The sequence below is a fragment of the Rhinolophus hipposideros genome (genome assembly GCF_964194185.1).
Source record: "Rhinolophus hipposideros genome assembly, chromosome: 13".
NCBI lineage: Eukaryota > Metazoa > Chordata > Mammalia > Chiroptera > Rhinolophidae > Rhinolophus > Rhinolophus hipposideros.
In genome coordinates this window covers 24131317-24203405 of record NC_138059.1, presented here as the reverse complement: position 1 = coordinate 24203405, position 72089 = coordinate 24131317, and the positions used below count along the sequence as shown (strand labels likewise).

The 72089-nt window shown below is 36.7% G+C and overlaps 1 protein-coding gene across 2 annotated transcripts; it reads right to left on the bottom strand.

Annotated features, from left to right (window-relative positions):
- Nucleotides 1-47313: 47313 nt before the first annotated feature.
- On the bottom strand, nt 47314-56450 carry TMEM74 (transmembrane protein 74). 2 transcript variants are annotated; one of them, XM_081071103.1, is made up of 3 exons: nt 56356-56450; nt 52709-53791; nt 47314-48840 (listed from the first exon to the last, which is right to left on the bottom strand). In XM_081071103.1, exons 2-3 carry the CDS (start codon nt 53395-53397, stop codon nt 48726-48728), a joined length of 804 nt encoding a protein of 267 aa, XP_080927229.1. In that variant the 5' UTR covers nt 53398-53791; nt 56356-56450; the 3' UTR covers nt 47314-48725. The 2 variants fall into 2 exon arrangements, with proteins under 2 accessions (XP_080927229.1, XP_080927228.1); XM_081071102.1 differs by having other exon boundaries at nt 47314-53791.
- Between the last annotated feature and the right edge of the window lie 15639 nt (nt 56451-72089).

Below are 72089 nucleotides of genomic sequence, written 5' to 3'. Positions count from 1 at the left end.
TGCTGTGGCCCATATGCTGCTATAAAAGGCTTCCACAACTTGTGAGGGGGGGCCAGTCACCCTGGAGCTGACAGTGCCCCCAGGGAACAGCACTTGCTGTCCAGGCAAGGACCCAAGGCATCACCAACGTTATGCACACGCACAGATTTCACCAGAGCAATGCTATTGTTAGATTTGGCCCGTTGGGGAGGATTAAACATAGAAAAGAAGGTGCCCTTTCATAGGCTCCACAGAAGGCAGGCTCCACACAGGGACAATGGCGCCTGTCTCTGCATCTCTTCCCCCAAAGCAACATGACTCAGTCTTTCCCCTTCTGTCTCCATCACCTCTCGAGTTGCAGCCCCTCTACTGGAGCCCAGGTAACTGTTTCACGCAAGTGAGTCTGTGTGTTAGCCCTTTAAAAGGATGTCTGGTCTTCTAGCTGCCTTCCAGGATGGACAGGCAGAGTCCTCACTGATTTTCACTGCCCGATATTATGGGGAACCCTCTTCCTGGCACAGAATCCATGAGCTGGGGATCCCAGTGTGGCACTGGGACCCCTCTCTTCAAGGGGGACCTCTGCTACCAAGGTGTACCTCCCAATGTTCAACCACTACCTGCGGGTTTGGGGTCAGCCTGTTTGGAATCTCCACCCTTCTTACCAGTCTCAATGTGCGCTCTTCTCCATATCCTACGTTATAGGATATCCTATGTTCACCCAGTCTTCAGATGATTCTTGAAGTGAATTGTTCTATAATTTAGTTGTAATTTTGATGTGTCCTGGGAGGCAGCAGGCATAGTGTTGACCTAATTTGCCATCTTGGGCCTTCCTCATCCTTTCCTCTCTTTTCAGAAAAAAAAGAAATGGTGCTCATTATTATGTTCATTTCAAGAAAATCTTATTTTTTTTTCAAAAATGAGTTTTTAATGTAGACAAAAGCAAAACAAGTTAAAATTACTTACACCTAGACTCAAGCCTCTCATTAGGTGTACTCAGGGAAGTCTTAGGTACAGAGAAAATACACATTCAAAGTGTATGTTGAGGTGTGCTGGGCAGACTCTAGTTGCTAAAACTTCCTTATCACCTTCCTTTGCTATCCAGTGTCCATATGGAAGCTAGAAAAACTTCTTTTTAAAAAAGAAGAAATATGACCATATCATTTACCTGCTTAAAACTCTCTGATGGCTTCCCAATACATTTAGAATAAAACTCAAACTTTTTTCTCTGCCATCAGCCTTTGAAGAAACTTTTTCTTTCCTGGAATGCTCTTCCTTCACCTCTTTTAAGAGATTTGCTGTCTTGCCATTTGGATCCACATTAAAAACACTTCCTTAGCCTTCCCTGATTGCCTAAATAGCTCCTCAAATCTCTTAAATATGTCATCTTGTTTTTTCTTTATTTTAGCATTTAGCATATATAGTCTGACTACCTTTTTGCTATTTATTTTTCTGTCCCTCTTTACTAGATGGTACAATCCTTAAAAATAGACACTTTGTTCTTCTCTGTGTTCCAGACCCCCCCCCAAAAGCAAGTAGGGGTTCAAAAACAGTTCTTAAACACATAAATAGATAAATGTACTACAGAGAATAAAATTTCTAGCAATAATAACTTTTCTTTCCTTTTCATATTTTCCCCTGGCATTCTTTAAAAATATTTCCAGAGAGAGCTGGGGTTAAGAACACATTTAGGTAAGGTGTCTTAAATGTCTAGAAAATTGCTAGATTAATCAAAAGGATTGGTTCTTGATGAGTAAATGTACTCTTGGTTCTGAGATATCCAAAGACAGGTGTGTAGATCCTGCTAGAGAAGCAGGCATAGAGAGAACAGCAAGTCTTCCCTGGAGTTTTGCTGAAAATTACACCAATGAAAAGGTAAGAAGGAAGTAGGGGCAGGAGAAGGTTTTAATTTTTCTTTGTAAAATGAAAGAAATAATTACATGTCTTTAAAAAAAATGACAGTGGCAAAGATCATATTAATTAATCAAGATATGCATTACTGTAGAAATTTGAGATTTATTTTTTCATATGTAATCTGCCATAAATTACTCAGAGAAAAATCATTTCTGCAGTGGTAATTGCTAATATGTAATTAGTGTCATAATTAGAGTGAGGTTGTTAGATATTTATGGAGTGAGGGATCAGAAAAAAATTTTGGTATATCATATGATAACTTAACAAGTGAAAAGTGTACCTGGGTAAATTTGGCATATAATACATAGTATACTACTATATTTATCCCAAACACATTGGGCCCTATTTATTGGTCCTCCTTCATGGGGCCTCAGTAGTGAGAGTGTGGGAAGAAAATCCCTTTGCTGCCTAGGTTTCTTCATTTTTAATATGACAAGAATATATGTCATCTTTTCTAAGGTCTCTAACAGGTATGAAAACTTTATAACTGATTGGAATGTTGCAGGTTTCAGAGGTAAAATGCACTGAAAACAGGAGGGAAGTGTACAAATGAGATCAGTGAAGGTAAAATTCATCTCCTTCAAATCTCCAGATGGCCTTCTGTGCCCCTCGGAAAGTGCATTACCTCTTTCAAAGGAGAGTAAATCAATTAACAAATTGCAAAACATTTCCTGGTAAAATTATATATTTTGTAAATAGAAAGAATCAAAAAATGATTTTACGTACCTTTAAAAAATACTCTAATGCAAGTATTATGGGATGTTAATAGGTATTATGTAATAAATGAGTTCTGTGGTCAATTAAGTATGGAAAACAGCACACTATTTGATCAGGAAATTCTCAAATCTTATCAGTACATTAAAGGTCCTGAGAAATTCATCAGTAAATCAACCCAATTAACTTTGAACATTCATTTCATTCATTCAACAAATATTTATTATGTGCCTACTACGTGCCAGGCTCTGTCAGAGGTACTTGGGATAGGTCAGTGTCAAAACAGACAAAGAATCTTGTCCTCCTGGTGCTTACACGTTGAAGAGTTGAGATGAGGAATAAGAAATAAATGTAAGAATAAGTAATTTATGAAATATGATATTAAATAATAAACGCCATGAAAAACACTAGATGGATTTAAGAGGAATTAAGAGGACCGATACAAGGATAGGACTAGAATCCATTCATCCTATGAATAAGGTGGTCAAGAGAGGCCTCATTGAGAAGATGGCATTTGAACAAAGATTTGATAGAAGCAAGGGAATTATACAGATACTTGGAAACTTGGGGGAACAGCATTTCAGTCAGAGGGAACAACCAATGCTAAGACAAGAGCAGGTCTGATGTTCAAACAAAAGTGAGGGGCCATTGTGAATAAAGCAAAATGAACAGAAAGGACAATCATAGGAAAAGAGATGACAGAGGATAGCCCATGAAGGTTTTTGTGGGTCATTTAAGGCTTTGCGCTTTTTCTCTATGTGAAATGGGGGAGCCACTGCAACATTTTGACCAGAGAAATAGCTTGGATTTATATAAGCTGTAAAAAAGATCCTTTTGGATGCTGTGTTGAGAAAAAAATTTGTATTTGCAAGGACAGAAGCAAGAAAACCCGTTAGGGATCTATTGCAGTAATCCACATGAGAAATAATTGTGATCTCAACTAGCAGGAGAGCAGTGGAAATGATGAAAGCAGTAAGATTTTTGCATGTAGAGCTAAGAGAATTTTCAGACTATATGTGGAGTATAAAAGAGAGACAGAGGTATCAAAGATATCTTTCAGGCTTTCAGACTGGGGAAAGCAAAGGATGGAGTTCCCATTAACTGAAATGAGAAGGCTTGTGTGTAGTTTTGGGGGAAAGATCAGGAATTCAGTTTTGGGTTTGTGATTTTGTCATAGGCCTCGAAATGAAGATGTTAGCATGGCAGTGAAACATATGAGTCAGAAGTTCAGGAGGGAGATCTGAGCTGGAGATACAAATTTGGAAGCAATCAACATGTCAGTTATATTTAAAGACATGAAATTTGTGGAGGTCACCAAGATTATATCAGTAGAAAATATAAATGGACAGAAGAATAAGCCTTGGAGCCTCCAACATCAAGAGTCTGGGGAGAAGGGGGAGAACCAGCAAAGGAGACTGAGAAGGAGCCAACGAGATAAGAAGTAAATCAGGAGAAGGTGGTGTCCTGGCAGACAAATGATGATAGTAGATCAAGGAGGTGGCAGTCACAACTGTGTCAAAAGCTCCTAATAGGTCAGGTAACGAGAGGAATGAGAATTGAACATTAGATTTAGCAACATGGTGTCATTGGTGACTTTGACAAGTGCAATTTTGGAAGAATGGTGGAGTCAAAACTTTTACGCAGTAGCTTTAAGATAAAATGAGAAGAGGGATTATTGGAGAGCTGAAGTATAGACACTCCCACAAGAAGTCTTGCTGCAAATGGGATCAAACAGAAGGTAGGAGAGTAGTGCTAAGGGTAGTTTGTTTCCTCCCCTTTTTCAGTGGAAGAACTAGTCAAATGCTTGTGTGCTTATGACAATGATCCAGAAGAGAGTAAAAAATTGATGATGTAGGAGAGTGAAGACTTGCTAGATCACTTTCTCATAGTTACAAGTAAGATCCTGGTGTTAGAGATCTTCACAATGTTCGTTCATGGTAAAAGGTAGGAAGGTAGAGTTTGTGGGGGCAGATATTGGTAAGTATATGGGAGGCATGCTGGGAGTCCACAAAAATCCTTTCATGGTCATGGAACCCATTTATCTCTCTCCTCAGCTCTAATATAATACTTACTAATATACCCAGGTGCACCAATGTGCATAGAACACCAGGAAACACTGATTTATTGCCACCCCTTCACTTCAGCAAGGTATAAACTATATCCAGGGAGATATGAATACAATGGCTATCCAAAGCTTACACTTACTGTTAATGTTAGTCATACTTCCTTTTTTCATAGATGAACTAATTGAGTACTAAATCATTTAATCACTTCCAATATTCCACCTAAAGTCATTGCTATAAGCTGTATTGATGTCATAATTCAGAGACCACTCCTCAGTACTTGATACATACAGACTCTCAGTAAATATTTGTTGGAAGAATGCATTAATAAATCTTGTGTTTTTTTAAACAAAACAAGAGGCCAAAATATGGCAATTCACTTGTACTAACTAATTATATTACGTTAACAGCAATTACAATTTTCAGTCCCAAATTATTTAGAAATGTGAGAATTATACAGTCATTGTATGAATTTACTATTGCTGCTGTAAAAAATTGCTAAAATTTTAGCAGCTTAAAACATGACCTGTTTCTCATCTCATAGTTTTTTGTGTCATATGTCTGATACATATCTCACTGGGCTAAACACAAGTTGTCAGAAGGGCTACGTTCTCTACTGAAGGCTCTGTGTAAGAAACTACTTCCAAGCTCGCTTAGGTCATTGGCTTAATTCAATTCCTTGTGTTTGTAGGACTGAAGTTCTTGTTTTTTTTTTTTTGTGGCTGTCAGACAGGGGCTGCTTTTTGCCCTAGGGGCTGCCAAGATATCTGCTCTATGCTTTTCATGTGGCCCCCTCCAGAAATGGTGGGCCAAGTCCCTGTAATACTTTGACTCTCTCTGACTTCAGCTAAATAAAGTTATTTGTGTTTAGGGCTCATGTGACTAGATTCAGCCGTTGTAGATAATATAGTATAATCGCCCTGTAACCTTCATCACATCTGCAAAGCCCCTTTGGCATGTAATTTTTTTCACGGTCAACAGATTAGGGCATGGACATCTTTGGAGGGGTGGGGGACATTCTGTCTACCAAATCTTTCATCTAAAAGATTTAAGTCACATTCCAAAAAGTATTCCTATAAAATTATGCATTGCCTTTGAAATAAAAGATTACAGATATTACCCCATTTAGAGAATCAAGAAGAGAAGTAAAAATTCAATTTTAATTTCCTAAATTTAATTATTTTCCTAAATATCATTCTTTCCTTCTCTTCCCTTTCATTTTCATTCCATTCCATTCCTGAAACTTTAGTTAAACAACTTCTATGTGCCAGATACCAATGCTAATTAGAGGAAATATAACGAAATTTTCAGCTTAGTTGGGGAAACCTCACAAATACATAATTTGCAGCAACAGGGTGTTGTAAATGAACATTAGGGGACAAAGGAATTGAGTTAGAACAGCTTGGAGTTACCTTATACACTCTAGAGCTCCAAATGTTATATTGGAACACAGGGATACTTCCAAAGTGCCTAGATTTCCAAGGAGTTCGAGCAGTCTCTAGAAACCCTTTTTCTCTTTCACCTGTACCTTCAACTGCCTGAAGAAAAATCTTTTGGGGCATTGCCTTGTGACTAAAAAGGAAAATATTTCAGAGTTGGCATGAGCCTGACAGTCTTTGTATAACTTGACTTTACAAGGTCAAATAGAGGGCTATATAGATCAAAGTTCCCTGTCATGATCGATAGAGTGGGGGTGGGGAGTCCAGCAAGCAGGCTCCTCTGAGGCCTGCAGGTATGTCTACGTCCCTTAGGGATACTCTGTGTAGCCCTTTGGCAATCATGCTTGCTGTGCACCGTAGAAGACTGCTGAAGCACTCGCTGGCTCGCAGACCTCTGAAGATTTAAACAGTTGCAATTTGTTATGTAGACCCTGGCACTCTCCTTCACAGACGAAAAAAAAAAAGATTCAGTCTTTTATCAACACAACCAAAACACTGGCTCCACTGTTGTCTTTCTTTTTGTTGCATTGTTGGATACCGATGTTGCAGAGAAAATGTGGTTTCCCTCACACAAAGTTCTTTTATCGCTCACAAAATAATTCATTCATGGGTTCATTTATTCTTTCCTTTCATTTGCACCTCCAGAATGTAAACCTGTATAAGCTTTACCTTTAAAAGCAGGCAGACTTCATCAGTTTTTTGAGGGAATGAAAAACTTAGTTTGGCTTAGCAGGTACAGTTATGTTAACCAACAGTCTGTAGGTTAAGAGGAAGGCAGGGGTACCATTCATACTTTTGAGCATCCAGTAAGACACCAACCAGTCCAAACAGCCATCAGCAAGAGGGTCTTGGGCAGCATACTGGAAACCCCTTGCTATACCTATTTCTGTGTGTGTGTGTGTGTGTGTGTGTGTGTGTGTGTGTGTGTGTGTGTTTTGAAAGTGGGTAGATTCAGAGGGTCCTAGGTGTCAGGGCAGAGAATGTATGACCAATCAGCAGGAAAATATTTAGCTGTTTAAACAATTGGTATAGCCATACTGGTCATGAGCTAAATATCAGTTCTGAAGGAGAGAGTATGTTTATGAATTAGTTGAGTTTGCTATGGGCAAAATCTTTGTGTTATTTGTTTATTTTGATCCATTCACTCCTCTAAAACTGCATCTAAAAGCAGTTTTTCCCAAATCTCCCTCTTTAGAGTCACCTGGTGAACTTTATTTTTAATTTTACTGAATTTTAAAAATTGTTTTAAAATATAACATGGGTACATGGTGAAAAAAACAAAAAGTCAAACTGTATGGAGGGGGAAGTAAAATGTTAAATCTCTTGCCCTACACTTCTACCTGTAGAATCATGACCCAGAAGAATTCACTTTTGACTATTTCGGTATTTAATCCTTCAGTAGTTGCCTCCCTAACTAAACACAACAGTTTTGTATCCATGGTTTTTAACAACTTTAAATACCATTCATTTAATTGGAGGACCTATTAAAAACATTACCAGGACTCTCCTTGCTATAGTATAATTCAGTAAATCTATGTTGGGCTTAGAAATCTGAATTTTTTAAAAGTTCTGATGTGATCCTTTTGTTTAGCTAGAGTCATAACTAATTTAGCAGAGAAAGAGGGGTATGGATAATAATCTAACCATGTAATATTATAAAGATCTTTGCTCAACCAGCATGACCATGCTTGGTGGAATTTTACAACCTGCAAAATTCTCTTCACTCAGAAAACATCTTACCTTGCTTCCCTTATCCTTTTTTATTTTCACATCTTTTTCATTCCTTCTCTACTTGCCTTAGTATAATAAGCCTCTTTTCTGTGTGTCCCAGAGCTTATCTGTTAACTGTGTATTCCCTTCGTTCTATCCAGATTTAGGGAGTTAAATAAATTGCTGTCTTATGTCATTGTCCAAAGAAAATGGTCATGGTGAAAAAAAGGTCATTCAAATTGTAGAGAGCAGAGCTCTCAAAAAAGATGATCTGAATTTTCTGGGAAAATGTATAATCTCCTGATCAATTAATAGGATACATGTTCTCAATAGTTGGAAACTCAGCATATGATTTAACATAGCTATTTATATTTAGCAAAAATTACTCATCACACTTAGGAGCATAAAGTCTCGAAGCTTATTTCTGCCTGCCAACGCATTTGATGCAGCTCCAGTTATTTGAAATAAGGATGATGCTGGGTTTTTAAATAAAAATTTCTTCTGTAGGATGCACTAAATTACTGGGAGTATTAGGTGACAGGGAGCACAAATACACATTCAGAACAAAACATGACATCTGCCAGGCTCTGCTTCCTAGTAATTTTCTGTCCTTCTGCTAAGCCTCTGAGCATGACTGATAACCCAGGTAGTCAGCCTTACGTTTTGGGTGAATGGAACACCCAGATGGGTTTGATCTGTTCCCTACAAAAACTGTTCTTAGTCAAATCATATCTGAATATTTTCTCAATTTGGGAGTGCTGTTTTGTAGAAGATTTTAAGATTAATCATATTTCCTACAGGAGAAATTGTTTTCTCCTAATTTTTAAAAAGGGATCTACCGCTAGTCCCGAGAATCTACACCACACAAAAACAGATGAAGGGAAGTATTAAAAATAAACAAAAAACCCACACTTTTTTTATTCCTCCTCAGCTAACTTCTTTGTTCAACAATTTAATAGTAGATTTGCCTGATCCCCAGGATGTACATAGAGGCTTGGACTTCGTATTTGATCCTCTGTTCCCAGTTGCCTCCCATTCGTAGCTCCTGAACTGGGCAGTTCTGAGACTCATAGATTCTTCCTTTCACACATCTTAAACAATGAAAATTTAGAAATAAAAAAAAATTTAAATACCATTTACAATAGTGTTGAAACCATAAAATACCAAAAGATTAATTGAACAAAAGTTACACAATATGGCTTCACTGAAAACTACAAAACTGTGCTGAAAGAAATGTTAAAAGACCAAAGTAAATAGAAATAAATACTATATTTGTTGATTGGAAGACTCAATTTTGTTAAGATGTGTATCCCCCCCCCAATTTTGGTTATGTATTCAATGTAATTACAAGTTATCTAAATTCCCTGTGGGCTTTTAAAGAATTTAGAGAAACTGATTTTAAAATGTATTTGAAAATACAAAGGACATACTAGAATAGCCCCCAAAATATATTTTAACAAAATTAGAGATACCTGACTACAGGATGTGTTCTAAAGCTACAGTAGTAAAAACATTGTGGTATTAGTAAAATAATAGACAAATAGATTAAAATATAGAATCTAGAAATAGACACACATATACATGATCAAATAATTTTCAACAAAAGCATCAAAGCCATTCAATGAAGAGAAAAATCTTTTCACAAATGGTGTTAAAAAATCTGGATATCAAAACAAACAAACAAAAACAAACCCTTCAATTTCTTTTTTTTTAATTAAATTTATTGGGGTGACAATTGTTAGTAAATTTACATAGATTTCAGATGTACAATTCTGTATTACATCATCTTTAAATCCCATTGTGTGTTCACCACCCAGAGTCATTTCTCTTTTCATCACCATATATTTGATCAAACCCTTCAATTTCTACCTCACTCCATACCCAAAAAGTAGTTGAAATGGATCACAGACCTTTAAATCAGAGCAAAAATTATAAAGCTTTTAGAATAAAACATAGGTCAATATTTTCATGAACTTGGAGTATTATAGGATTTCTTAGAGAGGACAAAAAAAACATAAATTGGACATTATTTCTATTCATACAAAGATACTGTTAAGAAAATAAATAAACAATTGGCTGAGAGAAAATATTCATAGCAAACACATTTGAGGAAAGGCTTATATTTATAATGTATAAAAAATTCCTGCAACTCAATAATAGTGTGGCATGTAATTGTATAAAAAGTGGACAAAGAAATTGATCAAACACTTCACAAAAATGACATATGATTAACAAGCACATTAAAAAGTGCTCAACATCATTAATTGTCAGGGAATGCAAGTTAAAACACAAATTAAAAAAGATTGACGATACCAAATGTTTTAGAGGATATGGAGCATCTGGAACTCTCATACATAGCTTGTGGGAATATAAAGTGGTACAACCATTTTGGAAAATAGTTTAGCAGTTTCTTCAAAAGTTAAACATACATATACATATATGTACATACACATCTTATGACTCAGCAGGTACACACCTAGTTATTTATCTAATTTATCTAAGAGAACTGGAGATATATATCCCCAAAGGTATGTTCTAGAATGTTTAGAATTACTTTATTTGCAGTAGCCCCAACTGGGAAAAAAACTCAGGTGTTCATCAACAGGAACACAATGATTAAACAAACCATGATGCAGTCATACAATGGAACAACAGTCAAGAAATGAACTACTGACCCATACAAGAACATGGATAAATCTCAAGAACATTTTGTTGAGTAAAAGAAGCCAGAAACAAAGTAGTATATAATTTATGATTCCATTTATAAGAAGTTTAGAATGAGCAAAAGTAATCTATGGTAATAGAAATCAGATAAGTGCTTGCTTCTGGGGAACGAGGAAGAGGACTTCCTGGAAAGAGGTAAGGAAGAACTTTCTAAAGTGATAGGAATATTCTGACTTGATAAGAACATAAGTTACATAAGTACTCTTTTGTCAAACCGAACAAGCATTCCATAGTTTGTTCATTCCAGACCTTCAAGCTATTGCAAAAGCAGTGAATCTCTTCATACCTGTCCTTCATGTCATCCTTTGGCACCACTTAAAATACAAGTTGCTTCAATTATTTGTCTTCTTTATCATCACCTCTGTTAAGTTTGGTGTTTTCTCCGCTCCTTCTCCCACTCCAATTCATCTTACCGTTGTTTGCCTTTGTGCTTAATTTTTTATAGCTTTTGGAGCTTTTTTATGTTCAAAAAAGAAGGACAGAGAGAAAAAAGTGAAGGAAAGAAAAGAAAATCCTTCCAAAGAGAATGGGCCAGCAGAGCTCAACATTGGCCTTTGCTGTTGGTGGGTCCAGTACTTACCTATGTCGAGAGGAGGCCCTTGAGCTCACCAAGAGCCATCACTCTTGCTGTCATAGCCTCTATGCACATGGACCACTGAGTAAGCACTGAGATGAAGGATGCAGAGGCCAGGATACCACACAGACCCATTCATAAAACAGGTCCACAATTTTTGCTTCTTTGTTATTTTACCAGAGGGAACTCCCCATGAAGACAAGGTATTGTAGGAAACAATACCATGGGAATCTGAGCCACTCACTCCTAAAATTGACTTGTGACTTCCACATACTGTTGAGCGTATTTAATTTTATGTTTTAACAGATTAGATAACAGTTCTTGGTGACAGGGTAGGTCGTATGGTCAGTTGATGTTCCACTATCAGGTGTTCAGTCTTCTAGGGCCCAGTAGAAAAATCTCACTGTTACTTTTCAAATGGAAAATGGTGGTTAGAAGCAGGCTTTACCTTTACCTGTGCTCTGATTATTCTGCTGGGTATTGCTAGAAGTTCTACTCAGGATCTCTTCTACCATAGACATTTCTGATACTATTGAGTCTACTGCTCATACAATCCAGTGGCAGAGCAGTTTATAGCACAGCTAGAACTTGCTGGGAAGACCTTTTTGTCCAAGTCTCACCCAAAATGTCAGTCTAATGGGGCACTTCCTGAGTGGGTTTGCAAACATACCCAAATGGGTCAAATGTGGCTTCCTGAAGCCACAGTCCAAGCAATGTTCCGCTTTCTTGGTGGTGAGGTATGTGAGAAAGATCAACTTCTCTCTCACATTAGAGGGCATATCTGGATGTGCCCACAGACCATGAGACTAGAGGCTTCACTGATGGGCAGGCCCCTTCAACTCTTGTACTTATTTCCCATATTCTGATGGACATACACTTTATCAGGCATGTAAGGATGCTTACTATTTTCTGCTCAACATATCCAAGTATCATAATATTATCAACATACTGACATTCTGGGGGCCATTCAGATGATGAAGGGACATGTGGATGATATAAAACATAGAGAAAGAGTAGTGACATAATCCTGAGATAAGAAAATGATAGTCTACTCCAGGACTTGCTGTATGAAGAAATATTGTCATTGTCAGAGATCTCTGTGTTCAAAACACTCTGCTACTCTACCCCTGAGGCTTATTATGAAAATTCACTCACCTTATATGATTAAGTAATCACTGTTTTAACTCTACCAGTTCAAGATCCCAATATTTCCACTGAAATCTAGGAGCCCAATTTATCTGAGGTATCCCCTAATGCTATCTCTGGCTTATAATTAAAATAGAGTTTTTCAAAGTGACTAGTATCCGTACTTATAATTTATTAATGTGCTGATGAGGAAAACATCCTCTGAGCCCATATCCTAGGATGGCTACACTGTTAGCACAAAATGGGTTGACTTCCAATCTTCTGAGCCTTTTAGACTCCCTTTGTCTAAAATATGCTAGGAAAATTCCACATTGCCAGCATTTTCCCATCAATTGCTGCAGGTCACCACTTCTAAGCTTTAATTAATCAATCTAGTTAAAGAAGGTACATGGCACTTCCAGATGCATGAGCTAACACCTTAAATTCTGAATCGTGGGAATGTCAATAAATAAGTCTGATGTCATCATATGACTTGAACACCTTAGTCTAAACTACTTAGCCTCTAGTTCCAGACACGTTCTCCTGAATTCTGCTTAAATGGGGAGATTCTGCCACTCCTTCAGGCCTTGAAGTTTTCCAACTGTGCAATTCTGGACCTGGAATCAATGAGTGGTAATACGTGTGTATCCTGAAAAGAATCAGCATGTCCTTGTAAGCCACTCCAGGACTTGACCAAAGTCCCCCATGTGTGATTCTCCATGCACTTTTCCCTTTCACCATCTGGATCTTGGCACCTAAGGTAGCCTTGGAGCTACGCATTGAGTAGTAGAGCTTCCATCAGTACGGGTCTTCCAAAGATTGCGGAAAGACCCCACAACATCCTTCTCTACCCTCCACTAGCAAGTTGATATCACCAGTGAACTGTTAACATAATAAAGTAACTTCTATTGTGTTTGAACCATTTTACATCTGAGATGTACTTGTTATAGCAGTTTGCTTACTTTCAGCTATTCAGGGCTTTTGTTGTTGTTGTTGTTTTCCCTCCCTTTTTCTTTTTACTTGAAATGTGGTTTGTAAATTATTTTGAAAATGGGTAATACATGATTCTTGGAATTAATGTCACAGATAGCCTGTTCTCCCTGATGGTAACTCCTACATAAATTTGGAGATATGACAACTCTAGTGATAATTAGATATTATTAGTCTGCATGCCACTCTTAGAATGTTATTTCTTCTTTCCCATTAGTATCATAGAAGCTACAATTTTCAACTCCTGAGAAATACAAAACATACACATGAAACCTTTAATCTAAGAAAAATAACAAGTTGATGAGCAAAATGATCTGAGTAGCATCAAAAGAGGCCTTGATGTGGAACATGTTTTCATCAGGTGCTGCTTCTGTTTTTGTTTTGCAGAAAAAAAGATGTCCCTTTAATAAAATATTATGCACCTATATTGCACACAGACTATAGTGCTTCATAATTACTTTTTTTCTCTCTCTTTATTCAGAACCAGACTACAAGGTAAGAAAAAACAGAATCAGCTACAGTGTTCCCAATGATCCACGTAAGGTCTTTTTCCAGGCAGATTAAATAACCTTGAAACATCTGTCCTTGCAAAACTTTAACCAGACCTCTATTTACCATATATATATATTATATATATTATATATATATATATATTATATATTATATATTTATAGTTTGTATATATATATATATATATATATATATATATATATATATATATATATATATATAGTTTGTTATGCAGGTAGGTCACAATGCGAGTAGAACATGTAGTTACTTTTCTAGAAGAAATGATAAATCTACCTTGATGTCACACTCATTATAAACCAGGACACACATTTCTGGATGGCCTCATTGTAGCATAGGCCAATTTCCTTCCCAGAGAATTTAATATTATACTTCATGACAAATGCCCTTTGGTCCGATTATTTCAAAGCTTTCCTCTAAAAACCAATGTTTACTTTTACAAAAGTAGAATAGGAACCAGTAATTTGTTAAAAGGCCCTTTGACCTTCTGCTTATTTTCTCCGAAGTGATCACTCTAGAGGTGAACTCTCTGCTATAGCAGAGAGTACGCTGACATGAAAGTCAGAAAGTTGTGGATTTACATCCTGGCTCTGCTAATTACTATAGACGGACCCCTGAGTAAGCTACTGACCACCCTAAGCCTTATTTTTTCTCAGTCTCAAAATGAAAACCTCTTATTCTACTGAGAAGCAGCTAATATGTATAAAGTACCTGGTCCATAGTTCTTTTATTTCCTTTGGCTCTAATCTGATTCTTCTTGATTGAATTAATGTGATTTCTCAATGACTTGCATAGCAAATCAACTTGGCAGAATTATCTTGTGCTCCAGATACAATATCTCTGAGAACATTTGTCCTTTGGATCTGGTTCATGCTTTATTTAAAAAGAAAGCATAATTTCTTGATGAAATTAAATGTGTGGAATATAAATATTAAAATATATTCAAATTCATTATTTTATATCAAAGTCAGTCTGATTTTGAAATTGTCTTCTAGCATTGACAGAGAGACATTAAGCCACACCCACTTATTTGGGACCAGTAGGTATGGGTGTCACCGCTCTGAGCTAAGGGTGTCCTTGGATCTCCATAGCTACAAATCAATAAAACTTCAATACAATCCAGTACAATGCAAATTCAACAGAGGAGAAATTTTCTGCATCGTTTCTTCAGAGTAATACATTTATCTTCCATTACCCTTTCTTTTCCTCCAAATACTTACAAGTTTTGTTCTTTAAATTTATAAGATACTGACACATATAGAAATCAAGGCTGGGTAGAAAAGAGTGGTGTGGTGTAGTCTACCATAGACCTCCACTTTCTTATTTTTCCTTCAGTCCTCAAATCCCTGTAAACTGATCTTGATACTATTTTGTTGAAGCTATCCTTGAAAAGTAGCTCATAGTCTCCAATTAATAAATAGTAGGAGGACTTTTCAGTCTTAGTTGTATTGTACCCATCAGCTGCATTTCCAACTATATGAGTATGTAACACTTTAAATTTTCCATTACAATTTCATAAACTTATTTCTCTGGTTTTTACTACATCTTTGACTGATTTCTCATGATGCGCTTTAGAATCACTCTCCCCTATACTCAACTTCTTTTCATTAGTTTTTCCCCAGGGTTTCATCTTCAGCCCACTATTCTTTTAAATGTACGTCCTGTTTCTTGAGATGATTCTAGTTTGAACTATTCACTTTGGAAAGAAAGTTTAAATTTCCTAAGACAGTTGCTAATTTATGCCTGTGTCCTAAAATCTAAATTGGATACTGAATTTGGATACTAAAAGATTATTATTTTTTTTAAATTGTTTTTGCATTCTAAACAAATTCCATGGCTGTGGCAGCCTTAGCAAACGCAAAGGCTGACCCAAGCAACTTTTCTTCAGAGTCCTCTATCAAGTAAAGCTTTTCAGTTTGAAGGAAAAGATGGAATTAATACTGTTGTCATCCAGAGACTGCTTGAAATTGCTTCTAGATAGCTCCAGTAAATTAAGGTCTAACAGGATGTGCAGAGAAGCGGTCAGTTGGTTAAAGAAAGGACTCTTCAGGCTCAAACACTTAGTAGGAAAGATCTTTAGCTCTTTCACATACATACAATTGACAGACCAGAGCCTACTAAGGTTTGAGGAAACCATTTTGTTAAAGAAACTCAAGACCTCATAGGCATCAATGTGTGATTGTTCAACCCCCAAGGCTATCCCGTGCAAAAACTTTGCAGCCCCAAGAATAAGCATTTTTCCCGAGCTGTGGATCAGTGGTTGCAATAGTTTCCTATTCTACTCTTTTCTAAATAGAAGAGTTTTTAAATTTTTATTTTGTTTTAATCATGATCATTTTACCCATTCTCTACCTGGGGCAATCTTTTGGGTTATTTATTCTGCATCCAATTTCAATGTATGTGGGGGAGGTTTCCCCACACCAACAAGCAATTCTCAGGACACCAGCTGAAAGTCCTATAATACAACTCAAATCTGACACTACCTACCGGGGGATATATGTTAGGTTCCACATGTTGTGGGTTCAGTCTACAAAACTATCCCCATCTGCACTCCCCAAACATACATACTTCGGACCCTAGATGAAAGCCCAGATTATTATATGTGTGCTTCAGACCTACTGGCTATTGGTTGGAGGTTCCCACACTCCCCTCCTCAGACTTTTAGATGTCATCCACAAGTCCAGATTGTTGCCTATACTTCTGACCAACTGGCTGTAAATCAGAGGTTCCCACAACCCTCTCCTTTGGCTCAGTTAATTTGCTAGAGTGACTCTCAGAACTCAGGGCAACACTTTAATTACTAGATTACCAGTGTATTATAAAAGGATATAACTCAGGAACAGTCAGATGGCAGAGATAGATAGGGCAAGGCATGGGGAAAGGGTGAAAAGCTTCCATGCTCTTTCCAGGCACACCACTCTCCTCAAATCACCATGTGTTCACCAACCCCTAAGCTCTCTGAACCTTGTCCTTTTGGGTTTTTATGGTGGCTTCATTACATAGGCATGATTGATTAACTCTTTGGCCATTCTCCTGCCCCTCTCCCTTCCCTGGAGGTCAAGGGGGTGGGACTGAAAGTTCTAATCGTTTAATCACAAGGTTGTTTTCACTGGCAACCAGCCCCCATTCTTAAGTGCTTCCCAAAAGTCACCTCATTAGCATAGGGCCACCTTTAAACTCTCATCACTTAGGAAATTCCAAGGGTTTGGGGAGATGTGAGCCAGGAAATATGGAAGACCAAATATGTATGAGAAGTAAATATTGAATCATCTGAATGACCCAATATATATTTCTTACATATCACAGTATCACATTCAGAGAGCTGGTCTTTATGTTATAGGTAGCTGGACAAAGAAGCATATCTGGAACATGATCAAAAGACACACATTACCCAGAGGGTCTTGAATTTGAGCGGGATGCAATAATTTGCTGAGATTTTGAGGTCACTCCCCTTAGGGAAAGGTTGAATGTAATCTATGCATGAGAAAAAAGGTGTCTGGGGTACAGAGTGGACCTCATGGTAACCATTGCTTCTTGCCTACTCCATAATTATTCTCTCTTTTCTTCCTTACTGGCAGTACTCTAATATTGTCATGTGGAGCTAGTCTCACTACTGGTTGGGGTGTAAATTGATATTAAAATCTTTGGTAATTAATTTGTCATTTTTTTGTTGAGCTGAACATATGCATATCCTAAGAAGGAAGAACTTTATTCCTGTGCTTTGGAGAAACTCTTGCACAAGTACACCTGGAAAGATGTGTAAGAAAATTCACAACATCATTGTTTGTAAAGGCATAAAAACTGGAAACAACCCAAACAGCTTTAATAGAAGAATTAATAAATACATTATAGATATTTATACAATAGAAAATTACCCATCACTGAAAATTGATGAACTACTGCTATGTGAAACAATACAGATAAAGCGATGAAAATATGATGACAATGTTGAGTAAACAAAGAAAAAAGAAAAAACAAGTTGCTGAAGACTTCACACTTTAAGATACTTTAAGATACAAACAAGTAAAATTATGCAGTAGGTTGTTCAGGTATATGTGCCTATGTGATAACAGTATTTTAAAAAGGCAATGGAAGGGAGGGCTGGCTCTGGGTGGTGAACACATAGTGCAGTGTATGGATGGTATGTTGTAGAGTTGTGTGCTTGGAACCTGTGTAGTTTTGTTGACCATCATTACCCTGGTAAATTTTAATAATAATAAAAAACACAAGAACTGGTAATAAAAATTAAAAAAATAAAAAGGCAATGGCATTATTAGCATAAAATTCAGGTCGCTGTTAATCTCCGTCAAAATGATCATGAAAGGTAAACGTTTTGAATCGATTCAAGACATGGAGGCAGCCGTGACAGCACAACTATAGATACTCAGGAAAGAGGACTTCCAGAACTGCCTCAGAAAGTGGTAAGAAAGATGGGATAAGTGTGTTCGAAGGGAGGGGGAGTTAATGGAAATGTGTCTTTTACTGTGATAATTTCTTTTTAAATTTAAACATTCACTGTATTTTTTGATCACACCTCATAGCATAACATCCATAGTTGGATGATGGGCATACAAGTGGAGATAGGGCTGGGCACCAGACTACACCATCCAAATACGAGTTACTGTTACTATAGCAGACAGTGCTCTGGAGTTGAAGCCCAGAGCTCTTTTTCTTGCCCTACTACTTACTGTCTATGCAAACCTCAGCTATCCATTTTGCCTCTCTGACAGACCCTGGGTTTTTCACTGTGGAATGGATACAGTGTACCTTCTCATTTTACAGACTGACTCTAGGATGGAATGAAGGCATGCAAGTGGAGATAGGCTGGGCACCAGACTGCACCATCCAAATACGAGTTACTGTTACTATTAGTGACCTGGTGTAACACTTCAGTCAGGAAAATCATAAATCAATAAAGATGTAACCGAAAACAGTTTGAAAAAACCATTTTTGCTTTCAGCACAAGAGGCATTTCCTCATTGCTTGTTGCTTTATATAGTCGATAGTTTTATGCATAGCAACAGCCTTGAAATGGATCAGCAAGAACATAATGAACATACTTTAAGCAGGAAATGTTTAAGGATCTATATCTGTTGATAGGCTAAGCCTCGATTAATTCAGGAGGTTATTTTTCTCCGTTAAAAAGAAAGCAAATGACCTCAGTGTTTTACTGTACATGAATAAATTTGACATTTGATGATAGAATGCTAAGATAACAAATTTATGAATTTTTCTTTTTAAGAAAGCCTTGAAAATAAACAGTATATAGCTTCACTCTCTTTTCTTTTTCATAATTTGGGTGCAGCCTCTATTCCTCCTCCTTTCCTTCCTCTCCCTCCTCTCTACTCCTCCTCCTTTTTTCTTTTCCTTCTCCTCTTCCTCTTCCTCTTCTTCCTCCCTCTTCTCCTTTTTCAACATTGTGTTCTTTTTTTCAGAAACAAAACAACTACAGTAGTCCCTCCTTATTCGTGGGGGATATGTTCCAAGACCCCCAGTGGATGCCTAAAACCACAAATACTACCAAACCCTATATATACTATGTTTTTTCATACACACACACACACACACACACACACACACACGCACACACACATATATGGCTTTTCTTTGGCTTATTCAAATTTCCAGCATCACTACTCTGGTGCTTTGGGCAATTATGAAGAAAAATAAAGGTTACTTGAACACATGCTCCGCAGTGTTGTGACAGTCTATCTGATAACTCTGAGATGGCTGCTAAGTGACTAATGGAAGGTTAACTATGCAGCATGGATATGTTGGATGATGGGATGATTCACATCCTGGGCAGGACTGAGCAGGATGGTGTGAGATTTCATTACATTGCTCAGAATGGTGAGCAATTTTAAAACTTATGAGTTGCTTATTTCTGGAATTTTCCATTTAACATTTTTGGACTATGGTTGACTGTAGACAACTGAAACCGTGGAAAGTGAAATATGCCTAAGGGAGAACGAACTACTACACATAAAATGCTACAAAATAACAACAACAAAAGTCTTACCAGAAATAAAACAGAAAAAAATGGAGGAATTTTATTTTATTAATAAATAGCAGCTATGAAAATATATGTAGAGTGTTCTAGAGGAATTATCAAACTAAAAATTCTTCAAAATGCCATATGTATTACATATATTAATTACATATATATGTATATATGTTATATATATGTATGTTAATGGAATCATTAGAGAAATGAGGAGAAAGGCAAAATATGTAGCTTTGTTGTTTTTATAGCTTTGTAAAATTACCTGGCAGACTTGCCTATGGTTTGGTTTGGTTTAGTTTTCTTGGCTTTTATAATAACTGAAACCCAGAAAAATCTTCTAGACATCTTTATCTCATTATTAAAAAAAAAAAAAAAAGAAAGAAAGGAAGAAAGAAACCACACAATTCATAATACTAATGGCCTGGGGGCCAGATCAGGTAAGTAGGGAAGGTGTTGCAATACAGTTATTTGTTTATTGGCTAAAAACTCCCTTACAGACAGTGCCCTGTGAGCTGGTACATTGTCGTGATTCAAGATCCATGAATTGTTGGTGAAAAGTTCAGGTCGTCTAACTTTTTCACAGAGCCTTGACAGCCCTTGCAAAGAGTAACCTTGGTTAACTGTTTGTCCAGTTGCTGCAAGTTCATTATGAATAATCTCTCTGATATCAATAAAGGTTAGCAACATCATTTTGACTCTTGATTTGGACGGACAGAATTTTTTGGTCATGGAGAATTGACTGACTTCTATTGTGCACTTTGACGCTTTGTTTCAGGGTCGTATTGGTACACCCATGTCTCATCACCAGTGATAACATGGTCCAAAACATCGTCTTGCTTCTCCAAAAGGTCTTGGCAAACTTTGACTCGTCTTTGCCATTATTCATTGGTGAGCTCCTTTGGAACCATTTTTGCACACACCTTTCTCATGCGAAGATTTTCAGTTAAGATTTTCCTAACTGTTTCTCTATCGATGTTTACTTGGTCTGTTATGCTTCTCACAGTTAGCTAACGATTTTGACACAAAATTTATGAATTTTTGCAATATTTTTGTCAGTTCTTCTCATTACTGGCTGCCCTGACCTCTCTTCCTCAGTGACACGTTCTCTCCCCTTAGATAAATGTTTAATCCGTTTGTACACTGCCGTTTTCTTCATGGCATTATCCCCATTAACTTAAACTAACATGTCCCTGATTTCACTTCTACTCTTGCCAAGTTTAACAAGGAATTTAATGTTTGTTCGTTGCTCTAATTCAAGCTCAGACATTCTTGTGATGGCACACAAAAAAATACAATGGCAATAATGAACGCCACTCAGCAAGACACCACCACACGTCCACATGAACACAGTTGTGAGACACTGACATACCACGGTTATGAAACCTTGCTGAGCTGTTTATACAGTGCTGCCAATGTAAGCGCATGGTGACTTAATTGTATTATAAAGTGAGGTAAGAGTATCATAGAGAAATAGGTTCCATTGATCCTGGTACAGTTGTCAGATGTGTCTGCTGCTGCAATTTCCAGCAGCAGAAGCAAACTTCTGATAGTCTTGATCTTCAGACAGACTTGGAGTACGAGGACTGGTCTCCAGATGTTATTAACGGGAGAAGGGGGTCACAGCATTTGGGAAATGAGCCAGAGTAGTAACCACATATCTATACATATCTGTATTCTCTGCCCTTACCAGATTATGTTATGGGTTCAAAAGTAAGAAATAGGCAAAGTATGAAAAGTAGGCCAAGTTCATTTTCAGAGCCTTCCTGCTTCTTTCATCACCCTTCTTTAGTGCATGTTGCTACCCTATGCCACACCCCACAGGCCTTTGGTCTTAGCTATCTTTTAGCTAATAATTACTATTGGTAACTGTTAACTCAGGATCTTTTCAATGGCACTGTTAAAGTCATAAAATGCTCTAAGGAAAATGAAAAGGCTCCATGGCAAAATAAGTTTGAAAACTGAAAATCTAGCTCCTGCTCTGTGCAGGGCAATTGATATTTGCAGATTTATAAATCCTCTGTGAATTCCACAGTACATCGACCTGTGTAAACATCATTTCACATAACATTTGCTCAAGTGGACTTTGTTATGGAGTTTTCCCCCCAAAATAATCCCTATTACCTTGAAAGACATTTGGTCTTGTTCAAAACATTTATGAGCATGGTTGGTCCACACTGAATGGTCCCTGATATTTGATTCTGTCAAAGACATCGTGCATAGAAAACATCCCGGGGTTTCTAATTTCAAAGATTTTTTTGAATGAACCAAATGTCTCCATGGATGTTTTGGAAAGGACCGTCTTCCTGTTAACATCTTATGAAATCATTATACATATATATATATATATATATATATATATATATATATATATATATATATATCAATTCACTTCACTTGAACAAATACATTTAGAGAACCAACCTGGTGCACTAAAAGCTTCAGAAGTAAGAGCAGTAATTCTTCCTTTGATGGAACTTATAGTTTGGCAGGAATGATCCACTTTGGGGACAGATGCTTTGGGGTTGAAATGTTTTAGGCCCCATGACAAGCAGCAAGGAAGAGAAGATATTTTAGGAAAGGAACCCAAGCCTAGTGTCTCTTAGACTGTGTCATATACTCAAAACTGCAATTTGCAGCGTGGTACAAATGGCATTGAATCTGGGATCAGGAGATGTAAATTTGAATCCTGGCTCTGTCATATACTTTTTTTTTTTTTTTGGTCCTAGAGCAAAACAGTGGCATGATTATATATTTAGAAAACACAAGACAGTATACTCAAAGCTACTAAAACTCACAAAAGAATCTAGCATGGTGATTGGTTACAAAATTTATATGTAAAAATCAATAGCTCTACTATTGAAAATAACTGGTTAGTTAGAGGGCGGAAATAATAATGGGGGAAACACGGTCCTTTTGTAACAGCAACAAAAAATATAAAATAGGGCTAAATATAACACAGAATGCTCAGAGCCAAAATAAATTTAAAAAATGAAAAAACAAAACAAACCTAAAGTCTTTCTATTGAGGGATGTTAAAACAACAGCAACAACAACAAACAACCTGTAAGAAGTGGAATGAAACACTTTGCTCTTAGAAAACAAACACTATAAAGATGTTTATTTTCTCTAAACTCATCCCCCTAGATGATATACTGCCAATCAAAACCTTAACAGATTTTGGAGAACATACAAAATGATTCTAAAATTAATTGCAATAAATAAACATGTGAAAACAGCTAGGACAATTTTGAAAAAGAAGAGGAAAGAAGGGAAACTTGCCTGACCAGATGCTATGAGTAAACTTCATTTATTAGGAGAGAAAGGAGACCCTCCATGGGTCCAATCTCTTGTCTGTTTTGTACTTCATCTCAACACACACAACAGTGCCTGGGCAATCAACATTGTTGGGAATGAATGAATGAAGGAATTGATGAATGAATGAAGGACAAAATTTCCTTGGATGCAAAGGTACAGTAACCCCTCATTTTTAAGTGGTATAAAGGATGGGACAATATGAAACCAAGTAGCAGTTGTAAGCAGTCCTGACTGCACCTGAACTCTCTTGGTTTGAATCCTGGCTCCATTACTTGCCAGCTGAGTGGTCTTATATGAATTCCTTAACCTCTTGGTGCCTCAGTTTCCTCATCTCTAAAATAGGGGTGTCTATAATACTTATCTCATATGGTTGTTGAGAATAAATGCTTAGATGTAAATCCATCTAACACCTGTGGAGAGTGCCTAGCATAGAATAAACTTTCAGGAAATATTGAATAAGAAAATGAAGGATAGAAATCTATAAATGTAGCCTTTGGTCAAAAGTCAATAATGTGGCATCTCACATCTGAACATCCGCTTTTACGTGAATAACCTGCCTAACAAACCAGTTTCAAAGTTCTTTTACTGCCTTGCTTCCCAACTATACACCCATAAACCACTGTATCAACCTGCTTGCTATGTCTCAACTAAAACCTTATTGTCACTTCAAACTAGTTCTTCTTTGGAATTTTATATAACAATTTCTGTCCACTCAAATACATTGATCTCTGCCCATAGCTCCTATTCTTTCACCTTTTCACTCTTACCCCACTCCAACTGTTCCTGTACTTTCCCAAGCACCTAAACCTCTTCCTTTCTCCAAGTCTGTTACCTTCTCATGCATTTACTTCCTGTCTTATCTGGTTTAGACACAATGTCTTTCTCATCAGAACAGCTGGGTTTTTGCCTCTCTTTATTTCTCTTGCATTTGTCATGGAAATCTTATAATTGGACAACTAAAGAGAGAAAATAATTCATCACTACAAATTCATTAGTCTCCAACCTTAGCTTGCCTTTTGGTAACACACAGCCATACTTTTAATACATACTTCCCATAGGTTTCAGTTTGTGTTACTTTTTCTAAGCTTCTTCATCTCTGAAATTTTCTTAAACATTGTGATTTATCTCTTAATTTGTTGGAGTTTGTGGTCAGGTAGTTTTTCTTTTTTTTAAATTAAAGTTTATTGGGGTGACAATTGTTAGTAAAGTTACATAGGTTGCAAGTGTACAGTTCTGTAATACATTCATCTATATATCATATTGTGTATTCACCACCCAAATATATGGTGATGGAAGGAGAACTTACTGTGGGTGGTGGTCAGGTCGTTTTTCAAGAAGGGCTTATAGGTATTGTATACCCTGATTTTTTTTTTTTTTTTTTTGTATTTGAGAATGTTTGCTCCTACTTGAAAAATATCTTGGCTAGATATAATATTATTAGGTTATGAGTTCTTGTCTTAAGAACTTAATGAATTTAGTTTCATTATCTCTGGCATTGAATGTTTGTGTACAGAAATTTGATGCCTGCCTAATTTTTCTCTTTTGTAGGCATTTTTATTATTATGTGTGGATGCCTGAAATAACTAAATAACTTCATGATATGCCTTGGTGTTGAACACTTGTCTTTAAATTTCCCTGCTATCCTTAGTGTTGAATGTTTAGAACCAAATTTTCCTGGACCCTATTGTCTTTTGGCTGGCAATAACAGGTATTTCTTCTTTTGCAAGAATTTTCTTGTATTTTATTTTCGAATATTTTCTTTTTCATTTTTTGAGTTTCATACTTTAGCGACACCAGTTACAGTTACTGGGAACCCAATTTGCCTGTCATAACTATCGGCTTCACTTTGATTGCTTTAATTTCTTTGTCCTCTTCATTTGCATTTACTGGGTTACTCCAAAACTTCACCTTTAAGCTATATCTAGTCTGTTTTGTATTGTTTTTAATTAATGTATGAGTTTTTCCATCATGGAATGTGTTCACCTGCTCTTTGTTCCTCTGTCACTGTATTCACTTGGGTGAATCAAGCATGTTTTAGTATTCTACTTTATGTGTTCTACTGATGTTTCAAGCTATATCTCGTTGTGCTACATTTTAGTGGTTCTTGAACTTCAGAATGCATAAAAATTGTCTGGAATGTTTGTTAAGACACATATTGCTAGACCAACCTCAGAGTTTCTGATGCACAGAGTAGGAGGTAGGACCTGAGAATTTCTACTCATACTTCTAACAAGTTCTGGAGATCCCACTTTGAGAGAGAACCACCCCTCTAGAGAATACAGTATGAATCTTCAACCTACCACAGTCTACTCTCAAATAATCTTATTCCACCTCATGAGTTATATAAGAAACAAAAACAGTAAAATTCATTTGATCCCTTACTCTCCTTGTATTCCTGTTGACATGCATTTTACTTCTACATGTGCTGAACTTCCACAATATAGGTATTATTGTTTTAAACTGTTACTAGAATATATTAAAGATAATAAAAAATGCTTTTATAATTACCTATGTGATGGACGGGCCCTATTGTGCCCACCATCGTGATTCCCGCTTCATCCTTCCCACTTGAGAGTGGTCAGAACTCTAACCTGCTTCTAGCCAATAGGATATGGCCAACCTGATCGGATGTCACTCACATGATCATGTTACATTACATACAACTCTTGCTCGTTAGCACATTCCTCTTTTTGATATGAAGTTAGTGACCATATACAAGGAACAGCAGGCTGCCTCTACTCATTGCTGGTAGCCTCTAAGAACTGTGGCCAATGGCCAGCAAAAAACTGGTGCCTTCAGTCTTAGAAACTCAGGGAAATTAATTTTGCTAACAATATGTGGGATCTTGGAAGCATATTCCTCCCCAGTCAAATCTCCAGAGGAAAAGGTGCCCTGGCTGACACCTTGATTGCAGCCTTATGAGACCCTAAGCAGAGGACACAATTAAACTGTGCCTGGATGCCTGAACCACAGACACTGAAATAATAAATGTGGGCTGTTTTGAGCTGTAAAGTTTGTGATACTTAGTTACATAAAATAGGAAACTAATACAACCTACATACTTACTCTTTCTAACGTTCTTTCCTTTCTAAAGATCCAAGCTTCCCTCTGATATCGTTTTTCTTTTGCCTGAAGAACTTCCTTTTATGTTTCTTGTAGTGTAGGATGGCTGGAGATAAAAAGAATCTCTCAGTTTTGTCTGTTTGAAATGTTTTTATTGAGCTTTCATTTTTGATGGATATTTTCATTGGTTTCACTATATTTTTCCTTCAGCACTTTAAGGGTATTCATTGTCTTCCGGCCTCCACTGTTTCTGATGGGAAATCAGGTATCATTTTTTATCACTGTATTCCTGTATGTAATGTAGCTTTTTCCGCCCAGCTGATTTTAAGATGTACTCTTTATCTTTGTTTAAATAAGTTTAAAAGGACACTGAGGTGTGGTTCTCTTTCTATTTATCCTCCTTGGGGTTTGTTGATTCTTGGATCTGTGGTTGAGGTTTTTCACTGATCTTGGAAAATTCTCAGCTATATCTTCAAATATTCCTTCTGCTGAATTCTTTCTCTGACCTCACTTTGGGATTCCAATTATAAGTATTTCAGATCAATTGCTATTACTATTATCTCACGAATCTGGGACCCAGTGTTCTGTTTTAATTTTTATTCTTTTTTTTAAATTTGTGTTCAGTTTAGATAAATTCTGTTGACTTGCCCTCAAGTTCAATGGCTCACCCCCATTTTTTAAATCTGTTAAGAACATAGAATGAAATCTTCATTCTAGACATTGCATTTTTCATCTCTGACATTTCCATTTGGTTCTTTTTTAAGTGTGATCTCTGCTGAAATTTCTCATATTTTCATGCATGTTTTTCATTTTTCCCACTAGATCCATTAACATGTTTTTCAAGTTCTTTTAAAGACCTTCTCTGATAATTCTAACATTGGCGTCACCTCTGGATCCACTTCAGTTGGTTGTTCCCTCTCCTGACCATGGGATACATTTTTTGTTGTTGTTGTTGCTGTTTCTTTGCAAGTCCTGTAACTTTTTATTACATGCTGAATATTGATGCACAAGAATGATAGAGACTAAAATATGTAATATGTAAGCCCCTCAAGAGTGTGTGTCCCATCTTAGTATCTCAGGCCACTCTTTAGTAGAGTATGGTGATAAGACAATCTAACCTTTATCTAAGTTCAATCTGCACTTTTATGCAGCTTTATTTACATGCAGTTCACCACAAATATCAAAGCCTTTAAGGAGAGAACCAGAACTTTTTCTTTAACAGGGCTTAAGATCTGAACAGGTGCGTGACTCCAAAGACATCTTTGTGCTTTACAGACCAGCTGCCACATTCTTAATTAGGGGAGACCCCCACCTCTCTCCTTTAGATCTCAGGTCAGCTGTTTTGGGTCTCCAAGAAGTTCCATTTGCTGTTCCTTCACAGTTTGGGCTTTCTACCTTAAAAAAAAAAAAAAAATCTTTCTGTTCTGAGTGTTGGAATGCATTTAGTAAAGCTCAGGGAGTCCTCAAGGGATTCTATCAGCTCTATTGCCCTGTCCTCAGCCCCCAGCAGGAAACTGTGTTCCTGAAAAGGGAGCTCCCTGCCCTGCTGCTAGCCTTTTACATATTACTTTCATGCACTCTGTAAAGACCTGGGAGAGAGTATCATTGGATGGGTACAGAGGTACTTTGTGGCTGAGGCTGCTTGGAATTCTAATCGATCCAGTGAGACCACGTGCAGCCACTAATAGTTGGTTAAAAGTTTAGCTGGTTTCTCCTTGTACCTGTCTGTGGCTGAAGGTATCTATAAATGGTCAAAATGTTGGACAGTGTTGGACAAATTGTCTGTATCTTTACAGTTTTTTCTCCCTCCCACCCCCCACGTTTTCTACCAATTGCTAAGAGAGGGATGATAAAATCTCTAGCCACATTGTGGGTTTGTCCATTATTTTTGTTTTAGAACTGTTAGTTTTTAGTTTATATATTTGGAAGCTCATTATTAAGTACACATCCAATTGTGATTATTATGTCTTCCTAAGAAATAGACCCTTTTATCATTATGAAATGTTTCTCTTTATCTTATGAAGAATATTTTTACTAGATATAAATGTCTCCATTTATTTCTCAGATTCACAACAACTGTTCTGTTATTCTTCACAGAGTTTTAGTCTACATGTACTTAACCCAGCTTTGTGCCAAAGTGTCAAGGGAAGCCCCTATGTAAAATTTTGGAGACCCTTACTGCACACTTCCCTCCTCTCTGCTAACCTGCCCCTCAAATTTAAGCCATATTACCAGCCCTGAACTCCAATATCTGCCATTTCAGGTCAGTGAGACCTCTCTGCATGCATTCCATCTTCCTGTACTGAAGTCAGGAAAGTGTTCCCAGGCCAACATGTTTGCCTTCTGTCAAAGGTCATGTTTCTGCTGTCTATTATATAATGCCTAAAAAGCAGTTGCCTCAAATTTTGTTCTGTTTTATAACTGTTTACAGAGAGAGAAGTAAACAGTTACAAAACAAAACAAAATTTATATCAGTAACTCCATCATGGCTGGATGTAGAAATCAGCACTTTTTAATAGTTTTAAGTCTGCTTTACAACACTGCGTGCTAGCTTTGGTTGTGTAACATACAGATTGCTTGCAATTATTTTAAAGATACTCTGAAACTTTCATAACACTAGCTTTTTTAGATAAAGAGTAGGTATTACTATAAAATAATTTTTTTAAATATAGCATAAAATAGACGATCTGATTAAAAGATGGGCAGAGGACCTGAATAGACATTTCTCCAAAGAAAACATACAGATGGCCAACAAATATATGAAAAGATACTAAACATCACTAATCATCAGAGAAATGCACATCAAAACTGCAATGAGATATCACCTCACACCTACCCGAATGGATATTACCAAAAAGACAGCAAATAACAAGTGTTGGCAAGGATGTGGAAAAAAGGGAACCCTTGTGTACTGTTGGTGGGATTGTAAGTTGGTGCAGACACCAATATGGAGGTTCCTTAAAAATTTAAAAATAGAACTACCATACCACCCAGAAATTCCACTTCTGGGTATTTATGTGAAGAAAATAAAAACACTAATTCAAAAAGATATATGCACCCCTATGTCCATTGCAGCATTATATGCAATAGTCAAAATATGGAAGCAACTTAAGTGCCCATCAATTGGATAAAGAAGAGGTAGTACATATATACAACAGAATATTACTCAGTCATAAAAAAGAATGAAATCTTGCCATTTGCAACGTGAATGGACCTAAAGAGTATTATGTTAAATTATATAAGTCAGAGAAAGCAAATATATGCTTTTAGATTCCACTTATGTATGGAATCTAAAAAACAAAACAAATAAACAAAATAAAACACAAATACACTCACAAGTACAGAGAACAAACTGATGATTACCAGAGGGGAGGAAGGTAGGGGCTTGGGCAGAAAAAGTGAAGAGGATTAAGAAGCACAAATTTCCAGTAATAAAATAAGTCATGAAGATACAATGTATGGCATAGGAAATAGAGTCAATAGTATCATAATAATTATGTATTTTGATAGATGGTTACTAGAGTTATTATGGTGATCACTTTGCAAGGTATATAAATGTTGAATCTCTATATTGTACACCTGAAACTAATATAATACCATATGTCAAATATATTTAAAAATACATTTAAAAAGAAAAAATCAAATAAATAAGCCAAAGGATGTAGTGTGAAGCACAGGGAATGTAGTCAATAATATTGATTCACATGGTAACAGATGGTTACTAGACTTATTAGGGTGATCACATCATAAGGCATATAAGTGTTGAATCATTATGTTGTATACCTGAAACTAGCATAATATTATATGTCAACTATACTTTAACAAAAAATTGAAAAAAATAAAAAGTAAAAAATATATATAGTATAAGAAAATAAGTCCTACTTAAAGCTATGTAATGTCTTTCAAATTTCAAGTTTGAAGAGGACATTTTACACTGTAATAAAATGGTTATTTGGCAGATTGATTTTATTTCTCAAGGTTCCAAGTATAACTAAGATTTCTGTATTAAACTAAACAATCCAAAAACTTTTGCATTCTATACCTTCATAGATTGCTTTTTTGATGGAAGATTAAGAAATAATTATGAATTGTGCTAATGATTGGCTTAATTAGAAAATAAATGCCAAGTAAATAAATTTATTTAATATAAGAGACTCACATCAGAAAAATAAGTACTATATTTTTATAAAAGTCATATCAGAACTAAGGTCAGAATGTAAGTTCAATATTAATAGCAACATAAATTTATTACCAAATTAAACTGAACTTGAGGTTCAGATGAGAGAGTATGGACAAACAAAAAGAGGAAAAAAGGAGAAGAAATATATCAGGAATTGGGGGCTATAGAAATGAGAAGGTTTTTTATTTTTATTTTTTTCCTTTTCTGGTGTTTGTCATTTATCCAATGCTTAAAAGGAGTTCTGGGATGAAGGGGTTATGTTCTAATCACTTGAAAGCAACAGCAAATATTGTGTGATAAGAAAGCTAAGTATAATTGAAAATTAGAGTTTGTTTGGAATGAATTTGTTTCTGACCTTGTAAAGTTATTTGTTTTATGCTATTGTTAAAGTTTCAAACTACTTGGTTTTTATCTACCTCCAACTAAATGGAAGACAGCATTCCAGAATTTGGGAATATAATCTACCTGATGATACAGAAATTGGGTTTTGCTATATTCATAAATTGGAGAACTCTTTTAACATATGATACAAATTGTTTGACTCTATAGAATTCTTAAATCCCCCTCACCTGTCTGTTTCAATAAATAGCACATGGGGAACCAGTTCATCTCTTTGTTTCCTTTCTAACTTAGAAATAGATGGAAGGGACCAAAATTCTGAATCTGTTACAGTATATTCTTAATATGTTTAACTTCAGTGTCTTTGTTATCCTTCTGAATCTTACCTTAGGCCAAATCTTAGCTCATTACTTATGACAGAAGATACATATCTGAAAATCTAGAGGAAGAGAGGGAGATCACTTTGTGAAGTAAAATCAAATTTATCTCATGAGGGTTGATCTGTCATCTCCTTGTAGCAATATTCAAAATGACTGGGTACATACATATTGCAGGAACCCCAAAAATGATGTTAAATTGTGGAAAGGCTCCTTTCACATGGTAATAGCATAAGTTCTGATCTCCTAGTGCCAACACTGCTAATTATTCCTAGCAGATCTCTGCTTTGACCATAGACCTCAGTAATTCCTTTAATCATTTTTGTTTCCTTCAGAGCTAGGAGGCTATCCCCAAAGGAGCAATACTAGAAAAGAATAAGATTACATGCTGTTCTTTCATTTCCTGATTTTGGGTCTACATCTCAGCATTTAAAAGGCTGGGTATTTCTTACTGTTGGTAATAAGAGAGAGTGATGCCTGATTAGGATTATGCAGGCTAAATGACTAGGATTATCCTCATCCTCAATATACATAATTTAAAAATGACAAATATCTAAACTTAATTTAGTGAAATCCTTTTCAAAGAAGTACATAACATTGTCTTTGTATTACTATATCCCATCAGATTGTATACATCAATATTTATCTCAACACAGACTATTTGAAATAAGAAAACAAATAAAACAATCAATTTCAAATATTACAAATATCATGAAGATTTATTCTTTGGCTGTTCTTTTTAGGATATTCAGATGCTTAAATATGGGGTGAGTTCATTAATTACTTTTATTAGAGAAAGGACCTTAATAAACTTGATTTAAGTCCTTGCTGTTATAAATTGCCTATCTCCTATTTTTTAAACCAATAAATTGCTTTTAATGCCTCCTAGAAGCAGTTATGTATGTATTTTTACATGTTTTTGTTATAGAGAAAATGAACCTAATGAAGCTAGGATTAATAGTAGTACATTTATGTATTAAATTTCCATATGACTTCCTTGGTCAAGTCTTTTATTTTTCTGTTATCACATCAAGCACAATGTCCACTTAGTACATACTTTGCAATCTACTCTCAAATCTATACCATTACTTGTTTAGCACTGAATGCTTTATGTACTGAACTCTGCATATTTCACTTTTTGGCTGAATTGGCCTTTTTTTTTTCTTGTGCTATCAAGAGAGGATTTAAAATCTTTTTTTTTCTCTCTGAGCATTTAAATATGACATTTTAAAAAGCAGAACATCTTTCTGACAGTTATTTAGCTGCTTTCTTAGAGATATCAGTATCTAGGCAATATCATTTAATGAATTCTATGAGAACTTTATAATAACAAAAGTAAATTTAACAGAAAATTTCCAGTTCCGGGAATAGTGTAGACAAATTATCCTAAAAATCCCTTTACATACAAACACACACACACACACACACACACACACAAAAAAAAAAAAAAAAAAAAAAAAACACAGAACAAATATACTTTTAAATGTAGAGGAGAAACAAAGAGAATGGTACAAACCAGTAAGTGAGCACTGGAACACAGTTTCCTGCATAGATCCAGATGCTTGAGGATTACAGCTTCCCTAAAGGCAGGTATTACAGAAACTCCACCCACCAGCCCCAAGTCTCTTGACATGAGTGGGGGGAAAGACTGACATTTATAAAGACAGTTCACAAAACAGGAAATGTAATTGGCCAATAAACTTATGAAAAATGTACAATCACATTAGTGATGGAGGAAAAGCAAATTAAGACAATAAGAAATACAATTTCACTTCTATCAGATTAGCACACCTTTTAAAGTTGCATAATATTAGGAACTGCACAGGATATCCTCCTTTCTCAGCTGAATAATATTCCACTGTGTATATGTAACACACTCTTTTTTATCCATTCCATTTGCTACAACATGGATGAAACTTGAGCATATTATGCTAAGTGAGTAAGTTAGACAGAGAAACAGAAGTACTGTATATCACTTATATGTGGAATCTAAATCTGTAAAAAACAGAGAGTAAAATGGAGGCTACCAGGGGAAGGGGGTGAGGCATAGGTAAGAGTGATGGTGTTTAAGGGTACAAACTTGCAACAAGCAGAAAATAAGCTATTGAGCTCTAATGCACATTGTAATGAATATAGACAATAATTTTGTATTATATTTATGTAATGTGATAAATATCAATATACTGGCAATCATATTACAATATATAAATGTATCAAAGTAACATGTTGTACATCTTAAACTTACACAATGTTATACATCAAATTTATTCCATTAAAAAAAGAGCTGTGGAGGATGCTGAGAAATGACAGTGCTAATGCACTGCTAGGGGGAGACTAAGTGGGCTCAAAATAGCATTATTTGGTAAACCTAATGATGCTCACACACTCTGACCTAAAATTCCATACCCCTTTAGAAAAATTCTCAGACAAAAAAAAAAAAAAAAGACATGAACAAAAATGTTCTTGCAGTATGGTTTCTAAGAGCAAAAAGATTAGAAATAATATAAATTACCATCAATAGGATAATGAAAAAATATATGGTGGTATATTTATACAACAGGTACTAGATACTATATAGCAGTGAAAAAGGTGAAATTAATCAAAACCATAGAGATAAACATGTATATATCCTGAGAATAAAATGTGATAAAAATTCCAGCTGTCAAATGATGACACAAAATTATACCATTTATACAAATTTAAAAACATGCACAAATGCTGTATACAGTGTTTATAGTAACTATATAAAATATTTGTAACATATTTCAAAACGTGCATAAAATCCATGTATGAGAATAAAAGTATTTTTAAAAATTGTGAGAATGATAAACACCAAATTTAAGATAACCGTCATCTCAGTGGAAGAAGAAAGGTCTTGGGGAGATGTAAAAGGGAGCTGCAGTTGTAATCTGCCATTGTAATCTATAATTGTTTATTTTTTTTTAATTCTTGCAAAAATTGGTGAGGATGGATTAAGTATCAAAAAAAGTAAATAGTTTCATATGCTATTGGTAGACCTTTAAGTTTCAGTGTCTTTAGAGAGCAATTGGATAATATTATCAAAATTTAAAATACACATACCTATCATTCAATAATTACATTTCTAGGGATTTATCCTATATATGTGTATCTGACATACATGAAAAGGTGCATATATAAATATGTTTAGTGAAGCAATGCTTGTAACAGCAAAATTTTTGAAACAACTAAAAGGGGAGTGGTTTAAATATATTTAACCAGTTTGAAATATGAAATTGGAAATATGCTTCTGAATACTATTATAGTCTTTTTGTTTCATATCTAATTTTTATTTGAATTAATGCAATTAAGTTCATATACTGATTACAGTATATGCATGCAATGGAAAACATAAAAACATTGAATGAGGTAGCTCTCTGAACACTAAGATAAAAAGATCCCTAATATGTGAGTAAATTAAGTGGGAAAAACAAGGCACAGAAAAGTGTAACTATATAGATGTGATTTAATTGGTTTAAGAAACATATGCTTGGAAATACTTTTATGTAGCATATACATAAAAAGTAGTTGGAAGTTTACATAAGTTTTTAAAAACAGATACTTCCGTGGAGAACAGGGAGACTGAGGTGAAATGAGATTTAATTGTGTATGCTTTGAATTTTTTAACACTCTATGTATATTAACTGATTTCAACAGTTGCTTATATTTTTAAGGGAAAGAAGGTAATAGGAACTTTCCCTTAAAACAATCATAGGGATTCTGGACCTCAATGGTTGTCTCTATGGAAGTTATTTTCATATAATGAAGTATTATAATAAATAGGCAAGGTAACAATAGCTTTCCCACTATCAGGAACTAAAGAATCAAATACAAAGCTTTGATGGTTCTAATTATCAGAACGTTTTTGTTGTTGGATCCCTAATCAATATTACACTTGAGAACCATTAATTTCAGGTTTTTAAAAAAATAATGTATCAAGAAATCTGAGAAAATAATTTGAAATGTGCTTCTGAATACTATTATAGTCTTTTTGTTTGTATCTAATCCTTATTTGAATATATGCAATTAAGTTCATATTTTCTACCACGGTAGTAATAAATTTGCAGGTAATTTATATGTATAGTTTTAAAAATCATTATCAAATAATTATTTACAGCTCAGTTTTGCTGATAGGAAGGAAAAAACACTCTTCTGAGAACCAACAGATTATAAAGTTAACAATAGAATATAAAGTTAGTCAATGATAGTAAGATTTCTATGGATGTTTGAAGTTATATTTGAAATATGATGAAGTAAATTTTCCTCCCATTCCCACCACAAAAACACACACATTTGACAAATGGGTGAAGTTCAGGTCTTGAGCTGGTGAGAGATGTCATAAGGCCACACAAATAATTAGTGTCACATCTAAAGCTGGAACTCGTGTTTTCTGAGTTGTAGTTTAGTATTCATTTTATCTATATCTAAATGCCTTAAATGGTATATCCAAAGCAGGTGTAATACAAGAAGAAAGGAATGAAGAAGGGGAGAGAGAGGGAGTGAGAGAGAGAGAGAGAGAGAGAGAGAGAGAGAGAGAGAGAGAGAGAGAGAGAGAGAGAGAGATGAAAGCTAACATTTATTGAAAACCACCATATAGCAGGTACTTTTATATAGTTATCTATTTTTAATGCTTATAAGCACCTGCTAAGGTGCTATATTGCTATAGTGATTTTATAGTTGTGGAAACTAAGGCTTGGTTGTAGTGAGGGGACAAGTGGCATTAAATAAATAGCTAAGGGATGAGCAAATACCCATTTCCCATCCCATACTTACCTCGAGCTATACACTCAGTGGGTGTTATTGTGAACAGATCACAGATACTCTCTCAAATATACACATATATTTTTTTATATTCAAAATGGGGTAAGATAAATTTGTTAGTTGAACAATTATGTATCTTGACCTCTAACAAGAACAATTTTGTATGGCTCGATCATCTAATATGCATGATGCAAAGCACTGCTTAAGGCTTCCAGTGTGACATTCAAGGCACATTGACATACACACCCCATAATGGAGCTGATGATTCCACGTGGTATCTCCAAGCAGCTTATGTACATAAAGCAGAATAAGGGTCAAGCCAGTCGCTTGGAATTGTCAATCTGGGTTGAAAAGCCAAGCACATCAAGGAAGCAATGCTGGGTCTCATGGGCCTTGCTGATCACAGTTCCTATCTTAGGACGTGAGCTGCCGATAGCAGAGCTGGATGATTTAATAATCATTCAGAGTGCGGTTTTGACAGAATGCATCCGTTGGCAGGAGTGTGAGAAGCAGCAAATGCTTGTGGCTTGTTCTTGCTCAGACTGCAACATTTACGTGTCTTAACCTTTACTTGGCTGAGTGCCTGAAACTCTCCTTAGAAGAGATGCAATTATCCCCTTGCCCTTTTTCAAAATTCACTCCATGTCACTTTGTAGTCTGGCTGCAGCAATGTCATACCTGATGACTGGTGTCTGATATGAGCCCTAGCCAAGGGTGTCATTACCTGGAGAGGGTACAGTAATGTAACTCTATACCACGAGCTATAGTGAACTATTCTTAAGTGCTACAACCCCAAAAGCTTTTACAACACTCAAGCCAAGCTGCAGGGCAGAAGGTAAACGAGATGATTTGTTCGTACAGGGATTGGGTCATAGCTGGCTGGACCATGCAATTAAAGGAGCCTCCTCCTCTGAGGCTCTGTAACAAATTATCAACATAAATCTTCCAGGTTTTCAAGCCAAAATTATATTCTCCACTTTTTATCATATGGAAAATTCTCTAAGCAATTAAACAGATTCACAATAATTTTGCAAGTTAGAGGGATATTTGCAAGATCCCTAGTGGTGCTCATTCATAGAGATATGGTGAGAATTTCCCTATGGATCACCATAAAAAGGAGTTTCTGAAATTTTCACAACAGAATCTCAACCCTTCCCTTGTAGGACTGATACAAGAAGCTTTTGAAATTTACTTTCATTCACACACAGAATATCAATAATCTAGGCATCATCAGAGGATTCAGAAACAAAAGATCAGAGATTCAACAATTTTGCCAGAAGCTTTTTTGAAAAATCCAGTATTTGAGAATTAGTCAGAGAAGCATGTTAACTATCCAATCCTCAAGAGAATTCTGGCTCCATTCCTTAATTAAGGTATCATCAGAAAGCCCCCTGGGCTTTAGTATCTTAGTTTTCTGAAAAAGTATCTTCCCTTTGGCCTTAACAGTATGTCCTTATCTTTTAATATATTTAAAAATATATTAATATACTGGAAGCATATATTTAAACATTTATATAGCCTTGGTAAAATCATTTTTTATTTTGTCACTCATTGTGCTTCATGTAAAGATCCACATGATAAATTCTTCTTAAAATTTTGTGCCAGGAGATGTTTCTCTCTCTAAATTAATATCTAAATTTTCTTTTCATCAAATACTATAACATATATATTATATATGCCATCTTTCCCCAAAAATAAGACCTAACTGGAAAATAAGCCCTAGCATGATTTTTCAGGATGACATTCCCTGAACATCAGCCCTAATGCGTCTTTTAGAGCAAAAATTAATATAAGACCTGGTCTTATTTTCGGGGAAACTGGTATATAAAACTATGATCCATTATTCTTCACTATCTTTTCTGTTTTGTTTAATAGAAGCTTCAAGGTTAACTTAATTTTTTTATTGTGGCTATTGACTAATTTAAGGTAACTAGTTTATATTCTCTTTACTCCCTTCTGATTGATTTTGAGTTAATCTTTTTTATTGTTAAGCGTTGGTTTAACATAATAAATTGTATCAATCCTTTTTGAAATAGATGAATATTAGTATACTGACCATATGTCCTGGATTTTCAAGGGATATTTTGATTTCAAGTGGCTTTATTCTTTCACTTACAGATGATGAATTAAAATCTAAAAATATACTTCCACGTTCTTATATTTGTAAAATTTTTCATAAAACTAAGTTCACTGATCATTGAAAATTTGAAAGATCCTAGGTCTCAATTTTGTGTTGAGAGAATATTGTCACATAGCTTTATATCATAAACCCAAGCTCATTCCAGTACTCCAGACCCATATTTCCACTGACCATTAGCCATTTCACTTGAATGTTCCCCACATACCTCAAACTCAGCCTATCTTTTCTGCCAAACTTAGTGCTCTGTCCTATGCTTTTTGTATCCTGGTTAGTGACAAATTATCCAAACAGTTTCTCTTATTGCTCCCACCCATTCAAATCAATCATCAACTCTATCCATTTGATCTTTGAAATGCCTACGGTAATATATTACCTCCTCTCAGTTTCTTCTTTCCCTCTTCTAGTTCATCATTTCTCCTTGGACCTTTCCTATTGCTATCCAATTCTCTTTACCCACTTTTCCAATCAGATCTCTACCACATCATATGAGTTTTCTTTCTAACACTGAATTCTGATTATGTCATTTTTTTAAAGAAAATTTTACTAATTCCTTCATTATCTATAGAATAAAGTTCAATTTACATAACCAAGGCATATAGTTGTTGTCTCCTACCCCAATTTCCACAATTTATTCCTATAACTCAAGTGTTCTCAGCTCTCACCCTTTGTCTATCCCCACTTCTCTCCTCCCCCTATCACAACTCTTTTCAAAGACCACCTTCCTAGTAGGTTTGGGAGAAGTTAAAGGTGAGTCAGTGCATACCAGAACTTACCCTTCTGCTTCTGCTAGAAACTACCTGCTGCTTAGGCCTGTTCAAACCTTCACCTGCTTCCCTAAAGATCATGAAATTCTGGAACAATCACCCCCTCAACTGCTGGTGCCTCCCCCATGTGGACTGCAGCAGAAGGGTGATGCCAAGGGGCCTGCCCTTGTCTGCTCTGCCCCATCCTTAAATCCTTTATGGTTCCAATATGAGGCTGTTACACGAGTACATGGCTGACCTGTAGGAATGGTTAGAAGACACTGAGAGAGAACATGCAGAATCATCAGGAACAGGGCACTGCTTAGTATTAAATACATAACATCACTGATCTTCAAAATCCTTCAATATTTCTGTTTTCCTCTGATGTATATTCTAACACAAAACCTAAACTCACAAAAGCTCCAAATGAAGAGGAAGGAAAACTGATGAAGTACAGTTCAGCACAAATAATGTCATCTAGCTACCAAATAAATTATTCATGGTAGCTATTTATATGGTGTAATTCCCATACTTAACCTGACAAAATGCTGACGAGCTCGTCTTTCTACTATATTTTCCTCAGTCAACTTATTCAAGTCTGAGAAAAATAGGTAAGAGAACAGTGGACTCTGACTCTCTCTCTCTCTCTCTCTCTCTCTCTCTCTCTCTCTCTCTCTCTCTCTGTCTCCTCTTAGAAATTATTTAGATTATGCTTGTTATTCTAAGTTCTAGACAAAAATATTAAATTATTATATTTACAGGAAGGAGAGTCTCATCTATGTGGCTCCTTTAAGGATGACAGTATAAATGTAATTAGAGGACAAACTGGGTCATCCAACCCAGCTTTATTATTTCATGAATCACTGAATCATAGACCTGGCAGGGACCTTGACAGCCACCTTCCTACACTCAGCAAGAAGACATTAGCTATACCAGACAACCACCAATCCCATTTTTATTGCTGCACTGAGAAGTTTCCATATTTTGCCTTATAACTCACTCCAGTATAATAATCCTGGATATCAAGTAGTCTTCCTGATGGGTAACTGAGTTCTTCATGTTGCTTTCTTGTCTTCTTATATTAGCACAGGGAGGTCAAGATAATTAATTCATAGTTTGTTATTTTCTCCAATGAAAAATTATTTTGTTTTCTGGTTTCAAAATTTTTTCATAATCATAGTACAGTTAAGTGCATGGACTCAAATCCACTAGATGTGTGACCTTGGGGAAACTGTAAACCTCTCTGTGTCTCAGTTTCATCATCAATAATATGGAGGTAATAATAGTACCTACCTTATATGGCTCTTATGAGGATTAAACTAAATGAGTTAATATCTGTAAATTCCTTGAATCCATATTGGTGTATAGAGTTACAAAAATGGTTGTTAAAAAATTAAAAGCACATTTAGAAAATAAAAAAAGAAATAAAATTTAGAAAATACAACAAAAGAGACAAATAACCAATACTCTCACTCTACAGATAACTGCTTACATTTTAATGTTTCCTTCTTGCTTTATGTAAATAAATCACTTATATAGCACATAATTAGGATGATACTATATTTGAGAAAAGTTTCTGTATCATCAACTTCTTCACTTAGTTACTTTATGAGCATTTTTCCATATCCTTAAAAATCTTTGAAAACTTTAGTGGTTTTACAGCTATCTATTTTATAAGCCATTTCAGCAATCTTCTATTGTTGAGTTATGAGTTTTCGGTATTTCACTCTTTTAGCTAATACAGCAATAAATATCTTTGTAAATAAACTTTCATCCATCCTCTTGAATATTTCTATGCTAAGTTTTCTGGAAGTGGGATACTGGAATAAAGGATATTTTGAAGACTCCAGGTGCATGCAGTTAATTTGTGTTCCAAAAAGGAATGTATTAATTGAAACTCTTATGAAATAATGTATGAGATAGCATCTTTCAAGGCAACACTAAAAATTGCTTTACAAAAGGAAAAAAAATGTTCCCAATTTGATGATAAAGACTATGTCAGTTTCATTTTTTTTAATCTGTATTTTTGATTCCTTAAGAGTGAATGTTTCTGCATGTCCACGTTAAAAACTAGTGAATTTTTATTAAGATATGCCTTCGTCTTTGGCTGTGCAAGTGGAATTTATTATTCTTTGATGTTTTCCCTTGGGTTTCTAACTTGAATCTACTTTGTGGCTCTCCTCGAGAGGGTTTTTCCTTCCTTTAGCTCTCTTCTTATCCTGGTTCCCAAGATAAGAGGCTACTTTAATAGTGGGGCCAGACTAGTTTTATTGGGCATAATGGGAGAATTCATCATGTTCCTATTTATGCAAGTCATGAATAATCACCAAGTGACTGGTATGAGTTAACACTAATCGTAGGTACTATGGAGGTAGAAGAGGGGCCTTGCCCTCCCAGAGTCTAAGGTCTTATTGGAAAGAAAAGTCTAATGCATGAAACAATTAGTAATCAATATAAGGCAGCCACCACTGAGTGAACTGTGAAATACAAATACTAAGTGCTATGTTCACTTAAAGAAGGGAGAGATCAATGATGATGTAACTGTCAACGAGGTTGGCCTTGGCAGAGGGAAGAACAGGCAGTTCAGGTAAAAAGAACCACAGAGTAAGTGGCAGCCTTTGAAAGATACAAAGACCATGGATTTTTGTGTCAGACCTGGATGGCAAATTTCAGTTCCACCATTTATTAGCTTTAATTTTAAGCAGCTGTATTAACCACTCAAATCCTGGGTTTGAATCCAAACTCTGCCACTTATGAGCTGTGTGACAAAGCTAATAATCTGTGCAAGCTAATAATGTCTGTGGTAAATCCAACTTTGCTTATGAATAGCTCTAGAACAAGCAGAGTACCTACCTCACAGGACTGTTTGGATTAAATGAATAAATATGGAAGTGGGGCTTGGCACATTATAAGCACTCAATAGGCAATAGTTTTCATCATTAACCTATTAAGGAATCAATTCAGTAAATATGGTAAGTCATTTGCTAATATGATATACTAATTATTCTCCATAATTGATAACTGTGGGTGTTTTAATTGAGAATTGGATAGACTTATCATTGCAAAGAAGAGAAAGAGACTGGAATTGGAGGTTTTCTCCCAAATCATGATGCAAATTTTATATTTTGAAATGGAGTTCTTGGCTCTTCCCTCAATGTCAATTTATTGTTCATTATAACCCATATCCATAGACCTATGTCCCATTCCATTTGGACTTAAGAGGCTGATTTTTCTCTGCAAGGCTCAAAGTCAGCTCTGACTGTTTAAAGATCAAATTTAATATTCTTATTAATATATCCTAAATAAAAGACATAATTAACATTTCTAAAAATGATAATGTTAATTAAGTAAAGGAGTTCATTAAAGTACCAATTAAGTAAAGAAGTACCTTATTAACAACACTAAAGAGGAGGAAGGAATTTAGAAAAATCAAAATACTGAATGTGGAGGTTTTAAAATAAATACACACCTTTTTTGACACCCCTCCCTTGGTTAAGGGGAAGCTAGTTTCCCTCTCCTTGAATGTGGGCTGGACTTGGTGACTATATAGAGTGTGGTGAATGTGACAGAGTTGGACTTCTGAAACTTGGCCATAAAGTTTTTTACCATCCTCCTTTCTATCTAGGATCATTCTCTCTCTTTTTTGGGGAACCCAGCAGCCATGTTTTGGAGAACCAATGGGAAATAGATAGATGATAGACAGATAGACAGACAGACAGACAGACAGACAGACAGACAGACAGATAGATAGATAGATATAGATTATAGATATACTGTGTTTCCCTGAAAATAAGACCTAACTGGAAAATAAGCCCTAGCATGATTTTTTTCAGGATGACATCCCCTGAACATAAGTCCTAATGAGTCTTTTGGAGCAACGATTAATATAAGACCCGGTCTTATTTTCAGGGAAACATGGTAGATAGTGATATGGATATAGGGATAGGTATAGATTACAGTTGTAGATGTAGATATAGGTAAAGATATGGATACAGATATTTTAAAAGAGACTTATTATGAGGGATTGGCTCACACAATTATAGAGGACGAGAAATCCAATGATCTGCCAACTGCAAACTGGATGTCAATGTAAATCGTGTGGTGTAGTTCTAGTCTAAACCCAAAGGCCTGAGAACCAGAGGAGCCAATGGTTTAAGTCACAAGCTGAGTCCGAGTCCGAGTCCGAGTCTGAGTCTGAAGGCCCAAAAAGCTAGAGTGCCAGTGTCAGAGGGTAGGAGAAAATGGATCTCCCAGCTTAAGCAGAGAGCACATTTGCCCCTCCTCTACCCTTTGGTTTTATTGAGGCCCTTAACATATTAGATGATGCCCACCCACATTGGTGACAGCAATCTTCTTTATGCGTTCTCCCCATTTAAAAATTAATCTCTCCTAGAAACATCCTTATAGGCACATCCAGAAATAATGTCCTACCAACTATATGGGCATCACTTAGCCCAGTCAAGTTGACACATAAAATTAACTATCAGCTTCATCCCCCCCAACCAGATTGGGGAGGGAAGTGAATAAAGGTATATAGCTTTCTCAAAATTTCTCAATTTCTTCAGCCAGGAAGTGACACACATCACTTTGCTCACATTCCATTGGTACAAATTAGTCATTTGGCCTCACCTCAGTGAAAAGGGAGCTGGGAAATGTAGTCCCTAGCACGGCCACTGTGTTCTAGCAACAATTCTACACAAAGGAAATGGGGCCTGATCTTTGGTGGATTTACCATGGCGTATCCCCTTCTCACACAGAGCACACTCAGCACCCAGCATGTAAGACTCAAAGATCCATCCAGATATTGCCTCCAGCTCCAAGTCCAAGAACTCCAGAATGTGCAGTCTTCTTCACAAGGCCTGCATGTCTCTTTTTGCAAGCTGAAAAACTATAAATGAGAAAGACAAGTTATACCTCATACATAATATAAAATGATAGAACAGGGGCATGCAAACCACAAGCCATCATTGATCCATAGACATGCTGAAACTCTGTCAGGCCGGCATTATTCAGTCCTTCTATCCTAGGGGTGTGGTAAATTCCTTGACTAGGCTCTGTTCTCCTTTCTAGAAGAAACTGATTTATTCACTGTTCCTAGGCCCTTGTTCAAGGTTCTGGGAGTTACTTCCTTGTCTTTTATCTTCCACAGCCACATCTAAAATGAATATTCAGGAGTTTGCCTTCCCTGGGGCCTGTATATATTTCAGGCCTGCTTTCTACAAGTTTTGGGGCCCAAGTATTGCTTTTCAGGGTCAAATGGTCGAAGGCTTCCTTGGCAATGAAATTCCTTCAGAAACTTAGGCTTTCTGTGATACTTGCTTTCATCAGTTTCAGGTGCCAATAACTACACTCAAAATTTTCCTGTCTCCAGCCTGAATTATTCCCTTGCTTCTTAACCCTTATCTTCTCTTAATCAGTTTAATGATGGTTCTTTTGAGATTATCCCAAACAGCTATGCCCTTAATGTTATCTTTTGACGTAAAGCTGTCTCATTAGTGAACCTTTGTCTCTCAAAGTCTCTCTCAGCCTCATTTCTACTACTTGGATCTAGCACTAGTCTCTCCCAATCCCCATTTATTTTGTTTTCAACCAGGGAATTCCTTCCTAAACTCATCATTTGTTTGAGGTATGGTTTAAGGCTGGTCCTGGCTTTACCCTCTTCCTTCTCTGGTGCCCCCGGTTTCCCTGCTGTGGATCTGCTCAGCAGCAGGGGGCATGGTTGACTGTGCCATTTAAGTATCAAGGGAAAATAAGTTCAATTTTAGCAATTGTCCTTAATGTCATCTGTATTCCAGAGCAGTTAATTTTGCTAATTTGGCAGAGTGTGGGCAGGGTTAAGTAAAATTCAAAGGTAAATTCAATGTAAGCACACAAACTCTTTGGTGTTGATAAATGGGTGTGCTCAACTGAGAATCTTTTCAGTTTAACATATGAATGTGAAAGAAAGAAGAAAGAAGGAAGGAAGGAAGGAAGGAAGGAAGGAAGGAAGGAAGGAAGGAAGGAAGGAAGAAAAGAAGGAAGAAAGAGAAAAGAAAGACTTCCAACCAAATAAAAGAATCTGGTTGGACTTTTCTATAGCAAAAATCTTTTATTGAAAAGATAACTGAATTTTCTGTCACATAGCAAATGATTGGAGTTATAGCTATTCAAAGTCTGGAGGATTATGGTACAAGATATTAGCACATTGTACTTCAAAATTAAGCAAAAGACAGTTTTCTAGATTGATTTTCTGTCTCATGAAGGGAAATATAATTTTCTTTCTTGGACATATCTATGATGGTGGAAATAAGAGGCCTTCAAAAGAATGGTTTCCACATAGATGATGATGATGAAGAAAGAGGGAGAGAAGGACAGAAAAGGAAGATGAGAAGGAGGATAAAAAGAGGAATGAGAGAAGGAAACAAAGAGGAGGAAAGAGGAGGAAGAAGAGATGATTTATGATCATGATGATGGCCCTGTATAATTATTTGTTAGTCAGTAGTACTTACATGTGATCAACGTGAACATAGCTCCCAAACCCAGGTTCTGCTGTTACAAAGCAACCACATAAGACGATGGTGGATCTTGATAGAATACCACACAGGGTTCTCTCTCATCCTTGATCTCACTTATCTTATTTAAGTTTCATCAGAGTAGTGCAAAGCAAACAGAATTATCCCTATTTTACAGATGGAGAAACTATGGCTCAGATGACTTCACAAGAATAGAGGAGCAGGCATTCAAACTTCATTTGTTTTCCTGGTTCTGAAACCATTATTATACCTGTCATATAGTAATCACTCAAATATGACTTCTTTCCATCTTAGTTGCCTTTCTGGAGACTACATAAATCCCATGAGAACTATTGTGCACGTAGGAAGAATAACTACTTTCTATTTTCAGCTCCAAGGAAAAGTGTAAGCATAGGCTTATCTGAACCTCAGTGGGGGCAGTGAGTAGGATAGCTGTAAGTTTTGATAGATTTAATTTGGTTTTATATTTGAGAAATGGCTATATTATCCAAAAGCAAAATATTAGTGTGATTTCCTTATAGAGTTTTGTATTTCTCAAATCTCATGACTCTTATTTTATAAAATGATAAACGAAAAATAAGATAGCTAGTATAAATTTATTTATTTATTTTTTTGCAAGAAGGGTAGTATTCCTTCTGACCTGGATAAATGAGATTTTAGTGAAGCAGTCCTAGGTTTCAATCCTTTCTCCACTGTTTATTAGTTGTGTAACTTTGCCTAGTCATCTACAATTCATGAGCGTTAGCTTTTCATTTTTAAAATTCAGATAATAATACTTGTCTTGCAGGAATGTTCTGAGAATTAAATGAGTAAGGTATAAATTGAATACATAGTAAGGACTTAAGAATGTAAGACCTCCTGCCCATGAGTTAAAAACATTGGTATTGGCTTATTTTAATCTCCCAATTTTTATGATAAAATAATACAACAAAAACCATGTAGGTTATCTTACGGGAAATTTCAATCATTTCCCTATTTAAGTATTTTTAGTCCAGAACTACTAAATTGTGCTTTTTTTCTGGAGAGTTTTCAGAATAGTTGTTTGTTTTGCCCTCAGTACAAAAGTGTTAAAAATAAATTGATTAAAAGCGGTTATTGCAAGAGAATGCAAGAAGTTTTATGTTCATTGATACACAATGTGCTTTAACATCACAAAGACCTTAGAAATTGTGGCAGTCATTAGTGTCATCTTCCAAACAGTTCTAATTCTCCCCATTTTAGGGCACATGATGGAACTGTGTTTTCTGGCTTGAGTGGGACTGTGTAACTAGTGCTGGCTAACAAGTTGTGAGGAGAAGCAGTGCCTCTTCCAGACTTTTCAGACTCTCTTTTTCCCTGTAGCTTTTTCCCAGTAACATTTGAAAAGATAGCTGCATTAGATTGCGTTTCTGAGAGCCTCCCTGCTGACCTGTAAGGGTCATGTAGCCAGACAGTGAAAGTGTAGCAGCATTATGTAGCTCATTATGAATGATCAGAGGTGGTTAAAAGAAAAAGAAAAGGGTCTAGAAAAAATATATATTAAAAAACTAGATTTTATTTCTTTATGGTAGACAAAAATCTTGATCCAATTTTTGTTTTAAATAAGTGGAGCAATACATGGGGCCTCACTTCAAATTGTCCCTTTAGACTTCTCAACCTTGATAGCACTAAAACATAATAAGGATACAATTCCACTTAACAATATAGATTCTGATGTATCCCCTCCAATGAAAATGGAGATCAAAATTAGATTAAGAGAAGTTTAAAAGCAGGGGCATAAGCTAATTCGATATTTCTTTCTCACCTAAAAGATTTGTTGATAGTGTTTTCTAAATTATCTATTTATATATTTTTTTCCACCTGGTGGAATTCACAGTCTAAGTTCAATAGTGAGTAATTTAGAGAAATCCAAATAGCTTTGACTATTTCATATTTCATATAAACTAAAAAAGTAAGGCATAGTTTACACTGTTCAATGGTAGGTAGCAAGAAGAGTGTTATACTTGAATTGGGGATAAACATCACTTTTACTTTTTTTAGAAACATAATTTCAAACATAATTTTAAAAGACCAAATCAGCATCACAGGTTCAGATTTCAAAAAAATTTAACAAACACAATAAAATATCTTAATAAATAGTTTTATTTTAAAATGACATGACACACTTGCTATTAACACATAAGGCATCGAATGCCCTAAGGAAAAGCCCATAACCTTAATACCTGCCCTTTTACGGTATCAAATAACACATAATCAACATCAAATTATTTTTCTTACATGGCAAGTAAAATTAAAAGCACGATGAAAACCACAAAGTAAAAACTCTCAGTATACTCTATAGTAATGACCCATCTTCATTTTCTTGTATGACACGTTTGGAGCCTGGCTAGGCTGCATGAAGATGGCAATGGGAAAATAAGGCTGGCAGTTCCTGAAACACAAGAGAGTTACTAAAACTTAGAGCCCTATTTCCCTGAAATAAAATAATAATTCATGATAAAATAATTTCTAAATATGCCACATTCTTATGAGCCAGAAACAGAGAGTTTAAAAAAATAAGTCAAACATGTGAGGGAGGCTGAACAACCAAAACAGATCTACATTAACTATGGCGTCTCATTCTGAGGTTGATTCCACATTCTTCATTCATGGCCTGTGAAAGACTTCTCTTGTCCTTAAAGTCAACATTAAGGCATGCCAAATCTCCTATGAGAACATTATTCTAACAATAGCTTTGGATATTACAGTTCTATAATTATAAAATATTTTCCTCAGGCATACACAGACTTGAGTGTACATAAACTTGCACACTAACAAACATAAACCACAGGTACGCTCTTAAGTATAAGCCACAGACTTTTGAAATCAATTTGCCATATTTAAAATAACATCTTTTTACAGTGTCAGTGCACGAGTCAGGCAAATTATTTCCCAAGGCTTATGCCCATAAAAGTTGGAAGGAGGGACTATTATAGTTCTATGAACCATAAAATGACGTAACTGAAAATCAGCTGAGAGACAACGATGTGTTAGTTCTCTTTGTTGTGAACTGTTTTGTGCAGGGAAAAGCCAGTGAGACTTCATTTTAATTCTTCTCATTTTGGTCATTCGTTCTGTCCAGTTCTAGGAAACATTAAACCCCATTACAGAGAACTGTAAGGATCTGCTTTATTCCTTTGTCACAGTGGAATCTAGTTGGCGGTATTAAATCTTGCTGAGTAGGTGAACGACTGGTGAAGCTTGTGAATCTCTTTTGTCAGACCACAATTTTGTGGTAGCAGTAATTGCGGCAATGGAATCTGAACTTCAGATTGAAACACCTTCCTCTAATAGATATATAAAACATTTTTTTCCTTTAACTTTAGATGATTAATCCCGGTAAGGTTTTGCATGTGCCTGTCACAGCACATGTGAAAGATGAAGGCTGAAATGTTCAAGTCCTCGTGCCTAGAATGTTTGCCTGTCACAAAGGCACAAAATGTAGAGTCACTTGTGTTCAGACCCTTAATTCTTGATATTCAACTGGCATAGTGCTCACTCATTTATCCTGACACTCGGAGGCAAAGGAATGGCACAAATGAATTTGAAGGCCTGTGTCTTTTTCTAAATTTGCTCCGCAAAGGACATGTGCCAGCATTGGTCCAACTGGGTCCCTAAAACAAATAAGTATGAGAGGGATGGACTCAGATATTTTAAGCAGAGAGCAAAGCATGTGATACTCATATCAAGGCAGTGTCTAGGTAGGCCAGAATCAAGGGGTATAGCAGTCATGTGGGTAAAAGCACCCACAGCCCCCAAGAACTTCCTGTACTCCTTCCTCTAAACCACAAATCAGTTGTGAAATGGGCAACCTGGAGAAAAGACATTCTTCTTATGAGGGGCCCAGTACATCCTACACAGTCAGCTTCAGGAGCTCCAAATGGCTAGAAGGGTCACACAACATTGCAAAGAAAACGCTAAAGCTCTGCTACAAACAGTTTAAGGTGCCGTAAAAAGGAATAGTTTAATAAAGTCATCAGAAGGATTAAACTGTCCATTATCAGCATGGAGATCCCAGAAGTGATGGAGAAACACAGCTTTCTTTCTGGTACTCACTCCATTGGGCTGCATTGAACAAAGAACTGCTTTCTCTTAGATGAGGAAGGTGACTCAGTTTAGTTTTCTAAAACCTGGTAAATAAGTTAAAGACCTAAACTACAGACCTTCGAAAAAGAGTTTTGCTTTTCCAGGTCTAGCAATAAAAACTCTCGATAACAAGCACCATGCTGAAGAGAGAACACTAAGATCATAAATCTTCCAAGACCAACACCATAGCTATCATCTGTTCTGTGTCTATAACATTTATCACAGTACTGCTAAATCAATGTTTAGAGCCCCCCAAAATTCTCTTTGTCAGATTGGGAACAACAGTGTCTAAAGTTCAGCGTTTTTCGTTACTTTAAATTCAAGTAAACTTCATCTTGAATTCAGGCACTGATAGGAAGGACTAGGGCTACACAACCAAAATCCTGTGGAAAAGCTGAGTCAGGCAGTTACCTGATTGTGTCAACACAGCACGAAAGGAGACATCCAGATGATTTTCTGAATTGGATCCTTTCGGTGTGATAGTCTGCCCTCATATGATTAGAACCTTAAAAGAGCGTGCCCTATAAATTTAAATTTAAACAGATTTTTTAAAATGTTGAAATAAGCATTTACATACTACATTTCAATTTTAACATTTTAAGGAAGAAAATACATTCTGACTTAAGTCTTTTTTCCCCCGGAATATTTTCTTTTCCTAATATATCTATAGCTACTATATCTATCCTTTAGAGCCCATCAGAACTATACATCATTTGGTAGCCCTGCAAGGTTTATTAAATGCTTCCAAATGAAAAGCTTTAGCTTTTTCTCCTTGATCATCAGTTTTTAGAATTGAAAAATCTTCTTAATACTTGATTCTCAAATTTGTCTGAAAATAAGCTGAAAATCAGGCCACACAATTAATTCCGTTTAGTCTCTGATTTGGCTAATTAATTTTGTTTCATAAGTAAATAAAAATAAACTTAGCTGATCCCACTTAGCTTCTATGAATAAACACATATTTTTAAAATGTATTAAACAACAACAACAACAACAAAAACCACAGCTCAGACCTACTCACTCAGCCAAGCAGGAGATCGTACCCTGATTGGCTCAATGTCATCCAAAGAGGGTCCTCAAGCAGACTAGAAGCTGACAATTTACAAACCTTCAGAATATGAGATTTCTACCACTGGTAAGCTGGCCTCAACACAAACCACAAAATGACATGAGAGTCACAGTAAAACAAAAGTTTGTTCAAAAAGCACAAAGAACAGCAATAGAAAAAAGAAATCATGTGTATATTGTCCCCATTCTTTCTGAATCAATAATAGTATATTCTATAGGGTACTGATCTCCATCTAGCTTCCTCTGATGTCCATATAATTTCTCATTTTTACCTTTCACATACCTGTCCTCTCTATTTTTACTATCCTCTGATCCTCTCTTTTGTGTTTCACCTTGACCCTGAGTAACACACTGCATACCTAATTCATCACATCGATCTCTGACACCCACAAGCACTCATTCACCTACATATCCTGACTCACACACACACACAAAGTCACCCACATATTTCACAGCCCTCAATAACAACAAAAACTTCAGGCATTAGAATTAGGCTTTAGAATCTACAAAGAAAGCACTTTCTCACTTCCCCATGCCTTCCCTCACACCCCAATTCCCAGCTCCAGTCCTCTTTTAAGAATGACACCATGGGTTATGGTAACACCAGTGATTGTGGTCACACAGTAATGGAAGTTCAAACAAATCCTCCAACATGAGGTTGGGAACAAGTCAAGGAACAGTTGAAAAATGCAAGATATTTCTTCTGAGCCTGCATGCTCCACCCCCTTCCTGAATCATTAGCATACTGAGATGGTGTGTTAGTGTGGACACTGGGTGTGTGTTGTGCACAGTTGTGACGACATAGCCCATCATCCCTCTCATAGAACTAGAGTTTGAACTTCATGAGGCAAGAGCTCACAGTTATTGGATAGGGCCTGGATATAAAAGGAGGGCAGAATGATACCTAGACCATGGTGAGGAGTGCAGTTCCCACTGAACCAGTGTGTTTAATCACCACCCCCTCTCTTTCCCCTCCACACCTCCCATCCATTTTAGTTTTTGGGCTATGGGTTTAAGGACTGCTGCCATCCTGGGGCAGTATCTTGTTACTTGGCCTACAGCAAGTGATACTGACTTCTAGGGACAGTCCCCAAGTCTAGCTGCTATTGTATTAGACGTTTTCTCCAAACAACAACAAAATGTCACCTAGGAGTATGTCAGAACCAATGACTCACGCCTGCCTAGATGTTCAGATGTCTGGAAATATATTATAACTATCTTACACTTTGCCTCTGGTGTGAGAATGAGGAAAAACTCCAAGAGCATGGATAACCAGTATGATGGCTAAACCACAAAAGAAAATGAAATTTTTATCTGCTACTAATTTTACTTCATCTAGAAAATGGGTATGCGACACTGGCTAATATCTGGTACTAGCACTATGGGTTAAATTCAGATTGGTCTTACAATGATTTTATAATTTTCTTTTACTAGAGAGTTTATTCTAATGACTTAGTTAGCACTTCTGAGTACAGGAATAATTTTAAACATAATATGTGATTTTATAGTTTTTAAAAAATAACCAATGCCCCAAGTTTCAAAATATTCAAATTCAAAACACTGTATTTTAGTGTTTAGACAAATTATAAGAAGAAAAACTTTAGCAAGACAATAGATAAGAACCTTTGAGAATTAAATATAAGCCTTATTACCTGATTAGTGCTTACGTTCTTTTTCACAAAATACATTACTATGATTGATCTGATTGTGTATGAGACTCCTAGTGTCCAAAAAATAATATCCCATATCTTGTAAAAGAAATCATTTGTACACTGGGTTGTTAGAAATATTTTGCTATTGAAGCTGAAGTTGAAGGCCATTACGGATTAACTAGTCTCAGCTCTTTAGTAGGACTTGTGTAACTGGTTGTGGTTTCTTAATGCTTCTTGCATGACTTTTCTTCTAAATAATAAAAATAAAAATAAAAATAAAAATAAAAACATGGAGAACAAAAACCCTCACAGGCTGTTGGTTTGGGAAATAAACTTTTCTTGTCAGGCAAACAAACTGCACTGTTAATTTTAAGAAATATGGTTTGTTTTTCTCTGTTGTTTCATATAAAATGCCAAGGTAGACTCTCAAGAAGCTCACAACCAGAGTTAACTCTGTACAGCGAGAGCATCTCCCTCTACCAAGGACAGTTCCAGGGTGTTTTCATTAGTGCTGGTTTTAATCCTGAAGTTGAAAGAACCGTAGAGTTTTGCAGACTCTTTGGAAGAGGCAAACCTGTTGCGACGATACAGCTCCCCCTTCCACATAGACATCATTAGCAAACAGGACAGAACGACCCCCCCAAGCGTAAGCAGGCAGAGCCCAGCAATCACACACCGGTCCAGGTGTGCCCCCAGCCTGGCGCTCTCCTTCTCCAGGCGTTCCATCTCCCTGGCAGCCACGGTGTTGGGATCCGCAGTCACTTCCCGTGGGACAACGTAAGAGATGATCACCAGCAAGATGCCAGTGACCAAGAACAAGATGGCGCTGATGAAACCATAGTCCACTGACTTCCCTGCAGACGTGGCTTCCGAACTTGTGTCATCTTCATCTTCAGATATCAAGGATATGGCAGCCTCGTGCGACCACTCATCTGGATTTCCCCAGCCAAGATCTCCCAAGTGGTTCCTCCCTTTTGCTGAAGGGGAGCTCCCGTTCCTCTGCTCCAAGTTCACATTCTCGTCCACATAGGTAAAAGAAGTTTCTAATTCCTGGCTGCAGCAATTGCAGACTTGCCGTTCTGCTGTTATGCGGTGGTTCCCTGAGTTGAGCGGTCCTGGTGGGAAGGAGTCTGGCGGAATAACACTGTCTTGCAGAGGGGAGGAAGAGGATGCTAGAGAAGGGCTACGTTTAGACTCTTCCATCTCCGCTGCTCCTGGTGGCGATGTGCAGTGTCTCTGGCAGCAGAGAGCAGCTTTGGTGGCTGCTGCATCTGCCTGGTCAGCGGGAGGCCCCCCAGGACTCCAGTCCACAGCACCGCACAGGCCTACCTGGCTGCTCTCCTTTGCAATGTATTGGAGCTCCATAGGAGCTAGTCAGACATCCCCCTGCTGCTTCCAGAAATTTTGCCAATAGCAACCCAGTTAGAAAAGAATTCAGCAGGAGCTAAGGCTGCGCCACCAGCAGTGCTGCTTCAGAGGCCCACATTGCCTCTGCAGACACAGCTGTTGACACTTTAGCACCAGGTCCTCCTCAAAGGGCTAAAAGAAAGGAAAGGACACCTAGTGTCAGGAAAGTGTGAAAAGGGAAAATCTTCTGACTTAGCGCAGGAAGTAACACTGGGACACGTAGGTCAGGGTAGAAAAGGAGCACAGAGGAGGTGGCAGTGTCTCTGAGGAAAGAATTGTCGTCACCAACCCAAATTTATCCAAGGACTCACACATTCCTGTGACAGGAGCCCTCAATGAGAAGACAGGTTTCCTGTATAAAGATACAAATGAGAAAGGCAGGGACCTTTTTTAGCAGAGCTGTAGATTTTCTGGAGAAGCTAGGGAAGCACAGACTTCTCAACAATTCAATTAAATTGTGTTTACACTCTCTTTAGCTCAGAACCGATTCTAATACAGACTAGATTTAGAGCATCACCATGGGTGAATGAATATGTTACTATCAGTTGGGCTCCACTAGAGCTGGAGCTAAGCATTTTGGCTGGGTAGCTCGGAAGAGGGTGAAAGATAGCAAGCTTAGCCAGCCACCTCTCCTAACCTTACACTACATACATCCAATGACCCTAGTCACAGTATTTACAAGACCCTATGCTTGCTCATTGTGCTTCCATTTTTAGCCCATCCCCTTGTTGCTACATGATGGCAGCATGTTCTGGACCTGGAGTATATAGATGACAAGTCTCATTATGTGATCCCTGCAAATGCTATATTTTGCCGTGTATAATGCACTCCTGTCCATAATGCGCACCCAGTTTTTGGCCCAAACTTTCAGGGAAAAACATCTTTCATTTTAATTTTTTAATTCAAATTTTTATTAGTTTACATTTAGGTGCTTACATTTAGATGTTTTTTGTATTATAAAGGAATTTTAGCATTTAGTTTTTAACATATAGTACGAGAAATTTTATGCAACAAATAATTACAAAACACAAAAACAGGTACAAGGTACAAGAAGTTTTATGTACTGGTAACAAATTTACAACAAATTTACGATATTTATGCATCATAGACCGCCAAGAACTCTTTGTCGTTAGTTGCAAGTTCGTTGTAAGTTTAACAAAACCGATTATCGTATTCCAGGGTATCTTGCATATGGATATCGTTATTGATTTCTAGAGTCATTTATGCTTTTAACTCATAAGCATAAATAAAATAATTAAAAACATTTATATAGATAGGGAATCAGTACTACCCATGTGGAATGTGCATCGTTATTTTTCCCTTACAAATTTGGGCAAAAAAGTGAGCATTATAAACAGCAAAAAATCATACTATGGGCCAGCCTACTCCTACACACACACACACACACACACACACACACACACACACACAGCTGCCTGCTCCAGGTACAGATCAGCTAACTGGGTCTGCATGGGTCTGAGTTCCTCTCCCTCTGCACACTTTGCTAACACATCTGCACAGGAAATTGACCATCCAGAAGTTTTTACAAAGCCAATTTAGAAGTAAACTGACAAGAAAAGACAAATTAGAAACCCACAGAGCTATAGTTCTATTGAGGCAAATAGGTGAGAAGCTATTTCCAGGGTTACCTCTGGATCTCTGCATCCATGACACTCCTTCACCCCCAATGCAGAGTGGGACCTTCCTGGGGTAGAACTTTAAGTTGAGCAGAAAACCAGTTACCCATCTTTCTCTGCCTCTCACGTCTTTCTGGGGAATAAAAATTCAAACAAGGGCCCCTTATATTTTGCTTCTAAGTCCAGGGTACTAACTGATTTAAGCCACGGCTTAGGGTTTATTATGATTCAAAATCCACAGCTCCAACAGCTGGTAACCCCCACAAAAACACAGGTAAAGCTCATCTAAGGTCGACCTGGTAACTCACTTAAAATATGGGGGGAGGGAATCCATGTGCTTTCTGCTCTACATTAGAGTTTTGTGGGGTTTTTTAATCCACTTTTTTTTCTTATTATTGGAGTGCCTCTGCAGCTAAAACAGAAAACAAAACAAACACATTTTAAAAAACAAAAACAGAACACCAGGCGCAGGAAAACCACCCTTACTGCCGGATCCCTCAGTGAACGAATCGATGGTAACGGGTTTGATCAATTACTGAAATGAGAAATCATCTCGCTGGTCCCTCAGACATTAGGCGCTCTGATTAACCGTTAGCACAATTAATTCATCACACTGGACTACTCTGGATAAAATCGGCAGAGACCCTTACGGGACTTCCAATTTACAACAAAGAAGGAGAGAAATCTCCACTTCATTCCCTTTTCCTACGTCTATCTTTTATTTAAAGAGAGACTCCGCTTGTTCCATAGGTGATATACTAGCTGCACAGTCGATTTCCTTTGCAGCTGTGATTAGAGGCTTCCATCCTTCGTGGAGAATGATCCCAGGGGACCAGCTAAAGGCTCTTGCCTTCCGTCCCTTCCCTCTCTTCTGTCTGGTTTATTTAAGAAGACAGTTAATAAAATTGCACCTCAAAGCGAAGCGGAAAGCACTTTGCCCATTCGTCTGCCATCAATTAAAAGCATTAATATTTGCACTGCAACTAACTGACCAAGCGAGGCTGGTCGAGGGGAGGTGACTGATCCGTCCTGCGCGCGCCGTGCGGGGAGGGCGCGCGGCAAACACCGGGCACCAGTGGCCCCCGCGAGAGCAATCAATTCATTGCGGGTGAACTCGTGCCCGCTAGAGACACTCCGAATCGGGCTGCGTTCCCCGAGTACCCCGAGGCTGGGCAGGCACCGAGGGTAGGGAGTAGGAACGCGCTCCCCTGCTCCGCCGGGCTCCCGGGTCTCTCCGTCGTCCAGGCGCCTCCTCCCCATCGTACTCTCCGCCACTCACCTCCAACCTTGGTTACCCAGTGCGCCTGCAGCACCACGCGCGTGTCCCTGCAGGGCTCCTCGGGAAAGTCCCCGATCACCGCCGTGGCACTTGTGGCCACCGCGCGCCTCTGAGCTCCGCGCGCGCGATGTGCAGCCCCCGCTGTGCCCGTGGGGCGGGGCGGGGCGGGGCGGGGCGGGGCACTCCCTCTTGCTGAGCATCCCGGGAGATGTAGTCCGGGGTGGGGCTCCCCTGTCTCCCTCTCACCACGTCCCTGTTGCCCTTCCACTATAGGTCCCTCGATACTCCTGCCTGGCACTTTGGAAGAAGGCGCTGGGTGCTAAGCACTGGGGTCTAAGCGAAGGCCGTGGGTCCCTCAGCCTGAGACGTATGCACAGGATTACAAGGGAAGCAGTGTGTATTTAGTTCCAACTGTGTGCCAGGCAGTATGCATATTTTATATTTTTTAGAATAGACCTAAGAAGGTTTTATTAATCTTTATTTACAGGTGAGGAAAGAGGCTCAGAGGAATTAAGTAGCCTCATTCAAGGTTGCACAGACAATAAATGGTAGCTAATAAATTACATCCAGGCATCTGTTTCTAAAGTCATTGTCTTGCCCACAAAATCAGGAGAAATGTGACTATTGATTGTAATAAGGGATGGTCCCATTCACCTATGCCATCCCCCGTGCCTAGCAGAGTGTCTGATACCTGTTGAATTCTGAAAAATAATGATGCAAAATAACAACAATTAACATAAGTAGCACTTATTGCCAGACTCTCCTAATCGCTTTAGAGACAGGTATCCCTCGCTTTTTGAAAGCTCATTTCATTCCACTTTGATTTAATGGAAGACCTACAGTAGTACCTGTTTTCACTCACTGAAAGAAATCCAAAGAGGATTTTGACTTTTATGAGAAAAAGGCAAAAAGCCAGGATAGTGATCAGTGTTTGTTTGCAGCAAGCTGTTATAAAGGCAGGACGCACTGGTAAGTAAAACTACACTGTACAAAAATTATTTCTACTTTACATAGGCTGTATATTTATCATATTCCTTTTACTATGTTAGTGTTATTTTAGGTTTTATTTGGTATGATTTGGTAGGTTATATTTTGGGGTCTGGGAATGCTTAATAAATTTCCCATATAAATTAATGCTAATTGCTTTTTCACTGTACACCATTCCAGCTTACAAAAAGTTTCATAGGAATGCTCTACTTTCGGATAATGGGGTGAGGTGGGGGGATGCAGGAGCCTATACATCAACTCATTTAGTGGTCACAACTAATTTTTGAAGTCCTGTAGAAATCCTCAGTTTTATAGAAGAGGAAACTGAATTACAAAGAAGCTAAGTGGTTTGCCCAAAGTCATACAGCTTGTTCTCAGCAAGGGTGGGGAATGAACCTCAACACCTTCTAATCCTTATGAAAATTGAATGAATGGAAGAAGGACCAGAGACAAAAAGAGAAAGGGTTAGAAGCAAAGGAAATCTGGAGGTTGAAGCTACTGAGTTGTGACTCTCAGGATAGGATGAAGTAACTACTTTGAGTCACCAACCACTTTCTAACCATAGTGGACTGCAGCAGTCAATAGCCAAAGGGAATGTGTGGTTCGTGGGTCATATCCAAGTTTTCAGCATCTCCTTTGGGGAGATTCTAAGACTATTGACTGTTTTCATCTAGTGGAAACAAAAGAAGGGTTATAATATTTATAACATTTTGCTGTTTGTGAGTAGCTCACATAAATTCTGTGTTTACTTGCTTTCAAGTGATAGATGAATCTCTTATAATGATAATTTTGTTGGTTATTTTTTTATTTTTATTTATTTTTTTTTTGGTTTTTCTTTATACTGATAGAATTCATAGTCTCATAGTTTCAGGGACTTCACAACCCAGTCCCTTTAAAATCTTTTTAGTTATTTTCCCCCATGACTCTATTTTAGCCAGTTAGGCACATTTACTGACAAACATGATGTGTGTATTATGATTTTTTCTCCTTCACTCATTACACTATTCTACAGTGAGAATATCCTTCCTCCATTTCCCGATTCCCTCAAACCTCCAAGGACTACTCATTAAGCCACGTTTGCAAGGGTTCATTCTGTTAGTACTATGCATTTAAAAGGAAATACGAAGACATCGTAGGGTGTCTAGAAGAGAGCAGCTAAAAAGCTGAAGAAACTTGAACTCACATTTTACAAGTTGATGCTGAAGGATCTTGGGATATTTAGCCAGAGGAGGAGAATTACAGGAAACAAAACTAGCTTTAAGTAACGTGAAGTGTGTAAAATAGAAGAGGGATTCTACATCATACTAGTTAAAAAAGGGTAAAAGCAGAACCAATGACACTAATAGTATTTACTAGTCCTAATGTGTTATCATTAATTCTTACACCATCTCTAGAAAGGAGCCAGTATTATTATATCCATTTTCCATTGTACAAACTGAGAATTAAAATGGTATCATCTCTTCCCAAAGTATGAGAACTAATAACTAGCAGAGCCAAGATTCTAACTGGGGTCTTTCTGATTCTAGAACCTGGATGTCTTCACTACCACAATCCTTCACAATCCTTTTCACAGCAGAGTGTACATAAGAGGTGATCATATTTATTGCACTGAATACACACGAGAGGTTTCTTGTGGTCATAGTGGTGGTGCTGTGGCGACCTCAGGCCAGGCAGGGCAGCTCGGAGGGCCAAGGGAATGGATATGCCAGCACATCTGTGACACACTGGAGAACCTGAGGATGACCAACACAGGAAAGCTCTGGATAGCATTATCAGATTTAATAAGGAGGCTAATTTGGGACCGAATAGAAGGAAGAACACTCTAAGAACTTGAAATAGAATGTCTCATGAAAGTGAATTCTGTATTACTGAAGAGGAAAAAAAAAAGATGAGCCATTTATTAGTGATGTCATAGAAGGGATTCATCTAGTTGGATTAGAGGACCTCTGTGGTCTCCCTACTGAATGATTCTAAGTTACAGCTCTTTCAGGAAGCCCTTTTCCTCCAAGTTGGCCCCCAAAGATTCTGCCTCTAATGAACTTTGCTAGGACTTATCAGCGCTCATTTTTTTATATGTGTCTGCCACTGTCTTGTATGTCTACATTACTTGTGTGTCTAGATGACTACCGCATATTGTTTAACTCCTGCCTTCAGTGTCTAAACATCTAATGGCAATTGTAAGCTCTTTAAGATCATTATCCATGTATTAAATGTCTTATGACCTCCTGCAGTGTTTCTTGAATAATGTGAGGAAAATGACAAGACTGAACTGAGACTGGAGATGGTTATCTATCCACGTTATTCTCTCTCATTTCCTATTTCTATATATAGTTCACTTGACTGTCTACATATTCTTGAGCATCAAAAATGTATCGACTCAAAAAAAAATGTATCGACTCTGTGCCAACACACTACAAAATCTCCTTCCAAATCTGGCAGAAATAGAATAAATGTGGACAGACTGAGCTCCTGGAATGTAAAGCTCTGCAAAAAAATACCGCTTGCTGGGATAACTTCACGTCTGTCTCCTATAAGTCCATGTCTAAAACTTTCCTCAAAATCTGACCCAAGAACCTTTTCAAGGGCCTTTCTTGTTCAACACCCCTAATGTGGTATCACTCTTCTAATTGTCATTCTAGTGGCATAATACACTTTTATACTGTAATTTTACATCATAGAAGTATTTTGTGGACATTTTATACTGCTTTCTATGTGGTCTCTCTTCCAAGATAAAATTTAAGCTGTTTGAGAACCAAAATATTCTTTCCACATCTTTAAAGCTACACATGGGCATGAAACAGTAAAACACATAGGCAACAGTGGTTCCTCATTATATGCTTATGAAATGATTGAAACTACTAAAATATTAAAGTCTAAGTAGTGATTTTTACCTTCCATAATTTTACTATGTCTCATATTTCCTGTTTACTTATATTCTGAGAAGTATGGGAGGAACAATCATGATTACAATAAATTAATCAGTGGAAAAATAGATTCTGAACAGTAGCTTTATTGTATGAATCAAAGGTAGTGCAGGGACTTTTAACAATGATGAGTCTTTTATAATGATGACTGAGAAAACTTTCCAGTTTTCTCTCTGCATCAATAATAATAAGGACTGATTGCAAATACATTTTCTTAGTGGATTTAGAGTTACCAGGAGAGGCTATATTGGAAGGAGGTAAAAAAGACATTATTAGAATTGGCTGGATTGAGGCTAAATCATTTAATAGAAATAGCACAAGGAATAGGATTTACTTTGTGCCCCAAGCTGGCACTTCTAAATGATGGAAGGAAAGAATAAAAATGACCAAGATTTAGAGTAATGATCTCACTTACTAACAAAATTCTAGGAACAAAATAAAGTCATATTAAATATAAAAGTTTCCTTTAGATAAGAATACTTCCAATGATCAGGCAGACATATTGTTTAAATAAAGTGGCTGGATACAGACAGTTCAGGGTGTGGGAAGACTATAGCCAAATTGAGAGCAAGTGCTTTTCCTAAAGGGGGCAGTATTTCCTATTTCTTTACCTCATTTTTGTCTTGAGTGATTTCAGCTACAATAAAAGTCTCATATCCCAATTTTTATTCAAAATATTTTAAATTTAAATTTTAAAAAGTTTAAAACTATCTGGGTGAAAGAAAACAGAATTATAGGAAATATTTGTTTCAAATTAATAGCAGAGTACATGATTTGAACCAAATATATATTTCTTATTATAAATCAAAATATCACAGATGGGAAGAGGCAAAAAGGAAAAGGATGGCTAAAAATTTTTCTATGTAAAATGGATTTTCAGGTCCCTAAATTCTTGAGCTATATATATTTCAAATTGGGTTTTTTTTGGTTTGTTTGCATTTTATTTATTTATTTTTATTTGATTTTTTTCTTTTTTTTTTGGTACTTTAGAAAGCTAAAATTTTGCGTAAACAATATATTTTGCAAAATCATCAGTGGGATCTTGGGCAGCACCCTGTGGTCAAACACATTAATATCATATTCAGCAAAAAAGGATGGATATTCACACTAGTTTGGATAAAGAGTGTTAGCCTTTCGTATGGTCAGAGTTGGTTTTGCTGCAAAATGAGTTTACTACAAATTAATGAAAACTTTTTAGTTTTAAGAGTTTACTGGGTTTCAGAGTCATGACTAAGCAATTGTGGGCCCATTTTACCTTCTCACCAGACCCTCCTGGTCTTGACTGGGCTCTCTCATGTCTCTGTGGTCAAATGATGGGTCACTGATTGTTCTGAGATGGCCTGCGTTGGAACTGCTTTTCTCTGTTCTATGGGGGTCTCTCACCCTCCAGCTGACTAGCCCATTTAGTTCACAGGGGGTGAAGCGTTCAAAGAGAGGGAGATAACGCACACAAAATGTCTGGAGGCTGAGCTCACAACCCGCACACGGTCATGTCTAAAGCATTATTTTGTTAAATCAAATCACCAGCCTATCTGAGATTCAAAGATTAAAAGAATTGACTTCACTTCTTGATGTGAGGACATACAAAGTCACATTGCTAGAGATATAGAACAATTAGGACCATTTTTGCAATCAAGCTACTATAATCATAAAATGTGGGGTCTGAACATAAAGTGGGAATGGGTGGAAAACTGATATTATCCAGATCCTGTCACATACTCATTGGTTGCCTTACCAATATCAATTTCCCACCATTCTCTTCTGTAACAGTACCTGGATTTTTCTCTAGGTAACCGTCTTCCTTTTTTGTGTAGCAGCTTTGTGGTTTGGGGAAATTTGACTCTACCCTCTGCTTGAGGGCTCAAATCAACAAAATTATCATATTACTTCAGGCTACAGTGATTGGTTAAGGGAAAGGAAGGAACCAGTCCCAAGCCAAATCAAACATGGCACTCCTTTAGTCATAATTGGCTCAGAAATAGTCCAATCAAGGTAAAGTGCAAATTTTGGATCAATGGAAACATGTAGTCCCTGTTTCTGCTTAGAACCATAAGGTAGGTTAGCCTCAGATTGAAGCTGACACAGGAGGAGGGAAGAGGCTAAAGAACAAATAGAATGAAAGTCAAGGTTAAACCTAGCTGAAATTCCTCTTGCCTTTGAGCTTCTTGATAACTAGAGTCAACAAATTGCCAGCTTGAGTTGGGTTTTCTGATATATATGAAAACACCCAAATGTGACTTATTTTCATACATTTTTCTCTCTCATTAAACTCTTTGAGGTAGGTACCACGTTTAATTTACCTCTGACTCCTCAGTTTGAGCATAGTGCCTATCTCCTCATAGGTATAATATAAACTAAGTGTTTGATTAAGGACCCTATATAATTTGAAACCTACTGTAACATCATTCTTCTGTATGAATAAAGTAGAAACAATATATATAAATGAGGAAACAAAAGGCAATAAGCAGATCTCAACTACCGGGGCTCATTCATATTTATAAATGAATATATAAACAAATTGATAAATGAAGAACTTAAACCTGAAATTTACCAATTCTATGTAGGTTTTTTGCTACAATTATAGCTAAAACAAAAAGCTACAAATGAATGCCTTTGTTTTTTTAAACCTGAAAACACACACACACACACACACACACACACACACACAATGCCCTTAACCAAAAGAAAGGAAGAAACTATTCCGGAAAGGACAATTTAATCAATTTTTATGGATAGTGGGTTTCAGGGTAAGAATAAGAAAAGGAAAATAACAGAAGAATTAAAGAACAAGTTCATCGTGAACCATCATGCACATGGCAGTTCCACAAATAGCATTCTTATTTTATAAAATGTATAAGCAAGCTAAAACTAATTCTCTAAGTCCCTATTAATATTTTGATTTCAGTGTGCCTAGGAAAAGTGAATTTGGTTATCTGGCAATGGCTGTTGCAATAATTAAATTAGGACATATGCTTTACTAAAATGAGAACCAAATAGTAATGTGGAGTGTTAGTTTTCTGAGGCAGAGCACGAGAGCTCTTACATGGTAAGAAGTCTGTCTTTGATTGTAATGGGAATTAGAATGCTGGGTCAGTAATCCCTCTCCTGGGTATCCACCCCAAAAAATCTGAAAACATTTATCCGTAAAGATATATGTGCTCCGATGTTCATTGCAGCTTTATTTATGATGGCCAAGACATAGAAACAACCTAAGTGTCCTACGATAGATGATTGGATACAGAAGTTGTGGTATATATGCACAATGGAACATTATTCTGCCATAAGAAATGATGAAATAATGCCATTTGCAACAACATGGATGGATCTTGAGATTATAATGCTAAGCAAAATAAGTCAGACAGAAAAAGTTGAGAACCACATTATATGTGGTGCATAAAACTGAAAACAACAAAGGAACAAGACAAACAAATGAAGAAACAAAAACTCATGGACACAGACAATAATTTAGTAGTTACCAGAGGGTTAAAGGGGAGGGGGATAGTAGATGAGGGTAAAGGGGATCAAATACATGGTGATGGAAGGAGAACTTACTCTGGGTAGTGAACACACAATGTGATATATAGATGATGTATTACAGATTTGTACACTTGAAACCTATGTAACTTTACTAACACTTGTCACCCCAATAAATTTTAATTTTTAAAAAAAGAATGCAATGTATGTCTCAGCCTGCAAGAGAAAACCCATCCCTTTAAAAATCAAGACAACCAAATTTCAAGCAGCAATAGAAATGAAGACTAAATATTGGGAGAAAAACACTGTAATGAACTGTAAAATATGTAATGAAAGTCTGTCACTGTGAAGAATCAGTGTCACTGTCACATCTGCTAAGCTATAACATCCATCTATCAAAATGAGTTTAGAAATAATTAAGTGGATCATTACAGTATTACTCTATCTCCCCTCACTGTGAGGGCAGACTAAGTAACTCATTTCCAAATTCTGTTAACCCAACAGAGCCCTCATTTCTTTTCTTACACATATTTCTTACAGTCATATCAGATGAGAATATAACATGCATTTCTTCAAGATTTATGATTAGGATGATAAAAACAGACGCCATCTTCAAATAATACCAAGGAAAGTGAAATTTCAAATTTCAAGTATAAGGTAACTCAATTTGTCCACCCTTTGTCTAGCTGTGTGTATGTGTTTTTTTTTTCTTTTTGAATTATGTTTTAGTCTGTGCATCACATTTATTGCTTCACACATTTAGTGAAATTTACTGAGCTCACACTCTGGCCAGATACTATGCTAGACCCTAGGGAATTCAAAAACAGAGGGACATAAGGTTAATATCTCTACTTTCAAGTTTGTTCCAACGTAGTGCAGGCTAGCTTGTAAAAGGAACATTTATCTTTTCTTCCTTACTAAAAGTGTCAGAGAAGTCCCAGCATTTTAGTCCACAAGCAGTTGTTCTTGTGTATTAAATGTCTGGGGGCCCGCATAGATATTCACCAGAAGTCTTAACGGTCTCTGGAACTTAACCCAATTGAATTCCTCTAGCTACCTGGCATTCTGCTAAGGAGAAGGTGCTGCTAACCTTCAATAAACAGAAGTTCCTCTTCCTCTGTCTTCTCTCAACAGTGAAGATCCAGCTCTCTTGGGGGAGAGATGGGAAGCATTCATTGGATTCTCAAGCTAAGCCAAAAGGGAAATAGTTGGTACATTTTGTCATAGAAATTATAACGAAGTAAAGGACTCTGAAGTAATTCTTCCATCTAGCTGTGAATTAACAGTGAAAGACACTGTTACAGGCCTTTTATCCTTATAAATATTTTACATTTCATGACCAGATGTGCTTGCTGTTTCTCTTTTAATTGAGCTGTGAGAATCCAGTCGCTGGAGTGTGTTAGCATTTCTGACAATCTCAAAGGGTTTTCCAGCCATCTCTGCTACCCCCAAAGAAGCTGATTTTCAATAGTTTGATTATTGGGAGGAGGGTAAGTTGATTACAAATTAATGCACATTTTAGATATTCACATAAATGTGGATAATATTATTTGAAAAAGAATCTCATTTTTAGGGGATGAAGTTATTTATATTTGGAAATGCATGATCCAGAAATGTATGGGTGTCATAGTCATGAATCTCAGACCTGGAATCTGTTCTCTCTCACTCTTACAAAATTGAATATGTATTTTTACTGCTCTCTCTTGAATAACTTAGATGTTGAGGAGATTTAGTCTTGCTTCAGTGCTCCCACAATCCTCTGCACATATCTCTGCAATCGCATTTACCGCATTATTTGTCTGTTTCGGTTCCCATCCCCCCACCAAAATCCCAGCTTCTGTAGAGCATGGAATATGATTTATTCATCTCAATATCCACAGTGCCTAGCAGAGTGTGAAACCAAAATTCAAAGCATATTGAATAAGAAAGCAAGGAAGTGTCAGGGGTGGAGTAGATGAGAGGGGGATAAAAGGAAGGAAATGAGGAGAGAAATATAATGATATGTGGAAAAGTATTTTAATAATGTGGTAGAAGATGATTAGAAGCTCTCCATTGTAACATCTACTTGGCAAAATCCTCATGTTTATTATACCTTAACATGGTAGATTTGTCAGAAAGAAAAAAAAGACTCGAATGGAAAACATGACTTCAAACATGTTGCAGGGTGGGACCAATGTCAGTAAACTCTTTTAAAGGGTTCAAAAAGGCTATTTATTATGAAGTCTCAAAAATACCACTAAAATCACCATTAGAGCTTGGGCTATAGCAACTTGACCTCAACATTTATAGTTCCTGTGGCTGTTTAAGACAAACAGTCACAAGCTTTTTGAGTTGGCCAAGAGATAGGACATGTATCCTCTCTTCTTGAATCTGAGTGGGGCTGTTTCTTGTTATTAACCAATAGAATACAGCAGAAGTGACACTGAGTGACTTTCAAAGCAAGGCCAAAGATGGTTATGCATTTTCCATCTTGTTTACTGGAACATTTGGAGCCTTGAGCCTCCAGGTAAGTGGTCTGACTACTTTGCATTCAACGTACTGGAGGCTACATGGAATTGCTCAATGGACATCCCAGCTGATCTCCCAGCAAACAGCTTCCATCAACTGTTTTCCCTGTGAATGAGCCATTTAGGACAGTCAGAGACCCATTGAGCCTTCATATAAATGCAGCTCAACCATTATTTGAATGCAATTGTACAGAGAGGCCCTAAGCAAGAAATGTCCAGCTGAGCCCTTCCTGAAATTGTAAGCAAACTAAAATAGTTGTTTTTATCTGCTAATGTTTTAGAGTTGCTTGTTACACAGCAATATTAGCCAGAATACTTCCATTTATGGAACTTTTAATCAACACCTACTTAAAGCAATCCAGAGGGCAGGTAAGACCATGTTTAATAACATTTTTCAGCTACATAAAGCAACTTTAAAAGAATTTGGTTTTAAAATTTTTGAAGAAACTGAACCTAAATAGTTTCAATTAGTGAAGGAGAATAGCTGAATAAAGGAGATTATTGGTCACATATATATATCATTTTAAAAGTTTGAAACAGTTGAGTATTTGGCGAATTAGAAAGCAAACTTGGATAAACTTTTGGTGAGCTCCACTAAAGTGCACATCTAATCTTTAAACATTTGTAAGGCTCATAATAACAGTCACAGTTGAGATACGTGTGATGGATAAACAAAGGTGGGGGGGAAAACAGGAAAAATTTGCAAAAAAAAAAAAAAAAAAGCCAGAAAATATTTTAGATAAAAATGAATAAAAATGCTATTTCAACCATCAAGCAGAGATTATACAAATAACATAAAACAGAAATTCCTGAAAATAGTTATTAAAGCATAATTCTGGGAGCTATTTTTAAAAACGTTACATGTAACCAGAAAGAGAAAAAAATAACCCTCAAAAGGAGAACTCTTTTTAACTCCCATAAAGTCTTCATGTTGTCTTAAGAATGATTAAGGCTTTTTCCTTTATTATTGTATAGCAATTTAATGTAGAGTTTGTGGAACTCAACAGATATTGAAAAAAACCTTCCCTTGGCCATCCTAGATCTTAAATGTCTTTTGAAGTTTGAAGTAATTCACAATATGGCAAATTCTAGAAATGAATGCAGCATGGATCTTTCCTTCTGGAAAGACCATTAATTCTGAGAATGAAAGTTCAGGACATTTAGCTTATTTGAACTGGCAGAAAGCTAAAGTTCTCTGGGGAAATTTTAGTGTATTGGTAATAATTATAATTGTCAGAGCTCAGATTTTATTCATATCAAGTTATAAGAAATGACATTGCAAAGATACTTAAAGCACTCTCTGTCTTTCAACTTGCTTCAGTCTTTCTTGCTATATGGTATTTCTCATGTCTCTTTGGGCCTTCCTCTGAACCCTTTTCAATTTTGTTTTCTGATTTTTTAAAAATAAATTTTATTTTTATCAAAGTATATACAAATAAGTATTTGAAAAAAAATGAATATAAATAGTGTTAAAAGACATAAATATGGCATTCAGTCAATCCCCATGTCCTATTCCCCATGGACAACTGCTTTCAACTTATTTAGCTAGTTCTCTAAATATTTATCTCCATAATTTAAAAAAATATGCATATTTTGTTTCTTCATCAGCGAAAATGTTCTATTATGGTATATGAGGATTTAACTCATAATTTTTCCTCTCCTCCTTTACCCGTTATATCATTTCAGATGCAGCAGTCCTCCTCCCTTATTTATGGAGGATTATGTTCCAAGACCTCCAGTGGATGCCTGAAACCACAGATAATACAGAATTCTATATATACTATGCTTTTTCTTGTATGCACACTTATGATAAAGTTTAATTTATAAATTAGGCACAGCAAAAGATTAACAACAATAGCTAATAATAAAGTAGAATAATTATAATAATATACTGTAAGGTAAGTTATGTAAATGTGGTCTCTCTCTCAAAATATCTTATTGAAGTGTGCATGCAATGGGGAGACACTGGACAAAGGGATGATTCACGTCTCGTGTGGAGCAAACAGGACAGCTTGAGATTTCATCACGCTACTCAGAACAGTGCACAATTTGAAATTTATGAATTGCTTATTTCTGGAATTTTCCATTTAATATTTTCAGACTGTGGTTGACTTCTAGTAAATGAAACAGCGGAAAGCAAAACCACGAATAAGGGGAAATTACTGTATTTCAATTTTTAGTTAAAAGAATATTCATTGTTTTCACTATTGTGACTACATAAATATTGTTTATACATAAACAATAATAACAAACAACATTCTATCTGAACCTGATAGAATACTGTGATGATTTTGATTTCTTATTCAGTTTATTTCCCCTGTAGTTACTAAAGTCCTAAAATTTTGTGTATTGATTTTTCACTTAGTTTTCTTTGAAGACCTAAGTCTTCTGCACTTTCCCATAGCTCTTTAAAATGCCTCTCTGTACGCTTTTCTTGACAGTCAAACATGTCAGATGAGTTATTAGTTCTAGGTATTTTCCTGGAAACAGCTTTCATGCTCTGATCTGCACAGCTTGCTCTCTGGGCCAGACAAACATGTTTTATTTTTTCCTGGAATTATTTACTTTCATCTTGAGAATTGCCTTTGCTTCTAACCTTGGTGGACCCTCCCCCCTGTATCTCTTGTATATAATTTTGGTTTGATTCAGCTGTAAGTAAAAAACAAAACAAAAAACAAAAAACCTTCCTAAAATTTGCTTAAACAATGGAAGCTTATTTCTTTTCATGTAAGAAAAACCTAGTAGAAGACAGTGCTGTGGCTCTACAAATATCAAGTTCCCAGACTCCTATTTTGCTCCTCTACCATATTTACCATGTGGTCTCGTGGTCCAAGAGAGATGCTCAGTCTCTAGCCATCACGTCTTCATTCCAACCAGTATCAAGGAAGAATGGTGATAAAAAAAACTTTTCTTACATTTTTCTTGACCAAAACATAGTTCCTTGGCCATATCAACTTGCCAGAATATAATTCTTATAGGAAATAAATTCTTTTATCTGAGCTGCAATATTCCCATCTAAAATTTGGAATTATATTATCTAGTACAAATTATATAATGGATATTGGGATCCAACTACCACATCTACCATAATTAGCTTCATTGGAAGGAAGGGGAAGGAATCAGGAGTGGGCAGAGGGAGAAGTCACACTGTGAGGTAGGCTGGGTGACACTAGCCAATATTGGAGAAACTTGAGCATTAAAATAGCTCATCAGAGATGTACCTTTAGGGTCATAATACCTGGGCCTTATATCCCTTCTTCTGTCAATCATTAGATGAGTGTCCCTGTGAGAAGCATATGATCTTGGGTCAGCCAGCTCTCTTTAGCTAAAGCAATCTCTGAGGAGGCTGACAGCTGTTTTTGACAGCCCTACCTACTGTTTAATCCTACCAGTTAATAAAGCACTTCTCTAAAGGGGAATCTGGAGGGCTCAGCTTCATTATCAGCACCAACCACAGGAGATTAGTTTTTTCAAAACTCATTCTTAAAGTCTCCTTAGCTAAGACAAATGTGAATAGGAATGCTTGAGTACAAGTTTCAAACAAGATCATTGAGTGAACACTACTGGGGCCTATCAGAGTATCCCTAAGCTCTTTAAGTATTATAGAAAATGTAAGACAAGACCTTAATCACCATCTTATGAGTAAGTATATTTAGGAATCCATCTTTACAACACCATCACTTAGAACTTACTGCCTGTTCTTCAACTGGAGTCTCCTCTCTGGGAACCAGAAGGTAAATTCAGTGCTAATGTTAGTATCTTCCTAACAGAAGGCCCAGGCTCCCATCCGAGGCAAATCCTTTCTTGATATGCTGCTTATGCTCTGCCCCTTTGACTCATTTATATTGCTGCATATGTGCAGCCATGCACAATAGTTAATATGAAATGTTTTTACCATGTGATCTTGTGAAACCTGCTGATATACCCAAGCCCTTTACATCATCTGAAGACCTTTCCAGGGGTTGACATCCAATGCTGCCATCCTCTTGTCCAGGTGTCACTACCTCTGTGTCTCGTTTCTATTTGTCACACGTTTTGATGTGTCGTTGCCCAAATTCTCCTCTGATTTCTGTTTCCTCAAAAATTACAGAAAATGTCAATTGATTGAAGACAATACATTTTAAATGTTTATAATTCCCAACTCTCTCCCTTTATAAGTTGGCTGGGTCTTAAAGAAGATCCTTTTGGTTAGTCAGAGGCTTGATAGGTAAAGATATAAGTAAGGATGGTGAGTGAAAAAGAAATGCAGAAGAATCATTCTGATGGGCTTTTCCAGTTTTGCAAATATATATAAGAGTTCTAGGTACCCATTGTTCTAGGGGAATGGTATTACAAGACATCCGTGGGCTTCAGAAAGGGTGTTCTTCTAGCCCTGGATGTGTAACTCTGGTTGCTAGGCAAGAGGTAAAATAAACATGAATAAGGACTAAGAACCCGTTTCTTTCAAAGTTCAAGCACTGGTCTGATGGATAGAGATGGTCTCACTAAGTTTTTATGGCTGGAAAGGAAATCAAGGCCCTGAAAGAAGACTCATGAGGGGAAAAAACGTATGAACTGGTGACTCAGGTTCAATATCTGGACTTAAGTGTTTCTGGCAAGGGTTGTGTTTAGTTCAGTGTTTTAATTGAACTATCATCTTGGAACTCAGATCGTGGGCAGCACCAGGGTCTGTTCAGAACTGGAACGAATAAGGGAATCACTGAAACACAGGACTCTGTGGCACCAGTGCTCAATCCTATTATCATGGTAGAAACAGAGCAATACAGGTGGAAAGCTGGGCTCTACTGGCAAACCAATCTGATTTTTACATTTTCTACTCCTAGTGTCCTAGTGTTTAGAAGCAGTGTTTGCAACGATTAAAGAACAAAGTTCTTAAATAAATTTGGAATAGAATGTGGTTTCAAGAAGATCCTTACCTTCCTGCTTATTTGACTATATGGAGACTGAATTAATTAATTTAAAAATAAAATAAATGTGGCTGTCAGGGACTCAATGTTTGTGTCCCCCCAACTTTTATATATTGTAGCCCTAACTAACTCTCAAGGTGACTGTATTTGGAGATGGAGCTTTTTGGAGGTAATTAAGGTTAAATGAGATTATAAGGGTTGGGCCCTAATCTGATAGGATTGGTGTCTTTATAAGAAGAGAAGAGGGATCTCTCTCTCTTTCTCTCTCTCTCTCTCTCTCTCTCTCTCTCTCATTCTCTCCACAATGTAAAAACAAAGTGAAACCAAGGTGTCCAGTCAGGAAGGGAGCTCTCACCAGGAAGCAAATTGGCCAGAATCATGATCTTGGATTTCCAGGATTGAGAATTTTGAGAAAATAAACTTCTGTGGTTTACTTCACCCAGTCAATGATATTTTGTTATGGCACCCTGAGCCAAGTAATATAGTGACCATATTTCTACTCCAAGCTTATTAAAGAGGTCACAATAGTCATATCAAAGAAATAAAGAACTTTTTTTATTGGTTAAATAGGGTCAAGTTGAGCAGGAACAAATGTATACAATACCACAAGCAGAAAACCAGGAAGTTGTTTGCAGTGCTCCCAGACACTCATGTGGAAGTCAAACAGAAGTAAGAATTTAAAGAAAAATTGAGTCCTAGTGACTTTGTTACTTGGGTCAGTTTAATATTACATACAGTTGGCCATCTGTTACCCTTGGCTAACTAATATGACATTTTAAAAGGCCAACCATAAAAAAGGTAGATTTTCTTTGTGGTTGTTCTGAATATTACCCATACAAAATCCTGGAGTTATTTTTAGGAACCTATATCTCTCTGTGATGACACTCATGCATGATAATTTTTATAAATGTCTTTTTTTCCCCTTTAGTTTTAAA

What these genes read in the sequence shown, in the direction of transcription:
- TMEM74 (XM_081071102.1), bottom strand. Translation starts at nt 53,397, where the DNA reads ATGGAGCTCCAATACATTGCAAAGGAGAGCAGCCAGGTAGGCCTGTGC.